This window comes from Carassius carassius, chromosome 39 (genome assembly GCF_963082965.1).
Source record: "Carassius carassius chromosome 39, fCarCar2.1, whole genome shotgun sequence".
Lineage (NCBI taxonomy): Eukaryota > Metazoa > Chordata > Actinopteri > Cypriniformes > Cyprinidae > Carassius > Carassius carassius.
In genome coordinates this window covers 14779460-14851548 of record NC_081793.1, presented here as the reverse complement: position 1 = coordinate 14851548, position 72089 = coordinate 14779460, and positions in this window count along the sequence as shown.

Below are 72089 nucleotides of genomic sequence, written 5' to 3'. Positions count from 1 at the left end.
ATGATATGTAGTTTTCTAAAAGTCTGAGTAGGTTCTTCTTTTTGAATAAGTACTTAGAGACCATTAAAAACTATTTTCTACATAATATGAATGTGTGTAGTATCATTGTAATCTGTATGTACTACTTTCATCATGTTGTCATCGCCATGTGACCTACCAACTTTAGTTGGGTCTCTTTACTGTCATTCACAAATCCTCTCCTGTGGCCTCATGAAATAGTAAATTGTTAACTGAATATGCATGTAACGATAAAACCTTCATATTCATCCGGAAGAAGGAGGCGGGAACCGGCGGACAATCAAAAACATTTTAATAACAAAATAAACACAAAACAGCGCACCAGCCCCTCACGGACGACTGGTGCGCATAAAATAAAAACCAAAACACAACTAAAAGCCCAGGCCTGGTCCTCTCTCGTCCTTCACTGTCGTCGCTCCAGTTTTATATCCTTCCATCTCCTCCATGGGCCTCGAGACCGGTGGGACGAACAGGTGTAGTTCATCTCCAATCACTCCCCCGGCCTCGCTCCCATGTCCCTCGGCCCCGCCCCACTCGTCACATACCCCCATCGCCCCTCGCAGGCCGGGGGGTACTCCCGAGACTGCGCTCTACTCCCCCCCCCCCCCCCCTCCCTCCGGGGGGGGCCGCTCCCGGGGACCTGCGGGAACCTGGGGGTAGGACAGGCGAGGCGAGAGAAAAGGAGATGGAAGGAGGAGCGACAGAGACGAGAGAGGGGAGAGAGGAAAAAAAAAAAAAAAAAAAATTCCGGTTCCCAGACGCACCGCTGCTCGGCCCTCCACCAGCTGGGTGATCTCCTCCGCGGTGCCTGGCGGTGGCACTGGACGGCCCTCGGCGGACGGCACGACACTCCTCCGCCGCCCGGTGGACGGCGACGGCTCCTCCGGTTTTGGGCAGCCGGCAGGAGTCCCCCGTTCCCTGCTCCTCCCCGTTCCGGCGGAGGCAGCAGGCTCCGGCCACCTGGCGAACGGCGCCGACTCCTCCGCTCCCTCACGGACGGCAGCCGTCTCTCCACATCGTGGGCGGCCGGTAGCGAGCTCGCCCGTCCCCGGCAACTCGCTCCAGTCCACCGCCTCGAGCGTCCATGGCGGCACACTCCTCGCCAGCTCGATGGCACCGCGGATTCACCACAGCGGCGAGGGATCTTCAGCAGCGCGTCCCTCCTTCTCCCGGGCTTCGGCACCACTGTAACGATATCAACCTTCATATTCATCCGGAAGAAGGAGGCGGGAACCGGCGGACAATCAAAAACATTTTAATAACAAAATAAACACAAAACAGCGCACCAGCCCCTCACGGACGACTGGTGCGCATAAAATAAAAACCAAAACACAACTAAAAGCCCAGGCCTGGTCCTCTCTCGTCCTTCACTGTCGTCGCTCCAGTTTTATATCCTTCCATCTCCTCCATGGGCCTCGAGACCGGTGGGACGAACAGGTGTAGTTCATCTCCAATCACTCCCCCGGCCTCGCTCCCATGTCCCTCGGCCCCGCCCCACTCGTCACAGGCATCAGCCAATTCTCCTCTTTACAGCTATAGTTCCTATGAAGGGATACTTGGCTGGGATTATTTACTTTCAATAACATTTTAACAATATATGTATATTATTTATTTTACTTTATTAAAATCTTTTAAAGTTTTTGAAAGAAATCTTATGGGAAAAACAGTAAAAACTTTAATGTTGTTAAATATTATTAAAATTTAAAAATAACAAAAAAAAAAAAAACTTTTTACTTCAATATTCAGTGTCCTTTAAAAATTGTTCTAATATACTCATTTGGTGCTTTTTTTAAATGAATTAATACTTTTATTCAGCAAGGAGGCATTAAACTGATAAAATAAGTAAACTGATTGATTTATATTTCAAATAAATGCTGCTCTTTTGAATTGTCTATTTATCAAAGATAAATCCTGAAAAAAGAATCATGGTTTTCACAAAAATATCAAGCAATGAAAGTGATTTCAACATTGATAGTAATAACAATCTTTATTAATAAATGTGCACTAATAATTATTGATAATAATGAGCACAAAATCTATGTGTTGATTTATGAACGATCATGTGACACTTAATGCTGAAAATTCTGGTTTCCCATTACAGAAATAAATTTCATTTTTAAAATAGATTGGGATTTAAATTGTTATTTTATATGTTTTTTTTTTTTTTTGATATATATATATATAATAAATCCAGTGTTGGTGAGCATAAGAGACTCTTGAAAACTTTAAAACAAATCTCAATTATTTCAAACTTTTGTGTTGATATTAGTCACATGTATTTGCTGAGAAATAATAAAATTAGACAGTTTTAAAATAGTATGGCATATGAGTAAACAATGCAATGGATGTAAGAAAAACCTGCACTAGAATTTAATATACAGTTTATTTCCATATCATTGAACATAACCATATTTCATTGTACATAAGCATATCACGTTGCTAGCTACAGTAATCAATTGTATAATTGAATTTGTCAATACGTCTCAGGCTGTATACATAGAATGTATTATTATTTATACTTTATTCCTGAATTCCTGATTTTTTACAAAATGTCAATTTCAAAGCCACTCAAGTGCAGCAAAGCATAGGCCTACATCTACAGGAAATTGGAGAACATATAAGTAGCTTGGTTACATTTTCTGCAATATATTTTCCAAGTGAAAAGATATAAGCCAGTGAAGATATACAGTAATGTGTGTTGACTAATCACTACAAGTTGTAATAGTAACAAGAAGGTTTATTTGCTTAACATTAGATAATATCACAAAGTAAAAAGCAATATACTTATAGAATTTATTAAACTTGGTTTATATTGATTTCTACAAATGTAATCAGTAATTAACCATGCATAACTAAATACATATTTATAAATTAACATAAAACTGCATTAATAAATTCTGCAAAAATGTTTTAAAGCATTGACTGATGTCAATAAATTAAACTTCATTCTCAAGTGTTTCGGTCTATTGCCAGGTGACAACATTCCAGGCTTCACACAGGAAGTGGCCTGGAAAATAACCTGCGTAGTCTATGACAACATTTAGTCAGGGATCAAGAGATGGGATTTGGTAGAATGCTGCCAGTATTAAAGTGTGTAGCAGAGATTTCAAATGACTTTCTCCAACTTATTTGAAATACTGAAAACCTCACATGCCATTGAGCAGATACTGCAACCAATACCCATTTTTCATCCTTTCAAAATATGTCGGCATCGTATTAAATAGGATAGAAATAAATATGGACATTTAGAAGGTAGCAAGGGAAAGAGGCTTCCTTCAGGCATCCATCTACTCTGTCAAGTTCAAACTGTGAATATCGATACAAAGCTTATGCAGTTTTGGAGCTAGAAGTGGTGACAGCAATCCATAATTGGACATAGTAGCTATATGCCACTACACACCCCACACGCTTCTGAATCTTTATCATAATTAATAATTTCTTCAAAAAATCTTACTGACCCCAAACATTTGAATGTTAGTGTACGTCTAGTACGTCTAGTTTTTTTTAATTTTTAGATATATTTATACACTCACCTAAAGGATTATTAGAAACACCATACTAATACTGTGTTTGACCCCCTTTCGCCTTCAGAACTGCCTTAATTCTACGTGGCATTGATTCAACAAGGTGCTGAAAGCATTCTTTAGAAATGTTGGCCCATATTGATAGGATAGCATCTGCAGTTGATGGAGATTTGTGGGATGCACATCCAGGGCACGAAGCTCCCCTTTCACCACATCCCAAAGATGCTCTATTGGGTTGAGATCTGGTCACTTTGGGGACCATTTTAGTACAGTGAACTCATTGTCATGTTCAAGAAACCAATTTGAAATGATTCAAGCTTTGTGACATGGTGCATTATTCTGCTGGAAATAGCCATCAGAGGATGGGTACATGGTGTTCATAAAGGGATGGACATGGTCAGAAACAATGCTCAGGTAGGCCGTTGTATTTAAACGATGCCCAATTGGCACTAAGGGGCCTAAAGTGTGCCAAGAAAACATCCCCCACACCATTACACCACCACCACCAGCCTGCACAGTGGTAACAAGGCATGATGGATCCATGTTCTCATTCTGTTTACGCCAAATTCTGACTCTACCATCTGAATGTCTCAACAGAAATCGAGACTCATCAGACCAGGCAACATTTTTCCAGTCTTCAACTGTCCAATTTATGTGAGCTCGTGGAAACTGTACCCTCTTTTTCCTATTTGTAGTGGAGATAAGTGGTGCATAGAAGCAACTGCCATGTGATTGGTTGATTAGATAATTGCATTAATTTGAAATTGAACAGGTGTTCCTAATAATACGTTAGGTTAGTGTGCACTGTATATATATATATATATATATATATATATTTAAAGATTTGAGGACAAGATTAGATGTTTCCCCTGATTCATGAGTATTCATCCTGACTCATCTGTTCAGTCATTTAGGAATGCTCATGCTGGCATAAGAGGATAAGCCTGAGCCATTTTGGATAGGCTCGTACATTGTCTGTGTTCCCACAGCTTACATGCCTCAGAGGAAAAAAGAGAGAGAGGGGAAAAAAAACCTCTCTGAGCTTCTTCACTTATTTCACTAAGTGTATTCATCCTCACTTAGCGAAAGCCTCTGTTTTGACTGTGGTGCCTCTTTTCCTCCAAACAAGCCTAATACATCTGCTTTGCAAGTTGTGACCAAAAACATGCTGACTTTTGCCATCAAGCTAAACAAATTGACAAAGCTTTGTAAACACACTTTGCATGCATTCATTTCAAAGTATGCAGTTCTACGTTTCGACATCTCAATAATACTTCGGACCATAGGCTACGTAAGCATTATGCAGGTTTGCTTCGTACCCAAAGCAATTTTACACTTCATGGTTCAATTTCAAAGCCACTCAAGTGCAGCAAAAGCATAGGCCTACATCTACAGGAAATTGGAGAACATATAAGTAGCTTGGTTACATTTTCTGCAACATATTTTCCAAGTGAAAAGATATAAACCAGTGAAGATATACAGTAATGTGTGTTGACTAATCACTACAAGTTATAATAGTAACAAGAAGGTTAATTTGCTTAACATTAGATAATATCGCAAAGTAAAAGGCAATATACTTATAGCATTTATTATACTTGGTTTATATTGATTTCTACAAACGTGTTGACATTTTTAACATTTCAAATTATAAATTCATAATTGACATTATAAATCAGTAATTAACCATGCATAATTGAATACATATTTATAAATTAACATAAAACGGCATTAATAAATTCTGCAAAAATGTTTTAAAGCATTAATTGATGTCAATAAATTAAACCTCATTTTCAAGTGTTGCTGCGGTCTATTGTCAGGTGACAACATTCCAGGCTTAACACAGGAAGTGGCCTGGAAAATAACCTGCGTAGTCTATGACAACACAACATTTAGTCAGGGATCCAGAGATGGGATTTGGTAGAATCCTGCCAGTATTAAAGTGTGTAGCAGAGATTTCAAATGACTTTCTCCAACTCATTTGAAATGCTGAAAACCTCACATGCCATTGAGTAGATACTGCAGCCAATACCCATTTTTCTTCCTTTCAAAATATGTCGGCATCGTATTAAATATGATAGAAATAAATATGGACATTTAGAAGGTAGCAAGGGAAAGAGGCTTCCTTCAGCCATCCATCTACTCTGTCAAGTTCAAACTGTGAATATTGCTACAGAGCTTATGCAGTTTTGGAGCTGGAAGTGGTGACAGCAATCCATGATTGGACTGAGTAGCTATATGCCACTCCACAACACACACACTTCTGAATCTGCAGCTCACAAAGTGGTTTGTGACATGACCAATTTGCGAAGTTAGTCAACCGGAATTATTTTAGTCATAATCTCTTGTAAGGGTCATATAAGCCTTCACCAGGGAACAAGTCTAAGACGAGAGCGAAAAAATAAATAATATAGCCCACTATATATATATGAAATATGTAAATCCCAGACAGCAAAATAATTACATGCCTTATAAATCACACCCGTTAACCACATCAACTCTGGGGACCCACCGGTGGGTCCAATATTGCATATGCCTAATTCTCAAAAAATCTAAATAACAGCTGAAGTGGTTAATTGTCTTGTTAGCAATGGAAGTAAAACCCTGTGAAGCAAAAAAAAAAAAAAACAGTTAATCAAGAGCAGCTAGTGATTATCTCTTGTCGTTAGCATGATTAACAAATAACTAGCATGTTGTTTACATGTTTCTAGCATGTTGTTAGCATGGTTATTAAGTTACTAGCATGTTGCTAGCATTATTAGCAAGTAACTAGCATGTTGTTAGTATAATTAGCAAGTGACTAGCATGTTGCTAGCATGACTAGCAAGTGTCTAGCATTTTGCTAGTTACTAGCATGACACTATCATGTTTCTAGCCTGATTAGTAGGTTACTATCATGTTGTTAGCATGTTTCTATGCTAATCTATCTTAAATCAACAAAAAACAGTTGATTCAGTAAAAAAAAGAAAAGAAAAAAAAAAGAAAACAGCTAAGACCTGCTAAAAAAAAAGTGGCCAAAACAAATATAAAACTAGCTTGGGAGACCAAGCAGTCAATTATCTTAGGCTGGTTTTAGCTGTTTTTCAGTAGGGAGTTGCTAAGCTTTGCAATTAGACAGCTTAAATACATCATAAGTCTTATTGTATAAAAGTTTTCACCCCCTCAATGAAAGTCTATGGGATTTTAGGTGGTTTTGATAGTTTGGTTTTCGAAATCCATAAGCACGATCAGTTAGAAAAGATATAGCAATCCATACATACATTTTAAAATTTGGTCGAAGAAGGCTTTCTCAAAACAACTTAAGACTTTATTTATTCATTTATTTTTTAAAAGAAGGCTACTTCTTAATTAATTATTATTATTTTTAATTTAGATTAATTTATTTTTGTGATTAAAGCTGAATTTCAGCATAATTACTCTTCATAATTAGTCTTCAGTATCACGTTTCTTCAGAAATGCTTAATTATTATCAGTTGTTATTTGTGATCAATTATTACTAATGGTCCTTACTATTATTATTAATACTGGAAACTTAATTATATATAATTACGTTTTCAGTATTAATAATAATAGTAAGGACCATTAGTAATAATTTATCATACTAAATATATATATATATATATATATATATATATATATATATATATATATATATATATATACAGTACAGACCAAAAGTTTGGACACACCTTCTCATTCAAAGAGTTTTCTTTATTTTCATGACTATGAAAATTGTAGATTCACACTGAAGGCATCAAAACTATGAATTAACACATGTGGAATTATATATGGAATTATATACATAACAAAAAAGTGTGAAACAACTGAAAATATGTCATATTCTAGGTTCTTCAAAGTAGCCACCTTTTGCTTTGATTACTGCTTTGCACACTCTTGGCATTCTCTTGATGAGCTTCAAGAGGCAGTGACCTGAAATGGTCTTCCAACAGTCTTGAAGGAGTTCCCCGAGAGATGCTTAGCACTTGTTGACCCTTTTGCCTTCTGTCTGCGGTCCAGCTCACCCCTAAACCATCTCGATTGGGTTCAGGTCCGGTGAGTGTGGAGGCCAGGTCATCTGGCGCAGCACCCCATCACTCTCCTTCTTGGTCAAATAGCCCTTGATGCCTTCAGTGTGACTCTACAATTTTCATAGTCATGAAAATAAAGAAAACTCTTTGAATGAAAAGGTGTGTCCAAACCTTTGGTCTGTACTGTATATATATGTTTTTGCTTAATATTTTTGTGGAAACTGTGATAGGCCCTACTTTTTTATTATTATTTTTTTCACGATTATTTGATAAAAACAAAGAATTCAGCATTTATTTGAAATATAAATAATTTGTGATAAGTATAAATATCTTTACTGTTGTAACATGGAGTAAGAGATGTTCGGATCCATATGCAGTAGTTTATTAAAGAGAATGGTCAGACAGGCAGTAATCAGCGCACAGTATGTCAGGGATATCCAGAATCAGTAACAGTAACAAGCAGAGGTCGGGGCAGGCAGCAGAGAATCCCAGTCGGTATAAACAATCCAAGATCAGACATGGCAGGAACAAACACAGGGAAAACGCTTGAAAAATGCCAGACAGACCTAAACAAGAGTTTGCAATCATTGAGAGTCTAAACACAGTATATATAGGGGAGTGGTAATGGGGAACACCTGGTGGTGATTAGCCCTAAGCACGGGATTCTAGGAAATGGAGTTGGAAATGGGAATGGACACAAAATGCCAGAGTCCTGGGTAGAGTGCCCTCCACTGGAGTTCTGGGCTCTCCAGCTGATGATCATGACATAGGCCCTACTTTTTTATTATTATTTTTTTCACGATTATTTGATAAAAACAAAGAATTCAGCATTTATTTGAAATATAAATAATTTGTGATAAGTATAAATATCTTTACTGTTGTAACATGGAGTCAGAGACGTTCGGATCCATATGCAGTAGTTTATTAAAGAGAATGGTCAGACAGGCAGTAATCAGCGCACAGTATGTCAGGGATATCCAGAATCAGTAACAGTAACAAGCAGAGGTCGGGGCAGGCAGCAGAGAATCCCAGTCGGTATAAACAATCCAAGATCAGACATGGAAGGAACAAACACAGGGAAAACGCTTGAAAAATGCCAGACAGACCTAAACAAGAGTTTGCAATCATTGAGAGTCTAAACACAGTATATATAGGGGAGTGGTAATGGGGAACACCTGGTGGTGATTAGCCCTAAGCACGGGATTCTAGGTAATGGAGTTGGAAATGGGAATGGACACAAAATGCCAGAGTCCTGGGTAGAGTGCCCTCCACTGGAGTTCTGGGCTCTCCAGCTGATGATCATGACATAGCGCCCCAACCCCCCCCCCCCACCCCGCCTAAGGAGTGGCTTCCAGACACTCCTAACTGAAAATAGACCAGAGTTCAGGTGGTAGGTGGAACGGAGGCGGAACAGGGGGAGGGATGGAGTGCCAGCTCCACGTGGAAGTGGATTGACTGTGGACCGAGGCAGTGCCGGAAGAGCAGGAAGCCAGGGTGGAGCAGGCGGCAGAGCAGAGGAGCAAAGGACCACCACAGCTGAGCAGATGAGACAGAAGCCCACCAGGGCAGAGCAGAGGACCACCACAGCCAAGCAGACAGCAGACGACACAGAAGCCCACCAGGGCAGAGCAGAGGACCACCACAGCCGTGCAGACGAGACAGAAGCTCACCAGGGCGGAGCAGAGGGCAACAACAGTCGAGCAAATGGGACAAGAGAGCAAGTCTGGTCAGGTAGGACTGAAAAAGAGAACATAAACAGGTTAATGGTGGCCTCCATGGCTGTGATGAGGTGGTTATAGAGTCCCATAATGGCCTCCATAGCCATGACAGGACCAGCAGAGAGTTCATCGACGGCCTCCATGGCTGTGACAGGGCAGGCCGTGAGTTCAAAGATGGTCTCCATGGCTGTGACAGGGCAGGAAATGAGTTCATAGACGGCCTCCTTAGCCATGACAAGGCAGGACGAGAGTTCATAGACGGCCTCCATGGCCGTGACAGGACAGGTGGTGAGTTCATGGATGGCCTCTGTGGCCATGACAGGACAGGCGGTGAGTTGGTGGACGGCCTCCGTGGCCATGACAGGACAGACCGTGAGTTCATCGATGGCCTCCGTAGCTGTGACATGACAAGCAGTGAGTTCCTGAGCAGCCTCCGTGGCCATAACAGGACAGGCAATGAGTTCATAGATGGCCTCCATAGCCGTGACAGGACAGGACGAGAGTTCATGGATGGATACTACTGACATCTCCAAAGGTTCTGCAGCAGTTGGCACCACCTCTGGAGGTTCCACAGCAGTAACAGTCTCCTTGACAGCAACACAACAGGCTAAGAGAACAATTTCTGGGTGCAACAGACAGGATGAGACGAGGCTCTGGATGTTCAGCTGAGACGTGACATGACTCTGGAAGTTCAATAGTGACTTTACTTGATTTGTGAAGATCAACAGGGACTTGATTCTGGAAGAACAATGGGGACTTGACTTGACTCTGGAATTTCAACGGGGACTTGACTCTGGAAGTTCAGCGGGGACTTGACTTAACAAGACAGATATTTTGAAGTGCTATAGTTCTGTGTTTATGCACGGGCATAGCCATCATTTCAGAAGTGAGGAAGATAGAATTGTCAAATGTAATAATACCTTCTTCTTCTTTTTTTGACAGGTTTTATTTTTTTCTCATCTCTTACTTTTAATTGGTTAAGAAATCAAACACATTGTTGGACAATAACCAGTAATTTGTATTATTAATTAATTCAATTCAAATTCAAGTTTATTTGCATAGTGCTTTTTACGATACAAAACATTGCAAAGCAACTTTACAGAAAATCAAGTTTCTACAATATTTAGTAGCAGCTTATCAATGGTGTAAATTTTTCAGAAAAATCTATACAAGACGTAGTCAACCAGACAATGAACACTATTAACAGCAATTATTATATGATGTAATCAGACTTGTAGCAATATTTGGTAGTTCTGTATGTTGTATGTTTTTCTCTAACCTATTTCAATTTGATGGGGACAACAGCTTCTAATATATTAGAGAAAATAGTGCCCATGTTGCCAGTCATTTCGTCTAGTTCACGTGTATTTTTGGGTACACATAGCAGTTAGGCAGGTTATTTGCGAATCTGTCTTTGGTGGCTGGAACAATAGTTCTGCCCAGACGGTAACCCTGAGCCATATCCAAACCCAGTTTAAAAAAAATGGTTTACTGTACAAATTGTTAATAAAAACAGAATGCAATGATGTGGAAGTTTCAAATGTCAATATTTTATTCAGAATACAACATATGACATATTAAATGTTTAAACTAAGAAAATGTATCATTTTAAAGGAAAAATAAGTTGATTGGCATTAACACATCTCAAAAATGTTGGAACAAGGCCATGTTTACCACTGTGTGGCATCCCCTCTTCTTTTTATAACAGTCTGCAAACGTCTGGGGACTGAGGAGGCAAGTTGCTCAAGATTAGGAATAGGAATATTGTCCCATTCTTGTCTAATACAGGCTTCTAGTTGCTGAACTGTCTTAGGTCTTCTATGTCGCATCTTCCTCTTTATGATGCGCCAAATGTTTTCTATGGGTGAAAGATCTGGCCTGCAGGCTGGCCAATTCAGAACCCGGATCCTTCTTCTACGCAGCCATGATGTTGTCCATTTTAAATGAGCCTTGGCCCAGAGAAAACACCTGCGCTTCTGGATCATGTTTAGATATGGCTTCTTTTTTGACCTATAGAGTTTTAGCCGGCAAAGGCGAATGGCACGGTGGACTGTGTTCACCGACAATGTTTTTGGAAGTATTCCTGAGCCCATGTTGTGATTTCCATTACAGAGGCATTCCTGTATGTGATGCAGTGCCGTCTAAGGGCCCGAAGATCACGGGCATCCAGTATGGTTTTCCGACCTTGACCCTTACACACAGAGATTGTTCCAGATTCTCTGATTCTTTGGATGATTCTTATGCACTGTAGATGATGAAAACTTCAAACTCTTTGCAATTTTTCTCTGAGAAACTCCTTTTCCTTTCTGGCATTGCTCCACTATTTTTTGCCACAGCATTGGGGGATTTGGCGATCCTTTGCCCATCTTGACTTCTGAGAGACACTGCCACTCTGAGAGGCTCTTTTTATACCCAACCATGTTGCCAATTGACCTAATAAGTTGCGAATTGGTCCTCCAGCTATTCCTTATATGTACATTTTCATTTTTGGGTGAACTATCCCTTTAAACAGGAAGGTATTAGGATCTGTGATGCTCCAGTCAGTTCAATGTTGGTTCAGTTCAATTCAATAACTGTGTAAAGAAAAATTAATTCACGAGTTTGCTCTGCAGAAAATAAAGCAGGATAAATGGTATGCATATTTGGCATGCTGTCCGGGGAGAGGGCTCTGAGCTCTGTATTTTGCACAGACCCAGAGCACTCCCCGCCCTGGGCTGGTGGTGAGGAGTCGGGGTGGAGGAGGGATGGTGAAAGACTTAGAGAAAGAAGGTAAGGTTGCATAGGCTATTTATAAAGTTTCTCTCTTGAGCTCATAGGATAGATGATGTGATTGCTGATAATGAATTGGCTGAGTTAATTATCTGTACGAGCTACTCGCGAAATTTGTTAATAAAACATTATTTCACGAGTTTGTGCTGCACATAATAAAGTGGTATAAATGGTATGTAATTTGGCGTGCTGTGTGGGAGAGGGCTCAGAGCTCAGTAATTTCTCTCAAACCTGGAGTATTCCCCCCTGTCTAGGGAGATATTTTGCCCGGACTCAGAGCCCTACCCAAAAGATGCGATTAGAATGGGACAGCAGCCAGAGTGGGGTATTGATAACCCCCCAAATCTTGCAGAGCTTAAGGCTAGTTGGCTGCTGGACATTGCTTGGAGTAGAGTCACTGCAGTGGTATCTGAAAAAGAGAACATGGAAATAAAGATATATGTATAGATATAGATATATGATTGGGCACTGCTGCGGCAGTTGGAAATAAAGATACAGAGAATGTGGCTTCTACGACAGCAGTCACTCCTGTGGCATTTGAAAAGAAAACTTTGCTAGTTAGTTAGTGTGTTTACTAGTGATGCAAAGTCCGATTCATTTCTGCAAACTGGTTCTTTTCGGACAGCTTGGCTGATTGAACCGGTTCAAAAAGCCTATTCATCAGTTCCTGGCATCATCAAGCAATGATGACACTATGCATTTCTTTTCTAGAAACGAACAAGTAAATAATAATGAATGCTATAACACTTCTGTCACACCACGTGCAGAAAGACTTTCTGTCTTTTTCTGTGTGGCTTAGGCTAGTTATAGAGGTTTTATAGAGCTCTCTTTATAGAGCTCTCTTGAGTTGATAGGATAGATGATGTGATTGCTGAAAATAAATTGGCCGGGTTAATTATCTGTACGAGCTCCTTCCGAACTTTGTTAATAAAACATAATTTATGAAACAATGTCAGTTTGGCAATAAGCAGCTCTTTAGAAGACAGTGGAGTCAGTTCAATGTTGATTCATTTAATTTCAGTAACATTGTTGATTTTGCCAAATGAATGAATTATGAACAAATTAAATTCAGCTGTAAAGCAGAAAACAATAGTGTAATTATTCAACTTGACTGAGATAAAAAAATTGTTCTTATCCTATGGTGTCAATGCCATCAAATCGATGATATTACTGAATATTAATTATTAAGCATACCAAAGTTGACAGCGGCAAGGAACCCATACTCCATCAGGTGAAAGAATTGTACAGAGAATAAATAAATAAAACCTTTGAAGATATCAGGCTTGCCTAAATTAACGAACATGGTATGGGATTGGGATATGTCACAATGGCATTAGATGGGAAGGAAAAGTTGTATTATATTCTGCAGGTTGAAACATGAAGGTGGAGCTGCCATTTAGCAAGCAACTAGATTAGCAGTGGGCTTTACAGTGCCAGTGGCACTATAAACATTCTTCTTTACAGAACTATGCTTGGGTCCCAGCTGGTCCCGGCATGACACATTCATAAAAAAGCCATATAGGAATCCATGCCAATGACTTGTCTATTCTTTGGTGTCTTCAGGTTTGAATTAAGCATTGAGGTTACATGCTTAATGCTGACGAGTGTGTTATATAATACTGTACAGCATGATCTGTATATCTATTTGTTTGTTATCTTCCAAACTGATTTTTGAATGTCAGAGAGACATTTTGGTAATTATTAAACCATCTTAATAATTATACTCCAAAAAGAAATAAAAAAGCCCATCCTGCCTGAGTGATAAAGCACTAGTTATGATATATAAACATTTTGTTAAAAAAAGAAAGCATTTGTTTGGATATGTTGCTGTTATTTGGTAGAAAGTAATGAGCTCAACTAACTATTGCATAACACTCGTATGAATAGAGTCTTCATGTTTTGAGTTCATAATGCATGCACACATTCATAACACCATCACAATCCATAGCCAGAGGTTCCTGCAACTCTCTCATCTCCTATTTTAAACTTGCACTGTTAGGCTGATAATCAAATTACTTTTTTAAACCAGAGGATGATGCCTCCTTGACACTCCGTTTCTGCTCAGTGTCAGAACATCTTTGGGCATCCGTCTTAATGAATCTGTAGAGCTGATATTCTCTGCTTGTGCCAGGGAGAAATGTCAAGGTTAAATATTTCCTTATGAAATAAGCATTTATTATAGGGGAGCATGACATTGGGGCTTAGTTTTTGGGTCAGCTTCTCTATATGTAAGCATATGAACAGTATCACCGCTCCCTTCACGACTCACAGCCCATGAAAAATGTCAGCGACTCCCCTCAGACTAGACTCATTGGCATTAATGACACTTTCAATGCTCTTTAAATCCTACTGTGCTGCTAAAACGTCAGGAAAGAATGCCACATATATTCCAATACACCTCATAAACAGCACCATACTGCTTTTTATTATTGTTCAGCCTCCAGAGACAATGACAGGTGCTTTTGGGGGAATTTTCTGAACCTGTGTTTTTAACATGACTCTCAAGCAATCTTTGAGCAGCAAAAACAGTTTGATGCTGTTATACAAAGAGACTGATTATGTGAAGTTGTGTAGATGACTAAAAACCTCTCTGCTTATTCCTCCAACACCTTCATTAAAATTCCACACCTGCTCTGTGATGCTCACGGCAAAAACTGAGGGAGAGCAGCGGACCCCTAGAGGAGTTATTTTTATTCTGGACTATGAGTGCCTTAGCCAAGATGTCATCTAATCGAGAAGAAACAGAGACAACAACTGGCGGAGAATCCGAACACTTCTGTGGACCAAGCATTCCAGTTGTGTTCAGCACAACCCATCCCCCAACTCCCTTCTCATTAATGCCAAGCATGTTTAAGACTCCATTCTATTAGGAAATGTTTACATTAAAATTCTGTCCTTCCTATATTAGAGTTCCCCAAGTCTTTAATCTACCCTAATGTGATATCTCGATATGCTACGTCAGCAATCCCATCTTCACAGTCACTTATTTTGATCCGGGTCATATTATGGCGCAGTTTCTGTCTTGTCTCTTTTAACGCTGCTCTTTCGTCTTTTTCATTATTCTTCTTAATCTCCTTCTGCTTTTGAAAGTGTGCCGGACTCTTGACGATATGAGCCCCTCACTGTCTTTGTGGACACAGCTTCTGAGGATTCTTTCAGTGACAGTTATTTAACTTCAGGGATTGACATTTACCTTTGATTGTAGTCATACTTCTCTGTGTGTTTTGCTTAAAGCATTAGTTCACTTTCAAAATAAAAAAAATTCCTGATAATTTACTCACCCCGATGTCATCCAATATGTTCATGTCCTACTTTCCTCAGAAAGAAAAAAATAAGGGTTTTTGAGGAAAACATTACAGGATTTTTCTTCATACATGCAGTTTAAATGCAGCTTAAAGGGCTCCACACCATCACATTCGAGGAATAAGGGTCTTGTGTAGCGAAACGATTTATCTTTTTCATTAAGAAAATTGCATGGCTTTATGGGACAGCTGGAACATACACAAGCGCAACTTCATACAATACTTCAGCTATGATGAACATTGACATTGGCAGAGATTTTGTGTTAAGAAACTGATCCTGAGATATCCCACTTTAATAATCAAACTGGCTTCTCTTTGTTTCAGACAGTTCTGAATGCCTTCACCTGCCAGTATTTGATTGTTTATGTAAATAGCTGAATGCGTTTTAATTTGCCTTGCTGACTTCATTAAAACCTGACCTGAATGAATTTCTGTCTCTTCCACAGTGGAGAGACTGGCATTGTCCTACTATTTTTGAGCCTCTGGCAATGCCCCTGGTACTGCCATTGTGAGTGTTTAAACAGTTCAAGTGCTGACAAATATTGGCGATGAAGTGTTTATGCATTGAGTTTGTGGTCTAATCAAACACACACAAATGTTTGTTTTTCTATCATTGTTAGAATTTTCCATTGGTTCTAAAAACCTAACCCTCACCAATATTTTTATGACATTATTTATTTGGCTGCTTCCCACATGTCTGGGCTGTGCACTATTCAGAGTTGAATTGAGAATGCCCTCTGAATTTCAGTTTAATTCCTCTATTTGAACCGAATTGGAATTTAGGTAGCAAACAGGCTGCAGAATTGAAATTTGACTGTGCGGAAGTATAATAAAAATTAAAAAACCTTCACATACGTAGCTGTAATATTTAACTAAAAAACATTATAATTTTAATTCAGTTTTATAAAAATGTAACAATTATTATTATTATTATTTTTTATAAATAATAATAAAAAAAATTTTTTTTAAGATCTTTTAAGTGATAGAGGACAAAGCCAAGAGCTGAGATCAAATACCCTCTAATGAAGACTCCCTCGACTCCATTGAGTCAGACTGCAAGAATAACTGTAAAGCAATTATGGTAAGTGTGCTTTACTGTTAGACATTATGCAATATCCTGCGATACAGAGCATTTAGCGGAGGTGCCATCAAAACCAAGTGAAATGTTTTGGAATTTTATCAAAAAAGACAGAAGAAAATAGAGCCAATCAAATTATTGAGCTTAACATTAACCAAAAACTCCATCTAAGGTATTCAGTTAGGCTATTGAGCTCATTTAGCAAAGGCCAACCCATCTGGACTTTTATTTAAAGCATTTTATTTGTAATTCTCTGGTCAGGGTGTACAGGTGAAGTTTAACAATCTGTATCTGGCCCCTTATCTGACCCAGAAAGAGTTAAATGATTTGTTTCTTGCATGGTTGCATCATGAAGATAAGGAGATACTGCCTCAGAGTCTTTGCTCCAAAAGGTATGAGCCATGTGCTAGCTTTCTGAACTCAGCAGGGCAATATGTCTTTTCCTCCCTGAGCACAGCTGGAAGTCATCCTTCTCCTCATTACTTAAACTGTCAAGATCGGCCTCCCAAAAAACTTTACACTGCATCTATGAGCAAAGAACAAAATTCAAACACACCACAATGGCACTGGCCTCATTTCTTTCAGGAAAGTGCATCATGCAGTACTACACACGATGAAACTACAGTTTTACTGCAAAGTCAGTTTTTACTGACCTGATTCCTAATGCCTTGATACAGCTCTTTCTTCCATAGAAAATGTAAATTGCCTGATTTAAGTGTTTTATTGTATATGTTTCCAAGCTTCCCTTTATACAGTGCCAATATTGAATACTGATATTAGAAAGCTGGTTGTTGCAATGGTAGAGTGCCCATGTCAGCACCAGGTAAAGGTTTTTTCTTGATTTGCTCACTCACATCAGTAGCATTACTTGATCATTCATGTTGCAGTCACCCAAGAATAGCTTGTGCCTGTGTTTTCACTTCAAAGAGCATATGACTGTGTAATGATAAAACCTTCCTAATCATCGGGAAGAAGGAGGCGGGAACTGGCGGACAATCAACTGAAACTTTAATAATGACAAAAGAAATACAAAACCCCTCACGGACGACTGACGCGCACAAATAAAAAGCAAAACACAAACCAAAATTCAGGCCTGGTCCTCTCTCGTCCGTCACTGTCGTCGCTCCGGTTTTATATCCCTCCATCTCCTCCGTGAGACTCGAGACCGGCGAGTGTCGCAGGTGTCGCTCATCTCCAATCACTCCACCGGCCTCGCTCCTGTTCCCACGTCCCTCGGCCCCATCCCACTCGTCACATACCCCAATCGCCCCTCGCAGGCCGGGGGGTACTCCCGAGACTGCGCTCTACCCCCCCCTCCACATCACGGGTGGCCGGCAGCGAGCTTGCCCATCCCCGGCAACTCACTCCAGCCCACCGCCTCGAGCGTCCATGGCGGCACACCTCCTCCCCTGCTCGATGGCACCGCGGATTCACCCTCCTTCTCCCAGGCTTCGGCACCACTGTAATGATAAAACCTTCCTAATCATCGGGAAGAAGGAGGCGGGAACCTGCGGACAATCAACTGAAACTTTAATAATGACAAAAGAAATACAAAACAGCGCGTCAGCCCCTCACGGACGACTGACGCGCATGACATGACATGATGACATGACAGTGACGGACGAGAGAGGACCAGGCCTGGATTTTAGTTTGTGTTTTGCTTTTTATTTGTGCGCGTCAGTCGTCCGTGAGGGGCTGACGCGCACAAATAAAAAGCAAAACACAAACTAAAATCCAGGCCTGGTCCTCTCTCGTCCGTCACTGTCATCGCTCCGGTTTTATATCCCTCCATTTCCTCCGTGGGACTCGAGACCGGCGAGTGTCGCAGGTGTCGCTCATCTCCAATCACTGTGTCTAAAAATAGTTACTTAATATTAATGTAATGTTGTATAAAGTGAATACAAATTGTTGTAAAGCAACTTAACAGTTTCTACAATACATTTACTAGTAGTTTATCAGTGGTGACTGTCAGTTAATGTACATATGGCAGAAATGTATGGAAAAATCAATTAAAGATGTACTCAAACAGACAATGAACACTATTAACAGCAATTATTATATGTTGCAATCGAACTTATAGCAAAATTTGGTAGTTCTGTATGTTGTTTCAGGGTTGGAGGGGTTGGAATCTATTCTTCTCAGGTGTTCTGGATCCAGAATGCAGTTTGTTTAAATCCACATCCTGTGGCAAAAACGGAGAAACACATAGACATAATTAACATAGCTGCTGTTCCAACCAAGCAATATTGGTTTGTTTAATCCAAGCTAAAGAATAAAAATGTGCATTTAATGAGCTATAACTGCAGTACAAGATTATGAGAGTATGAAATGAGAGGCGTTCATAAGTAATAATATTTTGTAACTGATATGGAACTTAATAATTAGCCAGTGCATAGACTGTAAAATTGGGGTAATATGATTATATTTTCTTGACCAGGTAAGGACTCTAGCCGATGCATTTTGGACTACTGTAGCTTGTTTATTGAGGAACCAGGACATCCACCTAGCACTGCATTACAATAGGTCTTGTTGATATGGTTGAGTATCATCAGCATAACAGTGGACAAAAAAAACCTGTATTTTCTAGTAATATTACCAAGGGGAAACATGTATACTGAATATAGCAGAGGACCTAGGAGATCCTTGCGGTACTCCATACTTTACTGGTGATAATTGAGCACACTCACAGTTAGGCCTGCTTCTCCATTAGTTTGCGGATCTGCTTTTCCACGGCCTCCAGTGTAGAACGTGTCCTCATTTGCACTCAAAGGTAGACACACATCCACCATTAAAGCAAGTAACAGTGAGTAAAACAATGGTAATATGTGTGAATAGAGTATTAGCGATGTAAGCGAGATAAGCGGCAACCATGCTAGCAATGTTAGCGGGATTTAATTGTTGGTTAATTTCACAGCAGTGACAAACAATGTTGAAGCTTTGGGCAAACATTTTTGATAAAACTAGTGAAGAAAGGTCTGGGAGACATGGATGCTGCATAGAATATAGTAGCATGCCAATCAGCTAAACATCTCAAAATACCTGCAAAGGTTTCCTGAGCCTTCATAATCGTCTCTCAGTTTGGTTCACTAAGCTACACATTCATGGGGAAGACTGCTGATCTGACAGCTGTCCAGAAGTCAATCATTGACACCCTTCAAGAGGAGGGTAAGCCACAAACATGCATTGTCAAAGAAGCGGGCTGTTCACAGAGTGCTGTATCCAAGCATGTTAACAGAAAGTTGAGTGGAAGGAAAAAGTGTGGAAGAAAAAGATGCACAACCAACCGAGAGAACCACAGCCTTATGAGGATTGTCAAGTAAAATCGATTCAAGAATTTGAGTGAACTTCACAAGGAATGGACTGAGGCTGGGGTCAAGGCATACAGACATGTCAAGGAATTTGGCTTTAGTTGTCGTGTTGTTCAGCCACTCCTGAACCACAGACAACGTCAGAGGCGTCTTACCTGGGCTAAGGAGAAGAAGAACTGGACTGTTGCCCAGTGGTCAAAAGACCTCTTTTCAGATGAGATCAAGTTTTGTATTTCATTTGGAAACCAAGGTCTTAAGAGTCTGGAGGAATGGTGGAGAAGCTCATAGCCCAAGTTGCTTGAAGTTCAGTGTTAAGTCTGTGATGCTGTGGGGTGCAATGTCATCTCTGATGGTGTTGGCCCATTGTGTTTTTTGAAAACCAAAGTCACTGTACCCATTTACCAAGAAATTCTGGAGCACTTCATGCTTCCTTCTGCTGACCAGCCTTTGACCAGATGCTGATTTCATTTTCCAGCAGGATTTGGTACCTGCCCATACTGCCAAAGGCAACAAAAGTTGGTAAAGTAAAAATAAAGCCAGTAAATAAAGCCACTAAAGCCAATCTCTCCCGTGAACTGCCAGAATACAGACAGCATGTTACATGTCCCACAAGAGACAGTAATATATTGGATCACTGTTACACCACAATAAAGGATGCATATCACTCGGTTCCACGAGCAGCTTTGGGACATTCTGATCACCTTCTGGTTCATCTTATACCGACCTACAGGCAGAAACTAAAATCAGCTAAACCTGTATTAAGGACTGTAAAAAGATGGACTAATGAAGCAGAGCAGGATTTACAATCTTGTTTTGACCTCACTGACTGGAGTATTTTTGTAGCTGCTGCCACAGATCTGGATGAACTCACAGAGACCGTAACATCATATATCAGTTTCTGTGAGGATATATGCATTCCTACCAGGACTCATCTAAATTACAACAATGATAAACCGTGGTTCACTGCAAAACTCAGACAGCTCTGTCAGGCCAAAGAAGATGCTTAAATGAAGGGGGATAATGTCTTGTATAAACAGGCTAAGTACACACTGGAAAAGGAGATCAAAGTGGCAAAGAGGAATTATTCTGGAAAAATAAGGACTCAGTTTACTTCGAACGACTCCGCATCAGTGTGGAAAAGTCTAAAGAAGATCACCAATTACAAGACACCACCCCCCGCACTGTGGAGAATCAACGACTGGCAGACGATCTGAACGAGTTTTACTGCAGGTTTGAAAGAACACCCATCACCTGCCCTGAACGCCTCCCACACACAACCATTCACACCATTCACAATTCCTGCAACCCATCCTGTACACCTCTCCAAACAACCGTTCACACCATTAACAACTCCTGCAACCCGCCCTGAACACATCTCCAATCAAGCGCTCTCTCCGTTCACACCTCCTGCATCCTCCCTCTCCCCCACACCTGCAATTCAGATCAGCGAGGATTCGGTGCGCCAGGTCTTCCGGAAGCAGAAAAGGAAAAAAGCACCAGGCCCAGATTGTGTTACACCAGCCTGTCTGAAATCCTGTGCTGACCAGCTGGCCCCCATCTTCACAAAGATCTTCAACAGATCGCTGGAGCTGTGCGAAGTCCCTTCATGCTTCAAACGCTCCACCATCATCCCCATCCCAAAGAAATCCAAAATTACAGGACTAAATGACTACAGGCCTGTGGCTCTAACGTCTGTGGTCATGAAGTCATTTGAAAAACTGGTGCTGGCCCACTTGAAGGACATCACTGGACCCTTGCTGGATCCTCTTCAGTTTGCCTACAGAGCAAACAGGTCTGTGGATGATGCAGTAAACATTGGACTGCATTATGTTCTGCAACACCTAGACAGACCGGGGACTTATGTGAGGATCCTGTTTGTGGACTTCAGCTCGGCCTTTAACACGATCATCCCAAACCATCTCCTGGCCAAACTAACTCAGCTCTCCATGCCCATCTCCATCTGTCAGTGGATCAACAGCTTCCTGACAGACAGGCAGCAGCTAGTGAGGTTGGGAAAATACACATCCAGCACCCGTACAATCAGCACCGGAGCTCCCCAGGGCTGTGTTCTCTCCCCACTGCTCTTCTCCCTGTACACCAACGATTGAACATCTAAGGACCCCTCTGTCAAGCTAATGAAGTTTGCAGACGACACCACACTCATCGGCCTCATTCAGGGAGGTGACGAGTCTGCTTACAGAAAGGAGGTTAAAGAGCTGGCTGTCTGGTGCACTCTCAACAACCTGGAGCTTAACACACTCAAAACAGTGGAGATGATCGTGGACTTCAGGAGAAACCCCCCTGCACTCCCCTCACTCACCATCATGAACAGCACTGTGACTGCAGTGGAGTCATTCAGGTTCCTGGGCACCACTATCTCTCAGGACCTGAAGTGGGACATTCACATTGACTCCATTGTGAAAAAGGCCCAGCAGAGGTTGTACTTCCTTCACCAGCTGAGGAAGTTTAACCTGCCACAGGAGCTGCTGAAACAGTTCTAGTCCACCATCATCGAATCCATCCTCTACACTTCAGTAACTGTCTGGTTCAGCTCAGCTTCTAAATCTGACCTCAGAAGACTACAGAGGGTAGTCCGGACTGCTGAGCGAATCATCGGTTCAACCCTCCTGTCTATTCAAGAACTGTACTTATCCAGAGTGAGCAAAAGGGCTGGCAAAATCACTCTGGACCCCTCACATCCAGCACACTCCCTCTTTGAACTGTTGCCATCTGGTCGACGCTACAGAGCACTGAGCACCAGAACGACCAGACACATGAAAAGTTTCTTCCCTCAGGCAATCCATCTAACGAACAATTGATAAAAACTGTGGAACACACAACACTATTTATATTTATATATACATACACTTATTTATCTAACACACATACTTAGCGTAAATGTTTTGCACATAATATACCTGTACATACATAATGCTCATTGTAATATACCTGCCATACATTGTCAATTTGTATATTTTCATTCCTTATCTACCTATTTGTATTTTTTTTTTTTTTTTATTCCATTTTGTGTTTTTTGTTCTCTCACTGTCATTATGTTGCACTGCAGAGCTTCTGTCACGAAAACAAATTCCTCGTATGTGTGAACATACCTGGCAATAAAGCTCATTCTGATTCTGATTCTGATTAAATGACGATGGTGTTGGTGTGCTTGACTGGCCAGCAAACTCACCAGACCTGATCCTCATAGATATTCTATGGGGTATTTTCAAGAGGAAAATGAGAAACAAGACCAAAAAATGAAGATGAGCTGAAGGCCACTGTCAAAGAAACCTCAGCTTTCATACCACCTCAGCAGTGGCACAAACTGATCACCTCCATGCCATGCCAAATGAGCGGTTATTAAAGCAGAAGGAGCCCCTAACAAGTATTGAGTACATGTACAGTAAATTAACATACTTTCCACAAGGGCAACAAATTCACTAAAAAATGTTTTTCCTTTTTTTGATCTTATGAAGTATTGTAATTTGTTGAGATTGGTGGGCTTTTGTGAGCCAAAATCGCAGGAATAGCATTGCATACGCGGCAGCAGTTTTTGCTCGCGCTTGATTTCTGTGATAATCTAGTGAGTGGGCAGAGTGTGTTTAGCTCCCGTGGGAGCTGAATACATGCTGTGCTTTGTGTCGCAATGAGAACATGTAAAGGATCTGACATGAAATTTCTCCCTATCAGTAATTTCCTTTTGTTTATGCTGCACTTTCGCTTAAAAAATGTTTAAAATAAAACATAAAAAACCTTGTAAAGCAGGCACTACCAAAATGTTTAGAGGATGTGTACATCCATGTCATCGTTGTTTGATACCCGATGACACACACAATCTCGACTTTGGTTGTTTTGGCTAAGAGCATGCAGCAATGTCCTTGAGGGGGCAATTTGCGTGCATTTGTGAGCATTTAAAAAAATAAAGGTGGCCAGATCATAGGTTTCTGCGGGATCCTTCTTGATCATCAGGCCTGGCACGGCACTGCAATGAATTTCTTGGATGTCCGGCCAGGTCACCCTGAGGGGCTTCCTGGTCGCTTGGATATCCTTTCTTGCTGACACATCGAGCGGGAAGTGGAGGTGGCAGTTACGGAAGTCTTCTTGTATATGCTGTCTCAGGTGATGCTCCCCTCACTAGAAGTTTGTAAATTAGAGCTTGCCTCTCCCATGTGGTTCGGCACCTCTTTGATGCTTAGGAAGCTTTAAGTACACATGCTAAGCTCTGAGTACTTTCTGAAAACCATATGGTGGTGAGTGTGCACGATGAAACACTTTCTAAAATCCATGTGTAACAATGTACAAACTTTACAATCATCGGGAAGAAGAAGGTGGGAACCGGCGGACAATCAAATGAAAACTTTAATAACCAAATAAACACAAAACAGCGCGACAGCACCTCGCAGAAGACTGTGGCGCACAAACAAAACAAAAAACAAAATAAAGCCCAGGCCTGGTCCTCTCTCGTCCTTCACTGTCATCGCTCCTCTTTTATATCCTTCCGATCTCCTCCGTGGGACTCGAGACCGGTGAGTGTAGCAGGTGTCGCTCATTTCCAATCACTCCACTGGCCTTGCTCCATTCCCATGGCTCTCGGCCCCGCCCCACTTGTCACATACCCCCAAACTTCACAAGAAAAAGGAGGCGGGAACCGGCGGACAATCAAATGAAAACTTTAATAACCAAATGAACACAAAAAAGCGTGACAGCCCATCGCGGACGACTGTCGCACAGAAACAAAACTAAACACAAAATAAAGCCCAGGCCTGGTCCTCTCTCGTCCTTCACTGTCGTCTCTCCTCTTTTATATCCTTCCGATCTCCTTCATGGGACTCGAGACTGTAGCAGGTGTTGCTCATTTCCACTGGCCTCGCTCCGTTCCCACGGCTCTTGGCCCCACCCCACTTGTCACACCATGTAAGTGGTAAGTGTGCATGCAAGACTCTGCACACTTCCTGAAATCCGGTACGGTAAGGGTTACGCGCTCAGCTTCGTTCCCTTTTTTTTTGAGATGATTAGACCTCGTTTCCTTGGGCTCCACTCAACCAGTGTGTTTTTATTAATACACTTCAAGCATCGCTTCCCTCAACATGAAGGGCTATTGTAAGCCTGAGTTCGCTCCCCTTGTGAGAAGTTGAATTCCTCGCTCCAGGGGCTGTTCTCGTGGTAGTTTAGCAGCACTCCCCTTTACCAGAAAGGGTTCCCTATGAGCACACTTCTCTCTTTCTGAATTCGGAGTTCTCCTCTAAGATGAGAGTTGAGTTCTCTGTTTTTCCCAGAGCACCTGGCATCCAGCAGCATCAGGTAAAGAAGGCCCTTCCTTCTCCTCTCTGATGCGCTGAGTTTTTGGCAAGCTTGCAGTACTCTTACCCTTCTGATTCTCATGATCAGGCTGTAGGTCGGGCCCCCTTTCTTGTTGAGAGTTGGGGTTGTGCTCCCTCAGCTAGGTATCCTACTGCTGGTCGTTTCGGCATGGAATATGCTGCAGGTTGAGCCCCTCTCTGTCGTGAGAGTTGGGTTGTGCTCCCTCAGCTAAGTAAATTTATTACATGCTGTTCCAGCTTGGAACATGCGGTAGGTCGAGCTCCCCCTCGTTTGAGAGCTTGGTGTTTGTCCCTCCCCTTATCTAGATATTTACTGCTAGCTGTTCCAGCATTATTAACATAGATTGAGTTAATGACTCTCAAACAATATTTTGGGATGCACTATTCCATCTATGAGCTGCTTTATCAAAGTGCCACGAGAGCCCCCCCCCCCCCCTTTAGAACAGTATTTAAAATCTATGTTATGGTAAGTGTGCACGTAAAGTCTTTGCACGCTTTCTGAAATCCACACTGTGGTAAGGTGTTGCTACTAGGATCTGTTGAGACAGATCATTCTGCAAGCTTATGCAAGAGCAAGCGGTAGCCCATGTGTGAAAGGCAAGACTTAGAATAAAATGCTAGGCTCTTTGCCGTATCCCTTTAAAGGAATCTTTCTTGATTCCAAGCCTTGAGCTCCACCCCGGGTCGAGGCCCTAACAGGTAAGTTGGGTATGTAGCCTAAGCCTTTAGCTGTAAGGGATGATGTCACAGACAGCCATATAACGTCCCAGGGGCAACTACCATGGAAATGGTGGAGTTGGTATTTAGTGCTCGCCATGATTCTGGCCTGCATTCCCCTCAGGATAGCAGCGTGGGTATACTGTTCCACATAGTGCCCCCTAGAGGACACAGTTTGAAGTTCCCTTGAAAGGGAATGTCTCAGGTTATGAATGTAACCATGGTTCCCTGAGTAGGGAACGAGACACTGCATCCTCTACTTAGCTTCCTGCCATGCTTTGGACACAAGCTTCAGATGAAGAAGTAGATGACGTGTTCTCCTGGTGCTTATTTATAGTCGCACAGGTAGTGATGTCAGGGGCTGTCACCGGCCAACTTCTTGGTGTTTTTTCAATGTATGCTTCAGACACGGGTCAAGACGAGGTGTTCCCCATAGCACCCCCTAGAGGATGCAGTGTTTCATTCCCTACTCAGGGAACCATGGTTACATTCACAACCTGAGATGTTTTCCATGACATACTAATTTATTGCGATGCACCTGTACATTTATGCATGCAGTGTTGCTACCAAATGGCTTTACCAACATCTTGACGATTTGTAAGTAGTCCTACTCAAGGGCTGCATCCATAAAGTACAAAGTAGGCAAAAAAAGCATTTGAAGAGAGTAGTATGTCCAAATTCACAGTATTCATAAAACAGCAGTCAAAATTTCTCCAGACTACTGTACCTATTTCTGGAAAGATTAAGAAGTGCATTGTGACGAGTGGGGCGGGGCCGAGGGACATGGGAGCGAGGCCGGGGGAGTGATTGGAGATGAACTACACCTGTTCGTCCCACCGGTCTCGAGGCCCATGGAGGAGATGGAAGGATATAAAACTGGAGCGACGACAGTGAAGGACGAGAGAGGACCAGGCCTGGGCTTTTAGTTGTGTTTTGGTTTTTATTTTATGCGCACCAGTCGTCCGTGAGGGGCTGGTGCGCTGTTTTGTGTTTATTTTGTTATTAAAATGTTTTTGATTGTCCGCCGGTTCCCGCCTCCTTCTTCCGGATGAATATGAAGGTTGATATCGTTACAATGCCATATCCACAGGATTAGCTGACATGCACAACTGATCCTCTTTTCTGGTGTAGTGCTGAAGGTAACTCATATCCTTGAATATGTCTGATGCTGCGAGGTTTAACCGCAGAGGACAGAGTGCAGAAACCTTGTCATCTGAAACAAACCACCGTGTCTTTTACCACTTCTGTCAGGCACACATGAACAACAGACCACATGAATAACTCAAGCATCAAAGACAGGGATATGCATCCTTTCACAACCCTTTCCTTGGAAATGATCTCTTTCAAGACCACTTTAAGAAGTTTTTATCAATCCGCTCTTCCATCAAAGTTTTCTCCTCCCCCTTAAGCCTTATTACACTGCAGGCTCAGACAAAAAGCTTTACAAGAGCGTGCTGTGTTATAAATATAGAGTCGCTTCTCCAGGCCTGATCAACAGCATGAAGCGAGTAATTAATAAGGTAATGAAGCTTTTAAGAGAGACTGGCTGTTGCATTGATTCTGTGAAGGGAGACAGACATGGCATATTCAATTCAATTTTACTACTGCATATGAATATCTTTTCTCCATATACCCACACCACATTAAAGATTTCTGATAAAATAATGTCTCAAAGGCTTTCAGAGTACTACAGAGCCAAGTCCCTTTTCTCCTGCCAAACACACCACAGCCAGGTAAGAGATTTCCTAGATCCACAGAAAATCAGAATGTTTGACACTACAGTATGAAATGTCCGATAAATAATTTAATAAAGAGCTTTCAATAGTGGTTTTCAGATAGGGATAAGGAACTGAAATCTAAATGACTCTTTCTGTCTACCAACTGCATTTCAGGCAATAGCAAAATCATTTACTTTCAAACCTCTTCTCTTGGATCGATGTCTTGTTTACAGAATAACAAAAATAAATAAATAAAATAGTGTGAATGGTTAAAATTAAGCACATTTGCAGCTGTGATGCAGCATGAGCAATCAATATTCAGAGCTGGCAATGAGTATTCTCTTCACTAAGAAGCTTTTATTTCTTCTATAGCCAATGCAACAAAAACTGTGCACCGGAAAAAGCACATGTGATATTTTTTACAGTGACTTTCCACTCCGAGATAAGCTCAAAATCATGTAAAATAACTGAAGAGTACTATGACTATACCATTTTTTTTAATGGTTTAAATTTTTAAAAAAGCACCAGGACAGCCACTAGCCTACTCTCATCCTGCACGCTGTTACGGATCACTTGGGAAGCTGAGGAGTAACAGAATGAAGATGTTTATTGTACACATGTTTGAGTGCGTGTGTGTGGCTTTTATGGTGCTGCGGTGATAGGCTGGTGATGAGGATCAGGTGGATGTGATTTAGAACTCCGGTGAGGGTGTGCGTTGTGTGGAGGTGGAACCTGGCGTGTTTGTAACACACGCCAGCATTTATTTTATTTTTTATTTGACTTTTCTGTCTCTTATTTATGAATTTACCTCTGTTTTACAAGTAAATAGTACATATGTCACTTTATTGTACTGTACTGCCACTGTACATTAAAGAATTCACTACCTACAGTACTATTTATTGTATCTATTTGACCTAGAATTTGACTGGTCAAGCACAGCATTACACTATTTGTTTGTTTCCCATTACAGACAGACTGAGGAACCAGGGGAATAATCTGTCACTCCTTCTGAAGATTACATTGATACAGCAATAGATGGCAAGTGACTTTATGTCTTAAAGTGTGAGCCATTGAACCAATTACTCAACCATTTTGTTCAAAACACTTTTACAATTTTTAGGAATTAAACTAATGAAATACCTTTAGAATGTTTTACATATTCGATCACTTCAAAAATGAATTCATTCTAATTTGAACTATTGTGTTGCTCATAGACAGTTTATTCTGCAGAGTAAACATAGACAAAGTAACAGTAAATATTCGATCTAAATGTTCTACTTGATTATAAATTCTAATTCTAATTATGTACTTTATTTATTTACTTTTCTGTTTATACTTTGATTAAAGAATTGTGTGTATTGTCAACTGTCTGCCAAGCAAACACTAAACTTTGTACACACACACACACACACACACACACACACACAAAAGCCATACCTATCCAGTGGAGTTTAATCATAGTCAAGGGACATCAAGGTTGGCTAGACATCAGCGTGATGGAGAAGCCAAATTTACTTTTTTAAAGATACTGGAATTACTGCACTTACAATTTAATATGACTAAACACTGATTGGAGGGTGAATGTTATTACAGCACATGAAAGGGAAATTTTTTTTTCTGTCTCAGTGTAACGGAATACTTTGCTGTATTGATGTTCCTAGGCACAACTGAATAAATAAGTAATTATATTATTATTGTTGTTGTTGTTAGTATTATTATTATTATTACATTTCCTTTATTTGGCTACATTTTATATTTTTCTTTTATTTATTTTAAATTATTTACTAGTAAATTATTTAGGAGTCTCTAAAATATTTAACAAATTTACTTAAAAAAAAATAGGTTATCAGTGTAATACTACACATGGCACAATTACATTGCTTATATTCAAAGTGATTCATAATCACAATACTCACAAACACAAAGAAGATTGGGCTAATTTACTTCTGCTTTGAGTCAGTTCAAAGAATTGTCTTCTTTTCACTTCTTATTAAGTTTTCTGAGTAGTTTAATTTAGCCTAATCAAAGAAGAAAAAAAAAAAAAAAGCTTTCCTATTACAGTTCATTCCAGTAGGAAAGTTTAAGAACAGTCTGTTCGTAGAGTACTGTGGCTCAAAAGAGATCAGTGGCTTCAGAACATTGTGGGTAGGTGGGTGTAATTTTTGCACAACATACATCAAAAAAAGAATATGTTTTTGACTGATTTGACTTATTATGGTGGGGTTTTACCTCCTAATTAAGGCTTGAACTCCTCCAAAGGATGGCAAAAAATAATAAATAGGTCTTAAAAAATGCTTATAAAAAAACATTTCAACAGCTTTTATTTATGTTTAGTTATTTATTTATTGTAAACTAACATTTCAGTTACCACAAAATTCCAAGTTATTTGCTAAGAATGTGTTAAACAGCCGAACTGAAGTTTGACACAGAAGTTTACCATGGTAACAACTGGTTGATCAACAGCTGCTTTCTGGTTAAGACGATGAGTACTGGAGAGTACATTTACAAAAACATAATTATTGACAGCATTTCTAATTTTAAACATATATACAGATTATATAACAAATACACTACTTTTTTTTTTTTTTTTTTTTTTTTTTAAGAAAATAATACTTTTATTCAAAAAGGATGCATTAAAAATGTATCAGTAAAGAGTAAAGACTTTCTAATCATCAAGAATAATGAAATAATGTTTCACGGTTTCCAAAAGTATTGCTCAACCCTTGTAACATTAAAAACCGCAATAATGGCTGCTAAAAATTTACCTTTGCAATCACACAAATAAATCATATTTTAAAACATGTTTTTTTTTATGTTTTAAATTGTAATCATATTTTTAAGTATTACTGTTTTATGTCATTTTTTATATATATATAATAAATTTAGCCTTAGTGAGCATAAGATACTTTTTTCAAAAACAAAAAATGGCATATATATACAGTACAGACCAAAAGTTTGGACACACTTTCTCATTCAAAGAGTTTTCTTTATTTTCATGACTATGAAAATTGTAGAGTCACACTGAAGGCATCAAGGGCTATTTGACCAAGTCAGCCCCGCTCGTCTCCGACAGTGGGAGAGAAGGTGAGGCCCCCTCCCAATCTACTAATCTTTTCTATGATGTGTACCAACAGGTCGCTGGGGGGGGCTCTTTCGCCAAGGAACAGCGGGAGGACGACCGACTCAAACACTGTTGGAGTCAGGTGCGAGTAGTGGATGGAGAGGACGTCCTCCCCCGGCCCCACCCTCTCCCACATTTTGTCGTAGAGAATGGCCTGCTGTATTGTGTCGCCCAGCGGAGGGGGGAGGAGAAAAAGTTGCTAGTCGTGCCTCGAGCCAAGACCGAGACCATCCTGGAACTGGCACATTCCCACCCCATGGCAGGACACCTCGCAGCAGCCAACACCACCCAACGCATCAGCGACCGCTTCCACTGGCCGGGCCTGGAGGCCGAAGTAAAGCGGTTCTGCCAAGCCTGCCCGACCTGTCAGGCCACGTCGCCCAGGACTCCACCCCCTAGCCCACTCATCCCGCTGCATATCATGGAGGTGCCCTTCGAACGGATTGGAATGGACATAGTAGGGCCGTTGGCTATTGGCAGATACCGCTCTCCGAGGCCGCCAAGCCGAAGACTGCCTTCTCCACCCCCAGTGGCCATTGTCAGTACCGGACCCTTCCCTTCGGCCTACACGGGGCCCCCGTGATGTTCCAGCGGATGATGGACATCCTCCTGCGGCCCCACCAGGCGTACACGGCCGCCTACCTGGATGACGTCGTTATCCACTCCGAGGCATGGGAAGAACATCTGGATCGTCTGGGGAGGGTGCTCTCGGAGCTCCGGCGGGCTGGACTTACCGCCAACCCCCGAAAATGCCACCTAGCCCTCTCTGAGGCCAAGTACCTGGGCTTCCAAGTCGGCCGAGGTCTCATCCGGCCGCAGGACAAGAAAGTCGAAAGTCTTCCTGCTGCAGTCGGATGCCTCCGACACGGGACTGGGAGTGGTCCTCTCCCAAATTCAGGAAGGTGAGGAGCATCCGGTCATTTACATCAGCAGGAAGCTGTCCCCAGCTGAGAGGAAGTATGCCGCCATGGAAAGGGAAGCCCTGGCCATCAGGTGGGCAGTCCTGGAGCTCCGATACTACCTCCTGGGCCGCAAGTTCACCCTGGTAACCGAACACGCGCCCCTACAGTGGATGGCCCACGCCAAGGACACCAACGCCAGGGTGACTCGCTGGTTTGTAGCGCTCCAGGACTTTAACTTTGAAGTTCGCCATCGAGCCGGGGCCGCCAACGCGAACGCCGATGGCCTCTCCCGAATCTGGACAGTTTACGCAGGTCTGTCAGGGGTCATTCCCCACCCTCCCCTAACTTCACCCCTACTCTCTACATATGTTCACAGGACCAGAACGACGCTTAGGGGGGGGGGGAGCAATCAGCGTCGCCCTGGCAACCAACAGAAAGCATCTGCACGTCCTCATCACCGGCTAATCGGTCACAGCTGCTCCCCATCAGCCTGCACACTCTTAAGCAGCACATGCTGCACTCAGACGAGGTTCTCGAACCGAATGCAACGCTGGTCTAATCCCTCTCTCATTTCTTCGCAGAAAGCAGCGAGTGACCGACAGCCCACTCACTTTGGAGCACATCAGGACACCCACTTTCACCTTGATTGGTACCGAAGAGCACGGAGAGCACACGGGAAGCACCAGCCACCAGAAAGCGGATCAGCTCACTTCACCAGGCACCCTACACTTATAAATAAATCCACCCTCCGGGGCCCTTAATTCACGCACCCCTTGTCGAGTGATTCTTCACCCTGTGACAATATATATATATATATATATATATATACACGCACACACACACACACACACACATTTAGTGTTTTGTTTTTAAGATTCTGTTCAGTCTTACAGATACAGAAATTAAAGCCTTAAAATTTATTTATTTATTTATTTAATAAATTATTTATTTATTTATTTATCAGCTACAGCCTCAAAGACTTACATTTTATTCCCAGTTATGTTTTTGGCTTAATGCTAATTACAAATAAGAACAGAATTTGATATTTAGCTAAATGCAGTTTGTCGTTCACACAGCAGATTAAAACAATTAGGACTTTCAAACTGACTATGAGAAGTCAATATGGCAGTGTTTGTTCAAATGCATTTAACTAAATGTTCCTAAAATTATTCCCACAGTAAACAATAAAAGTGGTGTGAACATTTGTATTGGCTGCGATCAGACAGAGAATGATGCATTAGGAACGAGCAGGCAAGCCAACTCGCACAGCTAAAGAGTATAGAGTGTCAAAGGCTGTCACCCCGTTATGTTCTGAGCCAGGGTACTGTCATAGCTCATCTAGCTTTCCACTAACCTTTTGCTTCAGATCACATTTATATGATCAGAGAGTAAAGACAGGGAGGAATGGCATTGTTTCAACAGGATAACGTGGACTCTTAGGCTCAGAACATCTTGCAAAAGTCTGCCAAATGCAATGTAAGACAGCCCCTTCAGGCTAGCACTTTATCTGCCTAGACTGGAAAAGCGCTGAAACAATTTTTACGATAATTAATGTTTTACTCTCTGTTTAATTACAAGATCATTAGTGTGAGGATATAATGCTACCTTGGCAGTCTCATACACAATAACAGTGGCATCTGCAGCAGATTCTGCTGTATTTTTGGTTTTATATCAATATAGTGAATGAAACTCTTTGGATTAATTATGTAATGTATTTGATAACTGCTAGTCATTTAAATGGCTTTTTTTGATGGATGGGATGGGACGCACGGACGGACGGATGGAAATACAGTAAAAATATTCACAAACATGCTGATTTGTTATTTACAATTACACAGCATATTATTAAGATTTATTCATTTATTTACTTACTTACTTATTAACTTATTTATTGTAAATATATTCCAAGCACATACAGATAGATAGACAGGCAGAAAGATTGATAAACGCTAATCATTTAAACTGCTCCCCCTCCCCCTTACAGCTTGTTCATTTAGGCATCTCAGCATTATAATGTAATTGCTAAAAATAACATTTAAACATGTTTTATATATATATATATGATATAAGTTATAAGATTTTATAACATTTTTAAATGAGCATTTAAAAAAATACTTTATATTATGCAGTTCTTATGCAATTATATTATGAATTGAGGGATGAATAAATGATTTGCTATTTACAAATTACACAGCATATTGTTGATTTATTTGTTTGTTTATTTGTTTTTATTTAAAATATATCCCAAGCACAGACAGACAGATAGGCAGAAAGGCAGAAAGATCGATAGATGAGTCATGTAATGTTAATTGTTGAAACACTATTTTCCCTTACAACTATTTAATCTAGGCATTACAGCATTATAATATATTTCATAAATGACATATGTCATAAAAATTACATTTAACTGTGTTTTTAAATGAGCATATTTTAAAGATGAACTTTAAATTTCACAGTTATTATGCAATTATATTATGGATGGATAGATGAATGGAAATAGAGAAAAAAAAATCAATATCTACATTTCCAGTTGCAGGTCGTTCCCAGCGTGCTTGATCTCCTATTATACTCTTATCAGAGCTGTTTATAGGAACAATCTGAACAAATGTTTACTACACTAATTGAGTTGTCGAGCCCCCCGTTAGAATTATTCACAGCCTTTATCAGTAATGTGACAAGCAATACAGATTTTCTTTCTTTTTTTTTTTTTTTTTTTTGCAGCTCTCAAACAACTCTTGTTTTATTATTCTTGGAAAGATATCATTATACCAGATACCCCAGGTATCATGTCTAGCACTGTTTTTCTGGTGAAATAAGGCTTTTTTCCCCCATAACAGACTGCATATAAGTTACTCTTATGACCACAGAGACTCTCACAGCACAGCTTATGTTGCTGTACTCTGTCTATGAACACTTATATTCTCTTTTATGCAGTGCCACTGGTGTCTCATTGTCATGATTTAGACAGTGTTTCCCTGCAGTCTAACCAATTGCTTTATAATAATGGGTGCACAATGAAGACTTTATCACTGCGGCTGAGCGTAAATGACATTTACATTTTTGCCTACTGATGAGGTTGCTATAAACAGCCATTAAATTGTTCTTCTCGGTTTCACCATGACATCGCTTTTGGGATTTAAAACAAACACTTGTCAGAAAAGAATTAGTTGAAAACATTTTAATTGAACCTAAAATGAACACTATGCCAATACTAAATATCTGACTGATACAGATAAGATGATAATTTATTTAATGCTGTGGCTAATAACCAATAAATGGCTGATATTAAAAATCTATAATATTTTATCAAAATAAATGTGATTTTAAATTGCAAATGCATAAGTGAATTTAGGCATTGATAGTGAATGACAAATAGCAATGCAAGAATAAAAGCTTTCATCTGCATTTTTATAAAATTTTATAAAAAACTGAAAAATATTTGTTTATAAAAAACTAAAAACAAAAATTTAAAATTTAAAACTTAAAATGTTACAACTGAATTTAGACATCACAATATTATAATGAATCTCTAAAAATTACATTTAACAATGTTATTCAATTATTAGTTTTTTAAGTATTAATGATGGATGGATGGATGGATGGATTGAAAAGAGAATGCTGTTCATAAATAATCTAATTTGTTATACATTTACAGAACATAAATTATTTTGATTGTTTAAATCATATAATAATGTTTGTTTGTCATTTAAAAATCCAAAACTTTGGCAATATGGATGGATGAATGGATTGATGTTCCATAAGTTCTGAGCCAATGCTAGATTTCTAACTATTTAAACCTACTGGGTATAATAATAGTAAAAGAAAAGCACACAGTCGATAAATCGGAGGTAACTGATTCTTAGACTTCAGTGTCAATGAGACAGTCTTTAAAATGCTCAATTAAAGAGCTGAAGAAATGTGGTAGTTGAGGGATGCATACACAACCTATTACTGTTAAACCCATAATGTATGTGTACATTTCCTAAACCTTCACATATCAGCTCTAGCTAAGCCTTTAATACAATTTTCAGACATGGTAATAATTCATTCATATTTTCTGCAGCAACTAAATCAACACCGATGCAAATCATTTCTCAAGGGAAGTATTTGCAACAGTAGCACTGCTTTCTTCATAGCGCTCCTCTCTAGATATGGAAAAGTGTTGACTAACTGATGTGTATGATGACATAATTGATAGTGAATGACAAACTGCAATGCAAGATTGCAGAGTGCTCTCATCTGCAGGAGTGGATATTTTAATAGTTGAGTAGGGAAAGCAGACTGTGGGTACATTCAGGGATATAATACAGTTTCCCCTTTGATTCTGCTGATGCATGATGGCAAATCAAAGATTATGCTATTGCAGCTTAAATTTATTTTTTTAATTAGTTCAACACAGGTACTTTGAGATGAGATGAGGCAGATGAGATGCCTTGAGATCTGACCTGAGTCATGAAGTGTGTACTAAATTAATTTGTGACCTCTGTGTCTGCACTTGCACCAATGATGGAACCACATAAAGAGAGAGAGAGAAAAAAAAAACAATTATTCTGGCAGAAGTATCTGATAACTCTTATGGACTATAACTCTTCTATCACAGCCGAACAAAATTGCTCTAATTTTTCACTTCAGCAGATAGCTTCAGCTGAATGGCAGCAATGCTATTATTCTGCAAACTTGTAGGCTGATAGTCATTTTACGTTTGATTGCACAGTGTCAAAAATCAGAAAACGGTAGCACTCTGACTTCACGTGTTATGCTGGAGTCAGTCAGTCAAGTCATTCAATGATCTTTTAAGCTGTTTAAATAAAATAAAAAAGTAAAATAAATAAATAAATAAATAACAATATTGATAATAATAATAATAAAAACATAGAATAATTATGAATGGCTAGATAAATACAAATTTGACAGATTGAAAACTAAAACTTACACTTGGCTCTAAACAAACACGATGCCATCCTAACATGCTAACTACTTCCTCTAGCCCCCCAGGTGCAGAGGTTAACACTGTATCTATTTATTTCCATAATTGTTGGGGTAGAGCTAATTTTCTCAAGGACAGCAGTCCTTGGCTGCAGTCTTACACATCCAATCATTAATGAGAAAATGTAGTCATATCATTGGGATATCATTTCCACTTTTACTCATGCTGCTCTGCTCTCTTTTTTTATTTGTTTGTGTTCTGTATTTTATTGAAAGAAAGAAAGAAAGAAAGAAAGAAAGAAAGAAAGAAAGAAAGAAAGAAATTTACACAAACATTACAATTACTGATATATTTTTGCATTAATCATATATATTTTGAAAATAATGTATGCATTGACAAAAATGTGCAATGACCAATTGATAAAATACAAACAAAACCTATAATAATGTAAGTAAATTCAATTAAAATAAACAAAAGGCAATATATAATACCAAATTATTTTCCCTAGACCTGCAAATGAAACTGTGTGGAGCTCCGAATGTTTTGAGAAAAACAGGACCATTGTTACCAAATTAAGAAGCAGCATGAAAACATATTGAGAGTTAATTGGACTACATTACATCATGTTAATTACAGGCTGGAATGGAGGATTACACAGAAAGAAAAGCTGTATTTTTCTTTGTGGATACAAACAAGTACTTATTTGATGCATTCCTACAAAATGCTCAATCCACAGCATATTGCTACTTTCAACAAAACCATTACCAAGCACTAAAGATAAGTTCTAAATAGAAGTTCTACATTCATTTGACATACTTCAGGCATTTATAATGTTGGTTTAGCCTGACTGTTTGACAGTCAAACCTATCTTGAGTGCTGGATCCAAGCAGTTCTTCATGTAAAGGTGATGATACTTCTGTGGTAATAGCATCACCATACTAAAAAATTACTGTCTTTAGTCAGATTAAATGAATAAATTAATGAATGAATGAATCAAAAACTTGTACAGTACAGTCATGGCCAAAAGTTTTGGCAGTGACATACGTTTTGTGTTTTGCAAAGTTTGTCACTTAAGCTGTTGTGGTGTTTATTCACATTGTTTCTAGATTATTGTGTAGAGTAATCAGATGCATTTTAAATCATTGCTATTTGCTTCATTGGCCAAAAATTTGCTTTTCACAAAAAATTAATTAATTAATTAAAAAATTACAAAATTTAAATAAAAATGTCACTGATTATTTTTAACCTGACACAAAATTACCAGCTAACATTGATGTGTGAAACATAACATGTGAAACTGTGAATGAGCACTAGTTAGGTAAAATCACTATCATACTAAATAGATTGTAAGAGCAGACTAGTTGCTATAATAGGAGGGAGCGCTTCCAATCATTGTGTTCTTGTTAGCAATGGTTACCTCCAAAGAAACACATGCATCCATCATCGCTTTGCATCAAAATGGGGTCACATGCAAGGAAATTGCTACAAAGAATATTGCACCTGAAAGAACCGTTTACCGGATCATCAAGATCTTCAAGGAGAGAGGTTCAACTGCAGCGAAGAAGTCTTCAGGACGTCCAGAGTGTCCAGCAACCACCAGGACTGTCTCCTCCTGAGGAGTCACCAGTAGTGCACAGCTTGCTCAGGAATGGCAGCAGGTTGGTGTGAAAGCATTTGCATGCATAGTGACATCAAGATTTTTGGACAACAGCCTGGTGTCAAGAAGGGCAGCAAAGAAGACACTTCTCTCCAAGAAAAATGTAAAGGAAAGACTGAAATTCTGCAGGAAGTAAGGATTGGACAGCAGAAGACTAGTGCAAGGTTATTTTCTCTGATGAAGCTTCAGACTGTTTGGGACATCTGGAACAAAAGGTGAACACTACCATGAGTCCTGTGTTGAGCCAACAGCAAAGCATCCTGAGACCATACATGTGTGGGGTTCCTTTTCAACCAAGGGAGTGGGCTCTCTCATAATTCTGCCCAAAAACACTCATAAATAAAGAATAGTATCAAAACATCTTGCAAGTACGACTTCTTCCGACAATTCATGAGCAATTGGATGATGATCCATGCATTTTCCAGGATGATGGAGCACCATATCACAAAGCAAGAGTGATAAAGAAGTGGCTCAAAGATCATTGTACTGAAATTTTGGTTCCCTATCCATATGTAGTACTGCCCCCTGGGCCAGTCCATTTTCAGTATCTCCACATGTCATCTCCCTACGGGTAGGATGTGGTCTCCGTAGTGACCTTTTTCTAAGGCTCGCTTCCCCATCATCTTGCCAAGCTGTAAGAACAAATAGGGAAGATTTGAAGCAATTTTTCTCTGAAGGTTGAAATCCCTTCCATTAACTTTATGTGGGCGGAACAGCAGCGTGGCCTTCTCCAGCAGCGATGTACTCACCCTTTGGCCCCTTCGGTACAAAGGTCAGTGAATTTGTGCTGGGGCTTTGGGAAGGTTACGACCTTAAGCGTAGCTTTTGTGGCACGCCACGGTTTGCCGACAATTGCAGCACCACAGGGTTGTGACGATGTTCACAGAGATGATTGAACCTGTGGTCAGTCCTCTAAATGTGAGTGGACAAGCAGAAGCCTACAAATTGTGATCAACTCCAAGAACTAATAAGGCAAGAATGGATCACCATCAGTCAGGATTTGGCCCAGAAGCTAATATCCAGCATGCCAGAGTGAATTGCAGAGGTTATGAAGGGTCAAAACATAAATAAATGTAAATATTGACTTGTTATATTTTTTGCCAATAAATGCATTTGAAACTTATGATATGCTTACCATTGCTTTTCAGTTTACCATAGACACATGGGGAAAAATAATCTACAAATACTAAAGCAGCAAACTTGCAAATCACAAAATTTATGTCACTGCCAAAACATTTGGCCATGACTATAAAGACATTTACTGCCAGTTTTAGTTTCTTTTTTAGAGTACCATTTAATTAAAAAAATAATTTACTCACCCATATGTCATTTCACGAGTTCATGCTTACAAATAATTAGCTGAGGTATGGTATACGTATTTTGTGTGCTGTCCTGGGAAGGGCTCCGAGCTCGGGAATGGCCCAAACCTAGAGTACCCCCCCCCTTCCCCATCTAGTTGTAAAGTGAACTCGAAGTGAGGAGATAGGGTGGAGGAGGGATGCTGATAAACCCTCAATGGATACAGGTAAGTCAGCGGTATTTATAATATGATATTGATTACTTGATTGTTGTCCACCGGTGTTGCTTAGGCTAAGTTTCTGAAGTGCTCCTCCCAAACCTTGTTACTAAAACATAATTTCAAGAGTTCACGCTTACATATAATTAGCTGAGGTATAGTATGCATATTTGGCGTGCTTTCCTGGGAAGGGCTCCAAGCTCGGGAATGGCCCAAACCTAGAGTACCCCCATAAAAGCAAATGAACAAAGGACAGCCGCTAGATTAAGTACGCCCCCCAAAAATAGCACTGAGTACTGGTGGGGGCTGATTTTTTATTTTATTTTTTTTGAGAAGTCATCTCGTTGGCAGGCCGGAAGAGCCTACGTACTTCAGTGGGAGGGAATTAAGCATTGGAAGGGTAGGCCCTACCAGCTGCAGTTACTGGACTACGTGGTTAGGGGAGCCCGGTTGGTAGCTCACAGCGTTGGAACGGTGAGCCCTACCAGCCAATGAGGAGGAGCAGCGTGGTTGTATAGCCCGACCAAGAGGGCCCGAGTTGCCTCGACTGGAATAGGACATGGTGTCGGCGTATGGGCCTACTGGCTAATAAGCCCCTTCTATTCAGAGGACGAAGGGCAAATGGCTGACCGATTACACCCATGAAGCCTCCGGCTGGAGATTAAGACTCAGGACGACGGACGTCTCAGTTTGGTTGAGACTACCAGACGGGGAGAAGAATGTAAGATGGATCTCCGGATGTAAGATGGAAAGGTAAATTTGTGTGGCCAGGAGGCTCTCACCAGCGTCTAACAGGAACCTCATGCTCCCTTTATTGGCTGGGTCAGCGTCGCAGGCGGTAGGATGGAAGAGGTAAATTTGGGTGGCTGTGAGGCTCTGGGCTTTCTTTATGTGGAACTGATTGGTTCTGATGTAGCTTTGGTATGCTTTTGAAGACCATCTTCCAAGAGTTTGGATTTGCTGCTTGGAGAGGCCTTTTTGGCCTGCTGAAGTTGCTGCTCCGATACGTTAAGAAAGTGGGGAGAAATTCTTTCCCGAGATACCCGACAATTGCAGGATGCATCTTAGGTTTTTGAAACCAGAATCGGGTGACTGTTTTTTTTATTCGACTATGAATAGTGGTTCATGTGGAAATTTTACTTGAGAATTCCTAAGGCGGAGGTATTCTAAGACGGACTGGTAAGGTTGGATTGGAGACGGGAAATTGAAAATGTAGATAAAATGACCCTTCTTGGCTTGGTCTGTCTTACTTTGTTTAATAAGGAAGGAAATTGTTTTGTTGTCGAGTATGGTAAGGTCTGATGCGGTCGGGTTGGTTTTTGGATTGAATTTAGCAGAAATTGTGAGCTTCGAACATCTGAGAAAAGCAAAAAACGCTAGGATGAACATGGTGTCTGTAGAGTGTGTGGGCTATACTGAGGGAATGGTGAGCCGAGCATCAGTTTATGGAAACACTGAACTCCGCTCAGATATGCTTTGATGTACCTGACTTGGAGACCCATGGAGAAAGGAAATAAAGGAAGTAACTGGAAGTAGGGAAAAATCCGGAAACGGAGTGTTGTATGTGAGGTGGAATGCCTTGAAGCATCTCCAAGCAGTTACGTATGACTGGAGGGTTCTGGGAGAAACTGCCTGGAGCTTGCTAAAAACCTCCAAAACCGATTGAGGGAGCTGCCTCTGTAAATAGTTGTATGTCGATGGGGGACGAAACGAAATTGTTGAAGACAAGGGAAAGCCCATTCTATTGTTTAAGGAACATTATCCATCATTTAAGTTCATCACGGCATGCAAGGGATAAGGAAACGAGGTCCTCGAGCGCGTGAACCAAAGATGCGACTGCTAGAAGATGTGAGTTAAAGGGGCGTCCTTGGGGAATGATGCGCATTGCAAAATTGAAATGCCAGAGCAGAGTAAGGAGTACGCATTTAGAACAGCTTGAGCTGCCGAGCAGGGTAGATGAGACGAGGACTATTCTATCTATCTTCTCCTTGAGCAAGGAGAGCTGAAATTTAGCCAAGTCTAGGTTGATACCGAGGAACTTGATAGATGTAGCAGGACCCATGTTTTTTTCCTGAGCGATGGGGATCCCAAGCTCGGAAAAAACTTTCTGGACCGTGACGAGATGAGCAACTGGGATTGTGTTCGGAGGTTAAATGACCAGAAAGTCATCTAGGAGGTGGATAATGTGGGGAATTGCATAATTACTAGACAAAATCCAACAAACGGCATCTGATAGCGTGTCGAAAATTTTGGGGCTGCTTTTGCATCCAAAGGTTAAACTGACAGCAAAATAGTATTTCCTAAGCCATCAGATCCCAAACAGGTGCCAAGAGTCCGGGTGAATAGGCATCACTTTGAAAGCAGAAGTGATGTCTATTTTTCAAGCCAGGCTCCTCGAACCCACAATTTTAATCAGTTCGACTGCATGGTCTGTGTCTTGGTACTTGAGGGAAAATTCATCAAGAGGGATCAAGCTAGTAATGCTTGGGACTCTGGAATTATGTGGTGATGAGAGATCGACTATTAAGCATTTCTTACCTGAAAATTTTCTAGTAGCCACTCCGATTGGGCCTGGCTTGACTTCTTTTTTGATAAGGTTATCTACTACGTCGGGCTCAGCGTGAGCGGATAGGAGATTATGGCAGACCATGTTTTGAGAAATTGCACATTCGAGGCCGGGGTTAAAACCATGTCTGAGGCCAGATAAGAGGTAATTGGTAAATTATTTGTCTGGATGGTGAGCGATAAATATTGACTCGAGTTGATATATATATATATATATATATATATTTTCACGGCTTTATACACTGGGCAAACAATGTGGGCATGAGCTCCACCACAGAATTTGCAGATGTGCAGGAAGCGGCAGCACTGTCTGGGGCATCTCTCGTTGTTGAAGGAGAGGCACGGCTGCCTGTTATCTGCTTCTGGTGGGGCTGGACACGAGTTTACTGTAGTCGCAGATCTCGGGACATAACTGGTGGATTTCATCAAGGAAGTATCGGTGCATTGGGGTATGCAGTGTTGGGGAGTAACTAGTTACATGTAACGGCGTTACGTAATTTAATTACAAAATTATTGTAACTGTAATTAGTTACAGTTACTACGAAAAAATGATTTTTTTCATTTTTCTACGTAAAGATGCTTTTTTGTCTTTGTTTTTTAATTTATTAAATCAAGCAGCAGCACGTTGCTCATCAGTCATCACTCAAAATACTATATAAAGGACATCATTATTATCTGTTTTAATGTTACAGTAGTAATTTAGCTGAAAAAAAATAAGATTTTTTTAAAATAGTTTTAGGGGGAGCTACGACAGACAACAACACAACCCTTACGAAAATTAACATTTTAATATTTAACTATAAATCCAGAGAAAATGGTTACTATTGTTTAACTGTGGTAACCAAAAATGTAAAATTATTTTACAAATGTATTTATTTAAAAGTAAATACAAATCCATTTGCAAAAAACAACAACAAAAAAACAAGGTTATTTTACTTTTATATAGGCTAAAAAAGCATGGTTAATTTTTGTAAGGGAAAAACATGACTCGTGTACAGTATTAGGATTTTTCTATAAAGATATTGTAGTATTGTAGAGTATTGCATTGTAAAGTATAGTTTTGTTCAATCTTGAGTATTAAAGTCATGAAAGAGATGGATAACAGGGCAAAATAAAGAGACTGAAGAGAAAAATGGAAGTGAAGGTGCAGTTCAGGAGAGAACTTTTAATTATTTTGCATGTCCCCAAATTAAAGATTTAAACCTTTTTTTAATGTCAGCTCCAAACAAAAAATAGTTTTGTCCATGAACTGGTTTGTATGAGTTTGAATTTTCCAGTCTGAATTTTTTTCCCAGTCCGCCCCTCCTGTAAATTAATGGCAAAGACATGGTTTCATTTACTACACATAGGCCTACTGAAGCTCGCAGTGTTTTCAACCTCTGCCATCTCAATATAGGAGTACACGAGCACATAAACATAATTTCTAGAACTGCTCTGTGTCACTTCATGTGCATTTTACTTATTTTGAGAAAACTATCATCATATACAGAGACAGCAGTTTAAAAAACACACCAATGTTTCAGGAGTTTATTACACAGAATATGTCACATGCTTATTAGATAACTGTATTTAAGTTAATGTATATGTTTTTATTTATTATTCTTTAATTTTCACAAATTTAGAAAAGTAATCAAAAAGTACTCAAAAGTAATTAGTTACATTACTTTAATAAAGTAATTAAAAAAAAAGTTACACTACTATTACATTTTAAACATGGTAACTTGTAATCTGTAACCTATTACATTTCCAAAGTAACCTTCCCAACACTGGGGGTATGCTAGGATTAATTTGTGGGCAGGTAGTGGTGGAGTGGGTGACTGAATTGCAAACTGCGCAGGAAATGTTCCTGCATCCTAAAAATATCCTGCTGTGGAGATCTGGGTCGAGTGCGCCCCAGTAAGGGAACTGGAAAAAAAAGTTTGTGGTATGTGTAAAAATTGACCCCTCCATAGGACAACTTGAGCTTGGCTATAATTGACAAATAGTCGTTAAATTCGAGTTGCCTGTGGGGGAAGGCTGAACAGATAATCTCGGTGAAATTACTAAATGCGATTGTGAACTCGGAAAAAGAAAGTAATCGAGATGAAAGGGGGTTTGGGTTTTTTTTTTACGTGACCGAAAAATCCCCACAATCTATTTGGCGGTTTGAATGGAGAGTGGGCAGGAGGGAAAGAAGAGACGAGAGATTGACTTCCGCAACTGATAGTATCTGGGTTAGGATGTTATGAGCCACTTGGGGAGGCTCAGCAGCGACGGCGTTTGGTGGGGTGGCCATGGGTTTGGCAGAGAAAGGGAGTATTGAAATTTAGCCTAGAGAAAGTAGTTGCTGGGGACTAGTGGCGGAGCTGGGTATGTTGCCAGTACTGCCAAGCGCTTGCTTGGGCTGCGGCATCGGAAACGGAAGGGGCGGTCGGTGGGGCTGTGTTCGGCGGCCATTGCGGCTGAACGCTTCCTTGAGCTGTGGACCCCGAAATGATGGTGGATGGCGGTGGGGTTGTGTGGTACAGCCAGTGCTTGCCAAGCATTTGCTTTGGGCTGCGGCATCAGAACCGGAAAGGGCTGTCGGCGGGGCTGTGTTCGGCGGCCATTGCGGCCAAGCGCTTCCTTGTGTCGTGGGTTCCGTGCTGGAGGAGGCCAGTGGTGGGGCTGTGTTCGGAAGCCCTAGCAGCCGGGCACTTGCGTGGGCTGCAGCCTCAGAGCTGGAAGGAGCTGCCAGCGGGGCTGAGTTTGATAGCCAGTACTGCCAAGCGCTAGCTGAGTTCCACTGAGTTGGCAGTAGCGTTCGGCAGGGCTGTGATTGGCAGCAGAGGCGGCCAATTGTAAGCTTGGGCTGCTCTGAAGAGGTAGAGGCCTCGGTGCAAGGCTGAACTGTGGGTGATATGGAGGTGATATTCTAAGGTCCAATTCTCACCATTAACAAACCATTTACTACAAATTCAGTTTATCCCTGTTTATGATATTTGTGTGTATGACCCTGAACTGTTTGCCCTATTATGATTTCTTTGCTGCCTGCTTTGATCACTGTGCTCAGTCTTCCTGGATTATGTTTAAACTGTCTGCTGCTTGCCCTGATCTACTGCCATTACTCTGTTAGCAAAGCTGGACCTGGAAGCTGGATCCTAACTCAGTTGATTCAGTGTTACAGAAAACATTGCCAGAAACCGATCCAGCATCTTTATATCGACTTTCGTCTGAAGTCTCAGCACAAGCTAACATCCTTGCAGCCCATCAGTAACAACTGAACCATTTGATCTCACTTACAGAGGAGTTGGTCAAAGCATTGCAGGGTTTTTACTCCCTGCTCCAGAAGCAAACCAAACACCTGCAACTCCTTTAACGAACACTTCTACGATGATGACTACGATAAGCCCTCGACTGGCCTATCCTGAGAAATTTAATGGATCTCCAGTCAATTGAAAGGACTTTTTACTTCAATGCTCACTATTTGTAGTACAACAACCCACATTATATCCCACTGATGAAAGCCATATTTCCTTTGTTTGCTCACTGTTACCTAGGGATGGGTACCGAAACTTGCTATTAAAATGGCCCCGGGGCTAAATTCTGAAAGACCGTAGTATCAGTAAGATCTGACGGTATCGGTTCTGCTTTCGGTACTGGAGGGGATAAAATTAATGTACTATGTATTTTTGCTTAATAATGTTATCGTGCACATTTTATCTCACCAAACATTTCTAATGTGCGATCATATTAAGAAGTTTGTCTGTGAGATCTGCGAGATCTCTCATGTGTGCCGCGGAGGCTGTCTGTCAGTCACACACACACACACCACAACGAGTGCGGCGCACGCACAGACATAACAGTATGAAAACTCCCGCTTAATAATAAAGAGTGACGATGGCAAAGAGATTTGCTTAATAATGTTATCGTGCACATTTTATCTTACCAAACATTTCTAATTTACGATATTATTAAGACGTTTGTCTGTGAAATCTGCGAGATCTCTCATGTGCACCGCGGAGGCTGTCTGTCAGTCACACACACACACAACAAGAACGAGCGCGGCGCACACACAAGCATAAGGGGCAGTTCACATATCGCGTCTTTTGCGTGCTCAAGTTCGTTAATTCAAATGTAGGCGCGGTGCGACGAGCTCGTTTTTTCCAGGCGTGTCCGCACCGCATCAAGTTAAAAACATCTCAACTTTTCAGAATGCTGCAAGCACACCGCAGGTCATGTAACTTCCTCACCTTTTCCGTTGCAACGTTGAAAGCTCAGCCAAGATGAAGGAACAGCTGATAGCTGTATGTGGATTTTTAAATTAATTTAGTAGCAGAGATACTGCTAGCAGTTTTTAGTGCTGCAAATCCATGTATCCATTGCTGAAATTTCCGCGTCTTCATGGAGGGAGCAGGTCATGGTTGCTTAGCAACGGCAGACTCCTCAGGAGCGCAAGTGCCCGAAGGCTTTGGGGAAAAAAAACAGGAAGCGACGAGCCTATAGTTTTTCACGCGTTTTTAGACGCGATATGTGAACGGCCCCTTAAAGTACGAAAACTCCTGCTTAATACAAAGAGGGATGATGGCGGAGACAGCAAAACGTTCCAAAGTGTGGTTATACTTCACTAGAGTTGATGCAGACAACGCTGGTTGTCATAAGTGCAAATTTTTGCATGTAAGGGCGGAAACACAAGCAATCTGTCAAAGCATCTTTCAGAAGTGCATTATGTGCAGACAGAGAAATGCTAAGTTTTTAACTGCCTAACACAACACAAAGTAACACAACACAAAATACCGATAAGAATACCGTTAATGTACCGGACCGTTAAGCAGTATCGGTAAGAGTAGTAATACCGTTAAAACCTTAACGATACCCATCCCTACTGTTAACAGAGAAAGCATAAGAATGGGCGACACCTGTCTGGAGCGATAGTCGATCGACCTTCTGAACATTTGACAACTTCTTCTAAAGATTTGGTGAGATTTTTGAGAATCCCGAGGGAGGTAAAGCAGCTGGTGAGCAGTTGTCAGTTCTCTGTCATGGGAAAAAGCATGGCTGCGGATTATGCACTAACTTTCCACACACTTGCGGTTGAGTGGATGACACTCTAAAATTGTTGTTTTGAAAATTATTAAATCTGGAACTTCAATCAGAGCTTGATTGTCATGACGAGGGGAGGAATTTGGATCTGGTCATCCGTATTGATAATTTAATTAAAGGTCCCATGACATGGATTATTTCCTTTTCTTTAAATGCTTTTTAATGTTTCCTTAGGTGTACTTATATTGTTAGTATGATTTTTACATTTAAATTTTAGAAATAAAAAGCATTTTTATATCCTGATAATAGCCCTCTGGCTTGAATGCTCTGTTTGAAGGGGCGTGTCTGCTGTGAGACAACTGTTGTGATTGGCTGACATCTTTGCATTTGAAATGCGTATTACATGTGGAACCCTTTCAAATACTACAGCTGTCGAGATTAACGATTCATGGATTTGTTGATTATATAATTATTTTTTCGATCTTTTCCCATCACATGAAAGGCTGCAGTGATGGGCCGAGTAGACAGAGTCTGTTTATCGCGTGAATGCAGTGATCTCGTCATTATTGCAACACATTTTCTCTCACAAAATGCTTTCACCACAACTAACAGCAAACAAATGAATACACCACATGAATACAGTAAGAGCTCCGTTGTGCAGCATAACAGCGTCATTCATTGTAACGGCAGTTTGGGCAAGAGTGCAGATAAAATATACTCGCGATGTGTGACAGCTCCGAAAAAAGGGAGCGTTCTTTGATCGCTCTCTGTAGTTAAATAACAATTTAAATAACAGATTTGTTTCATGCTACTAAGAGAAACAACGTGAAGTTGATCGTTTAGTCACTGGCTTGAATCACTGATGCATAAACAGTATTAAACGATTTAGAAAGAAAGTCTGTGTGAACTTGAATAATTAGCTGCACATCAGAAATCACTGATCACAGATCAGGCATTAATGAACACTGTTACTCACTGTTTGCGCCGGTGCTGTCGAATCCATATCATAAAATTCTGTTTATAACGCCTGTGCTGACATTGTGACTGAATTATATGTAAATATTTGGGTGGGCAAAGCAGAGAAAGGGGAGGTAACATTTCTCTTTACAACGTCACAAAGAGGAGATTCCAGATCAGACCGTTTGAGCTTCCATTTTCTCAAAGGCAGAGAAAGATAGCAAAATCTTGATTTTTTACGAGCATAGTGCCCAACTCGTCCTGCCCAAAGCAACCCCTCTGTAGTGAGTTCACACTTCCATACTTTACTCATTGTAAATGGTATAGTATCTCAGTTAATACACCTATGAAAGATTCGGGGGCAGCCACAAATCTTATTGATGCTAATTTTGCAAGATCTCAAAACATTCCTCTAATAATGTGTGACTCTGTGTTGGCTGTGGCAGCACAAGATGGGCGCCCCCTGTGAATGGGCCATGTTCACCACACCACAGGAGAGCTTTTTCTTCAGATTTGAGCTTTGCATAAGGAAACCATCCATTTGTTCCTAATAAACTCACCACAGAACACAGTAATAATTGGTTTCCCCTAGCTCCAGAAACAACCAAATCAGCTGGTAAGAAAAAAACAATTTATCCACTGATCTTATTTTTGTCTGCTCAACTGCATGCACGCCCTTTCCCTTAACCAAGACACCACCATTTCTATCGAGGAAGGTCCACCTATCTTCTCTGAGCTCCCTCCAATATATCATGATTTGACAGAGGCGTTCAGTAAAGTCAAAGTGTCTGATACATGATATTTTCATTATGTTTATCATAATTATCTACTCACCGTGATAATGACTGTGCCATAGAACTGCTACAAGGAACCATGCCCCCAGAGGCCAAATATTTTTGCTGTCCCAACTTAAATCTAACACCATGAAAGCTTATATCGAAGAGGAATTGGCCGAAGGATTCATCTGGCTGACCACTTCTCCAGCATCAGAAGGCTTCTTCTTTGTGAGTAAGAAAGATGGTGGTTTACATCCATGTATTAATTATCGTGGCCTCAATGATATTACTGTCAAGTTCCACTACCCACTGCCTCTAGTACCTGCAGCTTTTGAACAACTCTGCTCTGCTAAATACTTCACTAAATTTGACCTACACAGTGCCTACATCCTACTGGCCTCTACAAATACTTGGTTATGCCATTCGGGCTGGTCATTAGTCCTTCTGTGTTTTCAGAAACATGATGAATCAGTGTGTCATAGTTTATATTGTTGACATTCTCATATACTCTAATTCTCTTGAAGATTATGTAATGCTTAGGAAGGGGGGAAATAAACTGCCATGGTCCACAGCAGCAATCAACTCCTTTCAACTGGTTAAAGAACATTTCACCACATCTCCCATATAGCACCACTCTAACCCTGAAGAGAACTTTACTGTGGAAATCGAGAAATAGGCTAGGTGGGCATTATTCTTCACACATATCAAATTCACAGTTACCTATCAACCCAGCTCCAAGATTCCACAGCAGACACTTTGTCCAGGCAGTTTGAATCTTCTGCAGTTTGCCCTTCTAATGAACCCATCATTTCACCTACATTTGTTATGTCCCCAGTACAATGGGATATCATGTCTGTGATCGCTGAGGCCCAGGTTTCTGATCCATCACCACCACACTGTCCACAAAATTTTACCTACATTTCAGCCACTTTACGCCGCAGGGTAATTCAGTGGGCACACAACACACTAAGTTCTGGACATCCAGACATCAATGCTACTGTTCAACTCCTCAATATCAAGTTTTAGTGGCCATCACTGCAGTCAGATGCCATAGCTTTCATTCATAGTTATATGGCCTACCAAAGGTACAAGTCCTCTTGTCAGGTTCCTACCGGTCTGCTCCAGCCATTACCCATACCACAGCGACTATGGTCACGCATAGCCATCGATTTCATCACCGACCTCCCCAATTCTCAGGGTCATACAACCATTCTCGCTGTTATTGATCGTTTTCCAAAAGACTGTCATCTCATCCCCTTACCCAAGTTGCCTTCTGCCCTGGAAACTGCAGAACAATTATGCAACTGTGTGTTTCTATGGACTTTCAAAGACTGTGTCAGATCAGGGACCTCAGATCAGGGACCTCAGTTCATCTCCCATTTATGGTCAACCTTTTTCCAGAAACTCAATGTCAACATCAGCTTAATTTACATCAACATCGGTCTCAACCAACTACTTACCTGTATCCTCAGATCATATTGTCACCATAACCAGATATATTGGAGTCAATATTTGTTCTGGGCTGAATATGCACAAAACTCCATCTTTAAGACTTCCACTAGATTAGCTCCTTTCCAGTGTATGCTTGGCTATCAACCACTCCTCTTCCCCTGGCCCAGAGAACCCAGGGAACTTCCTGCAACAGAGTGAGAATGTGTGGAATGAGGTGCATGTGCATTTGCAAAGAGCAGTAAGATGTCAAAAGGAACAAGCTGATCCCTCACGCCGTCCTCACCCTAACAACTGCCCTGGATAATGGGTCTTGCTATCCACTCGTGATCTTCATCTCAAGATAATATACGGGAAACTCAGCCCCAGGTATGTGGGTCCTTTCAAAATAATAAGACAAATAACTCTTAATGGGTGGTTGATTGCAATTTCACTTTTTTAATGTTAGTTAGTGTGTAATGTTGCTGTTTGAGCATAAACCTGGCTGGCTTGCTCTGTGCTTGTTTTGGGGAAGTCGTGGCCTAGTGGTTAGAGAGTTTGACTCCTAACCCTAGGGTTGTGGGTTCGAATCCCATAAATGGCTGCCCACTGCTCTGGGTGTGTGTTCACAGTGTGTGTGTGTGTGTGTGTGTTCACTGCTCTGTGTGTGTGCACTTTGGATGGGTTAAATGCAGAGCACGAATTCTGAGTATGGGTCACCATACTTGGCTGAATGTCACGTCACTTCACTCACTTAAACAATATCTGTAAAGTTGCAGCGCTGAAAGTTCAATGCAAACAGAGATTTTTTTGTTGTGATTTTTAAAATTCTGGCAGTTTAATGTCTACAAAAACGGCTGGTAAGGAACTACAACGAACTTCTTCCCAGGCAAATTATGTCATGAACCCAGATAAACACCACCCCCAGGAACACGCAACAAAGTGGGCGAGGCCATGTTGTGCTGCTTTTGAGAAGAGGAAGAGAAAATTAGTGGTGCACGTAAACATCTGTGTATGTATGAATCACGATTCTGTCTTCTAACGATTCTAAAGCATTCACAAGTTTCAAAACCAATGTTCTAAATCAGCGGTTCTTATTACTGTTCCTCGGGTTGACCTGCTCTGCATCTCTCTCTCTCTCTCTCTCTCTCTCTCTCTCTCTCTCTTTCTCTCATTCAGATCGTCAGATCAGCTCCAACAAACTGTTCCATTTATACACTTAATTTCATATAGCAATGAAAAGCGTTATACATGGACGTGCATACGGTTAGTGTGCTGTATTAAACCTTTAATCCAAATAAAACCGTCTATTAAAAGCTAACAGAAGCAGTAGCATTTACAAACAACAGCTATCTAAAAGTATGAGACAACAACAAACAAACATACAATTAAGAGCCATGCTTGCACAGGTTCATTAATATTCTCTGTGTCTCAGTCCAGCTCAAATTGATAAACAATATAGAGGATGTCATTGTTTACAATAAAATGGAGCACATTCTGAACTTAAGGGGTGAAATGTTCAGACACGCTGTAGAGGCAGTTTAGCAAATCACAACACACCGAGCCAGCTGACCAATCTCAGCCCAAGCAATAGCCCATCGTGTATTTCTGAGGGAGGATCTTCATAATAACAGGAAATGATCGAGGCGTTTGTCAAAGAAGAGACAGATTGGTGTGGAATAAAGGTAAATTATGCTAAAATTATGTGCTTTTTAAAAAGCGAAGCATGAACACGTTAAACTGCACCCCATAAACACAATCAAGCCTAGAAAAAAAGCTGTCAACCACCCCTTTAACTACATAATATAAGTTTTTTTTTTATCTCTTCTACTCAATTACCGTATCTCATCCACGTTTTGTGTCTCCCTGCTTAAGCCCACTGATGGTACGAGAGGAGAGGAGAACCTAGATGGGGCTGGCAACCAGGGAGGCTTACCAAGTGCATGAAATGCTAGATTCCAGATGCCGGGGCAGAACTCTGCAATACCTTGTGGACTGGGAGGTGTTCGGTCCAGAAGAGAGGTCGTTCGTCAACTTATATTATATACTGGACCCTTCACTTACTGTTGACTTTCATCGGACCCATCCAGACAAATCGGGCCCTCAACCTCGTGGAAAACCCCGGCGTCGATTGCCTCCTCACACAAGGAGCCACAGCAGGGTGGGGGCTCTTTCACAAATCAAGCCTCTGTGGCTCCATCCGATCACAACCTGAGTGCGCCATCACCTGAGTACTGATCCCTCTCAAGGACTTAATTTCCCATCACCCCATACCTGGCGCTGAATACACTCTCACCTGCATCCCATGGAGAATTTAGCCAGCACTTTCACTCACACTTCCTATGAAGTTTTGTTTTGACATGGCTAACAACTTTTTTATCCCTGTTACCATTTATCCCTGTTTATGATACTTCTGTGTATCAGCCTGGACTGTTTGCCTTATTACGATTTCTTTGCTGCCAGCCTTGATCACTGTTTAAATTAAATCGATTAGAAATTTTAATCAACTGATAGCCCTACATATACATTAGATTTTCACAAGATGATTATTGTATCCAAAATAACTCACAATAACTACTAATGCAATATGTAGGCGGACTGACTCATTATGCAAAAGTAGGCAACAGCCTTGGGCCCCCAAATGCCAAGGGCCCCCTACAATGCTTTTCATCTAAGAGATGCGCATTAAGCGCGGACACACTGTTTACAGTGTTTATCACTACTACAACGGTCTTTGTGTCTGAGTTGAACACACTTCTTGAGTATTCTGCTTGTAGCAAATTAAAATATAATGTATCTGATGTTGTAATTAAATACTGAGCAACAGTGCGTATTATATGTTTATTGTTTTAACCCAAGTAGAGGACAGATACACAGTTACTTGCTTGGTTGATAAAATCTTTAGGTGTGTAAATGTATAATTTCCTTTTCAAATTTATAGATAAAATAACTAAAATAAGTGTATTTTAAAAGTTTAGAATAAGACAGCCTTGTGTGTGTTTTGCTCCTCATGTGCCTTCATGTGTTTCCTTCCTTATTTGGTTCCCGTATAGTTTTATTATGATTCCTGTCACCTGTGTTTATTAATTATTCATTTTATATAAGTTTGTGCTTTTGCATTATATCTCTGTCAGGTCTAGTTGTCGTTATGTTGATGTGTTCCTTGCTGTTTCCAGTGTTGATGTTCCCTGTTTTCCATTGGATTAAAGACTGTTTACTCTTAACCTCCTCGCGCCTTCATTCCTGTTATCCCTGTGTGTGCGTGTCATGACAATCACAGTCATCAGTGGACTTTCCTCTTCAACATAGGCTATATTTTTTCACACTTTTCTCATTCTCACTAATTCAAGTTTTTACATGAATGGATCTCTGAAGAGAACTAACTGTCTTCAGAAAACTTTCCATGGGATTTTCGTTTTATCTGATGAAGGAATGTTTATGAACACTGCATTGCTTTGTTTATGGTTGTTACTGGGGAAACTGCAGAGATTCTGATGTTCCAAAAGCGTTTCCTGCTGGAAGAGAATCAATGTACATTTCCAATGATTCCATCTGCAGTTTTTGTTCAGACCAATGTGAAAATCCACCTTCTTAATCCTGTTTTAAATTAATATCAGAATTTATACTTCTGACTCTCTTGAATGGTTAAAAGGCTCAATTGTGAAGTTTATCATTTTATGATTTATTTAGTTTTTGTGAAAAATGTAAATCAATTGCTGTTTCATGGTCTACAACATGAAAGAAAGCCATTATAACATGTACATGATAAATGTAGAAACAAGACACACAACTGTGATGCACACATTATGCAGCAGCAAGCATCACAACAACAAAAAAAGGAACCTCAAGTCTAAATTTGTAAATGTGTGCAAACACATAGGGCCCTATTAACATATTTTGCCTGGGGCTGCAAATCACTAAATTTTGAAAATAAATAAATAACGCAATCCATCAAATTAATCTTTAACTTTGTTTATTTTGTGTTTTCTCTGTTTTGGATAAAGAATCCCACTCAAAAGAGTGTATGGATGTAGAGAAAGACTTCGTAACCATAACTGTACAAAAGCATGGGGGAAAACATACTGTTGATTTGCACTTCCTGCAGACTAATTCGTCAATATTGGTATTTTGACACCATTTCTTCAAACTAATTTCCAAATCAATCAATCAATCAAAATTTATTTATAAAGCACAATTAAAACAACAGTAGTTGACCGCTGTGCGGTACAAACCTTGCTAAAAAGACATAAAATAAACAGTTTTGACCGCAAATACATTAAAGAGGAGAAAAATCACTGATAGGTGACAGATCCTTATACTCTAAGGACAATTATAAGCCCTTGAAGTTTTTAACTTAGTGTAACAGACACGCCAGGTTCCAACACCATCCAATCACAGCACACTCCCTCACCTGAATACTGAACACACCCACCTGCACCTCATCAGCACCTTAATTGACTGGCATATAAAAGACACTCACACACACAGCCACTGTCCGGTCTCATTCACAACTAGGGCTTACCTCCATGCTTACTTGAAGGACTACCTGTCTTCAGTGTTGGGAAGGTTACTTTGGAAATGTAATAGGTTACAGATTACAAGTTACCCTGTTTAAAATGTAATAGTAGTGTAACTGTTTCAATTATTTTATTAAATTAATGTAACTAATTACTTTTGAGTACTTTTTGATTACTTTTCTAAATTTGTGAAAATTAAAGAATAATAAATAAAAGCATATACATCAACTTAAATACAGTTATCTAATAAGCATGTGACGTATTCTGTGTACTAAACTCCTGAAACATTGGTGTTTTTTTGAAACTGCTGTCTCTGTATATGATGATAGTTTTCTCAAAATAAGTAAAATGCACATGAAGTGACACAGAGCAGTTCTAGAAATTATGTTTATGTGCTCATGTACCCCTATATTGAGGCAGCAGAGGTTGAAAACACTGCGAGCTTCAGTAGGCCTATGTGTAGTAAATGAAACCATGTCTTTGCCATTAATTTACAGGAGGGGCGGACTGGGAAAAAAATTCAGACTGGAAAATTCAAACTCATACAAACAAATTCATGGACAAAACTATTTTTTGTATGGACCTGACATAAAAAACGTTTAAATTTTTAATTTGGGGACATGCAAAATATTTAAAAGTTCTCTCCTGAACTGCACCTTCACTTCCATTTTCTCTTCAGTCTCTTTATTATGCCCTGTTATCCATCTCTCTCTTGACTTTAATACTCAAGATTTAACAAAACTATACTTTACAATACAATACTCTACAATACTACAATATCTTTATAGAAAAATCCTAATACTGTACACGAGTCATGTTTTTCCCTTACAAAAAATTACCATGCTTTTATATAAAAGTAAAATAACCTTTTTTTTTTTTTTTGCAAATGGATTTGTATTTATTTTTAAATAAATACATTTGTAAAATAATTTTAAATTTTTGGTTATCACAGTTAAACAATAGTAACCATTTTCTCTGGATTTATAGTTAAATATTAAAATGTTAATTTTCGTAAGGGTTGTGTTGTTGTCTGTCGTAGCTCCCCCTAAACCTATAAAAAAAAAATCGGAATTTTTTTTCAGCTAAATTACTACTGTATCATTACAACAGATAATAATGATGTCCTTTATATAGTATTTTGAGTGATGACTGATGAGCAACATGCTGCTGCTTGATTAAATAAATAAAAAACAAAGACAAAAAAGCATCTTTACAGATGAAACTGACCTGAAACCCTGAACAGTAGTTCTGCTTCTCTGCTCCAGCAGTCCACTCTATTCTATTTCATTCTATTCTATTCTATTCTATTCTATTCTCTCTCTCTCTCTCTCTCGCATTGATTACTCTGATCCAAACCGTTTGGCGGAGGCGCGGAGAGCGCGCGAGTCATGACTAACAATTCATGATTTATTAGAGATTTAATTATCAAATGGCGGATTCGCAAATGATCGCTTTAGTACATTCGGCAGGCAATTATACAATAATGATATTAAATAGTGGGGCAAAAATCGGCTGCCAGGCCACCGGGAATTGTCCCGGTTCTCCCTGTGTCCAGTCCGCGCCTGATCTCCACAGACACGCAGAATGTGCAAGTCATATTTTGCATTTTTGGGGCTTTATATTTACAGACACTAGTCGATGTCATATTTTGATTCAAGTGTACTGACCTACTTTTGATTTAGTCATCCAAAATGTGGCATATTCCGTCCGCGTTAGGCATTTCGTTTGTATGACTGGATTCTACGAACCAGACTGTATTTCCGCATCCCGGAAATTATTAGGGCGGTATGTCTCAGAATAGTCAGTGCAATTTGGGAAAGAAATCAGTTAAATCTGTATGTGGATATGTGTAAATATTCAAATGTAATCCCCTTTGTAATCGTAAAAAATTTAATAAGTAACTGTAATTTAATTACTTATTTTTTCTTAGTAACTGTAACTAATTACAGTTACAATAATTTTGTAATTAAATTACGTAACACCGTTACATGTAACTAGTTACTCCCCAACACTGCCTGTCTTATACTCACCTGTCTCCAGCGATCTCAGGTTCCCTCCTGTGTTCATCTCCGACCTGTCTGTATAAATGCGGATTCTGAAGGAACTAATCGGAGGGAGACTGGTAGGCTATTCCACAGTTTTGAAAACTGAAAATACATGGTCACCCCTCAGCTTCAGTCTAGATTTAGGAACCATCAACTAGGGTTGTGCCGATAGACGATAGTATTGTGTATCGACGATCGTCAGAGATATCGCCATAAGCAGAATTCTCTGTCGATAATCAAGACGATATTAGGCTCATTTTCCTATTAATGTATTATATTATAATAATAATAACTATTATTTTTATTTTTATTAGGCTGCTTATTATAATTCGGCTTTTAAACTGCCCAGCTATTTCACTTAATTTAACTGCCCACATTTCACACACACACACCTCGCACGCGCAGGAGGATTACAGAATGTAGTCGGTGAAGTTGTAATGCTTTGACTCGGAAAATTCGTTAAATCCATGAAATGAAAGAGATAGAAAACGACGAGTTGGTGTCCCACACATTTAATGGCTGGTATACGGCAACGCGCTCTTCTCATACATGAGAGATTAACTCTTTCTTGGTGTCACAAATAAAGTAAAGACAAAATAATTAACAAGGCGGCAGAGCGAATTTATCCATAGTGCATGGTTCTCACGTAGTCCTTTTCTTAAAGACTGATCACTTAACTTATAAAACACACTATGTGGTGATGACGTAGAAGGACTACGTGAGAACCACTTTGGATAATAAGTTCAATCTGCCGCCTTGTTATTATTTTCATGCACACCGCACTATAATGTGATGCATGCAAAATACATAGTTTTGGCCGTTACAAAGTCTCCATCCACAAACAGACATACATCGTCTGCAGATATAAGGTATTTCATTGCACTTTAACAAGTAATCTAAACGGCCTATATACTGTATGTGCAATATATTAAACGAGCCCTCACTAACTGAGTTTAATGCCACAGTTATGTTAGAATGCATCTCATTCTTGTTTCTGTTGCGGTGCATCGAGCTCGTCATGAGGCGCGCGGTCCGGAGCACTGTATGACTGATGCATCAGTTCAATTCAACTTTACTACAAATATATCAACTTACCTGTTTTAAATACTTTATATTTAAATGTTCGTTTATGCCCAATATAAGTGTTTAACTGTTGGACTTTAAATGAAATCTAATATTGATTTTCACCGTTGACTGATTTTGCAGAACATTTAGACTGATAACTTCCCTGCTCAGATGCGGACGTGCGATATGCCAGTCGCGTCTGACTATGTATGAACTAGCTGTTTTAAATACAGTATTTTTATATTTAACGTCAGTATGTTTGAAAGTAGTTTTTTGATTATTGGTGAGTCAACAGGCTCTCTTGCGCACCTGTGCAGTTTAAAACACCAAATAGTTATGCTATGACAAGAACAAAGAGTCTCTCTCTTGCTCCACCCATGCTCGATAATATTGTGTATCGTCGATCTCACGGGCTGACGATATGACGATTTGAAAAATGACCATATCGCCCAACACTACCATCAACACTCTTTTCTCATAAGACCTCAACGGTCTAGCAGATATATTTGTGTCACAGTGTCTGGGTTGTGTTCCCTGGGTTTCCACTAGGTGTCCTCCTTTCTCACGGTGTCTGTCTCCTTATCACTTCCTGTTCCCTTATTTGGTCACCTTCCTCCTGTTTAGTAATTGATTGTTCCCCACCTGTCTCCTGTTCCCTCATTATCCTTCTTTGTATTTATACCCGGTCTGTCTGAGTCTGTTTTACGGAGTCCTTGTTTAATGTTCCTTGTTGAATGTTAATTCATGTCCGTCAGTTCTTGCCCTTGCCTTGTCTTCTTGTTTGGTTTATGTTATGTTTGGATATTCTGGTTTTGACCCTGCCTGGACTGTTTACCCCTTTGGATTACCCTTTAAATAAAGGACTTACCTGCAATTGGTTCCCTCTCCTGTGTTATCTGTAACACAGCCCAAGATGGCCGTCAATCCAGCGCCACAGCACAAGATGGCCATCAGTCCAGCGCCACAGCACAAGATGGCCACTAACCCAGCGCCAATGCCCAAATTGGCCACCGATCCAGCGCCACAGTACAAGATGGCCGCCAGCCCAGCGCCAATGCCCACATTGGCCACCGGTTCAGCGCCACAACCCCAGATGGCCGCCAGCCCAGCACCACAGTACAAGATGGCCACCTGTCCAGAGTCATGGCCCAAGATGGCTGCTTGCCCAGCGCCGCTGCACAGGATGAGAGTCTCAGCTGACCCTCCAGAGTCGAGTCAGGTGCCAGCGGACCCTCCAGAGTCGAGTCAGGTGCCAGCGGACCCTCCAGAGTCGAGTCAGGTGCCAGTGGACCCTCCAGAGTCGAGTCAGGTGCCAGTGATCTCTCCAGAGTCGAGTCAGGTGCCAGTGAACTCTCCAGAGTCAGGGCTAGTCACCGCTGATCCTCCAGAGTCAGGGCTAGTCACCGCTGATCCTCCAGAGTCAGGGCTAGTCACCGCTGATCCTCCAGAGTCAGGGCTAGTCACCGCTGATCCTCCAGAGTCAGGGCTAGTCACCGCTGATCCTCCAGAGTCAGGGCTAGTCACCGCTGATCCTCCAGAGTCAGGGCTAGCCACCGCTGATCCTCCAGAGTCAGGGCTAGCCACCGCTGATCCTCCAGAGTCAGGGCTAGCCACCGCTGATCCTCCAGAGTCAGGGCTAGCCACCGCTGATCCTCCAGAGTCAGGGCTAGTCACCGCTGATCCTCCAGAGTCCGGGCTAGTCACCGCTGATCCTCCAGAGTCAGGGCTAGTCACCGCTGATCCTCCAGAGTCAGGGCTAGTCACCGCTGACCTTTCAGAGTCAGGGCTAGTCACCGCTGACCTTTCAGAGTCAGGGCTAGTCACCGGTGATCTTCAAGGACTGAGTCAAGTCACCGGTGATCTTCAAGGACTGAGTCAAGTCACCGGTGATCTTCAAGGACTGAGTCAAGTCACCGGTGATCTTCATGAGCAAAGGCAAGTCACCATTGATCTTCATGAGCAAATACAAGTCACCAATGATCTTCATGAGCAGTGTCAGGCCAGCACCAATCTTCTGGAGTCCAGTAAGGACACCAGGGAATTACCAGAGTTTCGTCGTCCCGTTGGTCCAGCCGCACGGAGGTCTGCTCCACCTTGGGGGGCTCTGGTCCTGACCACATGGCTGTGGTGGTCTTCTGCTCCGCCCTGGGGGCCTTCCGCCCTGACCACACGGCTGTGGGGGTCTTCCGCTCCGCCCTGGAGGACTCTGGCTTCGTCCACAAGGACGTGGTGGCCTTCTGCTCCACCCTGGGGGGCTTCCGTCCTGACCACACGGTTGTGGTGGTCTTCTGCTCCACCCTGGGGGGCTCTCGCCCTGACTACACGCTTGTGGTGGTCTTCTGCCCCGCCCTGGAGGACTCTGGCCTCGACCGCAAGGATGTGGTTGTCTTCTGCTCCGCCGTGGGGGGCTTCATGTTGTTTTTTGCCTTTTGTTTTTGTGTTCACCCCTGTCCCTGTTCCTCTCTGTTAGTCTGGCCCTCCGTCCCTCCCCCTGAACCTCCTCCTGTCCTCCTCCCTCCTGGTCTTTCTGTGTTGTGTTTACATTCTAGTGCCTGTTCCCCATGTTTTTCTTTTCTGGCCCTCCGTCCCTCCCCCTGAGCCTCCACCTGTCCGCCTCCCTCCTGGTCTCTGTTTTGTGTCTGTCGTGGAGCGTCTGGGAGCCGCTCCGTAGAGGGGGGGTACTGTCACAGTGTCTGGGTTGTGTTCCCTGGGTTTCCACTAGGTGTCCTCCTTTCTCACGGTGTCTGTCTCCTTATCACTTCCTGTTCCCTTATTTGGTCACCTTCCTCCTGTTTAGTAATTGATTGTTCCCCACCTGTCTCCTGTTCCCTCATTATCCTTCTTTGTATTTATACCCGGTCTGTCTGAGTCTGTGTTACGGAGTCCTTGTTTAATGTTCCTTGTTGAATGTTAATTCATGTCCGTCAGTTCTTGCCCTTGCCTTGTCTTCTTGTTTGGTTTATGTTATGTTTGGATATTCTGGTTTTGACCCTGCCTGGACTGTTTACCCCTTTGGATTACCCTTTAAATAAAGGACTTACCTGCAATTGGTTCCCTCTCCTGTGTTATCTGTAACACCGAACGTGACAATTTGGGCTTAAAAGATCACTCAGGTATTCAGGAGCCGTTTCTACTTAAAGCTAAAAATAAACATAAGATTTTAAACTTGATCCTGCAACAGACTGGCAACGAGTGCAAATAGCATAATATTTGGGAGATATGATCAAATCTGTGTGTGCTAGTCAAAAATCTTGCAGCCACATTTTGAACCATCTGGAGTCGATTTATGTTTGATTGATTTATTCCCATATAAAGGGAATTAAAATAATCGAGCCATGAAGACACAAAACCATGGATCACTCTCTCTAACTCTTGAAATGACAAAAAACTCTTGGCTTTTGATAGCAATCTTAATTAGAAGAAACTGGATTTGACTACTGAATTTATCTGTTTATCGAACTTGAGTGCGGAGTCAAAGGAAACACCCAGATTTCTGCAGGAGTCCAGATCTCCCAATTCACAATCGGGGCCCCTGAAGACCCAAACACAATGGCCTCCATTTTGCTCCTATTTAGATGTTAAACATTTCAGGAGAACCAGGACTTAATACCAGACAACCACTTATTCAGAGATTCCAAGCCTCTTTTATCATTTTCCCTCAAGGGCAGATAGATTTGGGTGTCATCAGCATAAAAATGAAATGACACCCCATGCTTGGTAAGAATGGAACCCAGAGGAAGCATATACAATGAGAACAGAACAGGAGCCAAAAATGGAACCCCGAGGAACTCCAAAATGCAAGATGGAGCTAGATGAAGAAAAACCATTAAGATAAACAGAAAACATTCTTTCTTCAAGATCGAATGTAAACCAGTCAAGAGCGCAACCTGTAATGCCCACCCATTTTTCAAGGTGTGGTATAAGGATTCTAAACACTACCTTAGTCAGCTAATGGCCAGCCAGAAAGACAGTCCCACCTCATATTCATGGCACCCATTAACTGCAGAGGATCCATTGGTGAGGAAGTAATGTAATGCTAAATTTCTCTCAATCTGTTTCAATGGAGAAACAAACTCATCTTTATCTTGGGTGGCTTGAGTGTGAGTAAATTTTCTGAAAATTATAATTTTTGAGTGAACTATTCCTTTAAACAATAGTAAGCAGCAAAGTCAAAATTTTACATTTATCAAGTAAATAAACCTACTAATGACATAAACCAAGATATAAAAAATATTTTGACATCAAAAACTACTCACATTAACATTTACATTTAATCATTTAGCAGACGCTTTTATCCAAAGCGACTTACAAATGAGAACAATAGAAGCAGTCAGGTCAACAAGAGAACAACAACAGTATACAAGTGCCATGAGTATAGAACGCATAGCCAGGTATTTGTTTTTTTTTAATAAATGGAAAGACAAGAAAAGGAAAAGTGCTAGTATTAGTTGGTTAAGTGCTGTCGAAAAAGATGAGTCTTTAGATGTTTCTTGAAAATGAGTAAAGAATCAGCTGTACGAATTTAAGCTTAATTTATATTTATTACATTTAAGCTTAATTTATATTTATTCAATGAGTGAATAAATGCTGGACACTTTTATTCAGAGCAGCCTAAAAATAAAAAATGCTGCAATACAATATTCAAAAATTCCTGGTCCAATGTTCTGTAACTAGCACATCTTGATTGTAAACACTGATTCTATATCGCATGCAGTGACAGTACCAGACACTACCAGCACATGCGACTTTGTGCCCCCTGTAGTTTCCTGCAGAGTGCCACTGACAGTCCTGCATTTGTGCAAATGTACATTGGTCGTCATGACGACCACTAAGGAAACTAGCTATTAACTTTTGTGTTTTGATAATCCAGGCTCAGGGCTCAGGGCTGAGCTGTATTATTGAATGGGAGAGTATATTGAAAATTCCCATTAGATATCTTGAAAGCAGTGAGTCACTGTCTAAACCACACAGCTCTGTTACTGGTATCCACTTGTAACAAAGAGATGTGAGATGGATCATACATGATGGGCTATACTGGAACTGCCTCTTGACTCATTCAATTAAACAGAAAATTTAAATTAAAGATTCAAATTGAAATTGACACACTGATCCCTCTCCAAATTTAAAGCTGGATTTTAAACACATTCTACAATACTGGTTCAATATGTACAGACAGCTAAACTGCAGAGATTTGGCTTATTATGGAGTTTTTCAGCAATCCACGGTGCCCTTAAGGTGACCTGTTCGGTTAGTTTTGTCATGGCCACAACATAATAACTTGCAGCAACGTGATAATATGTTGTGACCAGGAGATATTAATTTGAGGGAACGTCATATTAACTTGTAGGAATGTGATATTTTGTCATGGCCATGAGATAATATTGTCGAGATAATGACATCCTTATGTCGTGGCCTTCGAGTGTAATGTGTAAAACCAAAGCTGCGTGACCATAGGGATTATCAAAAATAGATAAAACATTTTTATAAACATTCATGTTTGTAAATGATTATTATTATAATTACGTTAAGTTATTAGGGCTATATTTTTATATTTATTGTTATCTATTGTTATACAGTAAGTTTATTTCCCCTTTCAATTTGTGTATCACTTTACCTAGTTAACATTTTGTATAATTATGCTAGCATTTTAATATATTTATTAAATAAATGCCTGACTAATATGCAAATAAAGTTTTGACTTTATGATTTATGCCCATGTGTGAGGTTAAATATGCGTGTTGTCTTTTTATTTACAAATGAAACTACTACATGAATAATTATAGTATTTATAATTATGGTCAATTAATTAGCCAAAATAAAATAAAATATATGTTAAATTTAAACTGCATTCCAGCAAAAAATTCCAGTCAGCATAATCAAAGCATTATCGACATCTCGAGCATTTACAGTAGGCTATTTATAAAAGTATTCAGAACGATAAGTAACGAGATCAAAATGAAGGGAAAAAATTTATATAAACGAATATAATGATAATAATAATAATAATAATATACAAATATTATGGGGAAAAGACTATCAGTTAATGGACGTACAAGACCATTGTAGGCCTATTTTACATTATGCATTTTATGTAACATTTATTCATGATAAACTTCACTTGAATGCTGACTATCACACGTAATAACATATTTACCGTACCTCTACATGCTGGCGAAGGGTTGATGTTGAGATTTTATAAGCTGCTAGCTTGGTCTCCCTAAGCAAACACCTTACACTGCATAATACAGCATAAATATGACCAGGGGTCTTTTTCTTTTAGTTCAACTTCAGCAGAATAAAACTGGTTTTCAGCTGGGTCTGCACCATAACACCTGTCTTGTCCATCTACATCTTTCTTGTGGTTTTAGTGCTAGTTTGCTTTCCTACTCATTAAAAGTAGAAGTACACAAAAAAAGATACTCAATTTCAGTAACGCGAGTAAGCATAGTTTGATACCTGTTGAGTACTTCGGTTTAAATGTTTGACAATGGTTACACTGCTTACATTTTAAATAGGGTTACTTGTAATCTGTAAACTTTTACTTTTCCAAAGTAACCTTCCCAAGACTGACAACATCACATGAGCAGTGGAATAATTCTAACCCCAGCCTCTGCTAATTAATTGCTACAAGAATTCTTTCATGTAAGATAATTGCTCTAAATAATGAACATGATATTTGTTCTCCAATTGTCATGTATTTGTGTGTGCGTGTGTGTGTGTGTGTGTGTGTGTGTGTGTGATTCAGTCATAACTTGCCTACATCTTGGTTCCCTCAGGATACTTGAGCAGATTGTACAGGAATATGTATGCCCTTTAAAAATTGAGCTGTTATTTTCTTTACATACTGAAAGACGTGGAATGGAAGAGCATAATCTATTTAAGCCTACATGACATACAAACAAGAATCCTCTTCTAATCGCAGGTCTAGAGATCCAGTAGATCCAACCAAACAGCATTGCAATATTGTAAAACTTTAAAATTACTAGAAACTTTACTTAAATTACTAGAAACAAACATCATAGAGACTTGACGACCTCCAGAGATTGAACTGCTTAAATGTAAACAAACCAATGACAGGTGGATGGATGTTCAGAATAAAAAGAAAAAAGAAAAAATATATATTTTTGGCTTCTCCCTCTGCGTGTATTTTAAAGACCCGAAAACCTCTCACATCTTCCTGTCAATGCACAATTAGAGGTAACATGTGATCTTACATGATTATTTCTCCACTACAAATGAGTTCATTGACCAACTACTTGCTGTTTTTTGCTGCTGCTCAAACTCTGTCTACACAACCAAAACCTGCTCCCATAAATACACTTGTGCAGTGCTGACATCCTCTATGATGTCATCAGTCATGGTGCATCTAGAATCTGTATCAGTGGATTCAGCCTCTCAAATCACTCTTCAAAACACAAACACAAAACAATATGATGTATTCTATAAGCTTCAATATTACATCTATCTTTCTAGAGCTTTAAATCAACAAAAGGGGTCTTAAACAAGCTCTTGCATCCCTACAGTGATTTGTTTTCTTTAGCTTTACTGATTAAAGACTGGATGCAATTTATTCTTTTTGGACTGTATAACTGAAATTATATGTATTAGGGTTTGTGTCTCTAAATAACATTAAAAATATATTTTTGTATAGATAAGTTGCCATTTGCAACCAATTTAAATTATCTTAATTAATGTGATGTGTTTTGCGTGAACAGTGGTGTTTAGTGAGAAAAGAAAATGTTGAAGTGAACTTGATTTTATCCAGTGGGACATTGTTTGATTAATTTATGTGGGCAGTACATACCAGGATGGATGAAATAAATACAAAATAGCTTAACTTGGCTATGATAAATTATTGAATAGCCTGTGTGAAGCCTAACTTTTTTTTGTCTAAGCTTGCGCCAATTAATGTTTCACAATAAGAAAAGGAACATGTTTTAAGAATGTAAACATAATTTCCTTTTGATTTCATATTCAGTGCTATATGAATCCTACAGCATCACTTTTACAAAAAAATAAAATAAATAAATAAAATAAAAAGATAAATTGTTGTTATTATCATCTTTTTAACATAAACATAATTTTCTGCAGGAAGCCACATGCCATTTCTTAAGTGATTAAAATGGGAAGTCTCAAATGAGTAACCAAGAGCCAGAGACTTTCTGATAGCTGAATGAAGCATATTTGGTCATTTTCTAAATCCTTTAATTATTAAACATGGCCTCTGGAAAGAAGATCACATCAGCCTTTAAAAAAAACAAGAAAGAAAATCCAATTTCTACATTTTCCATAGGGAAACAAAGAAAGAGATTAAAGGAAAGAAAAGATCTTGGTGCATCTTGATTACCCTGATTTACAGGCACAGGAAATGTATCTTAATAACTCAACAGCTTTAAAACAAATACATTACGCTCCGGCACAAAATTGGACTGCTGTCTTGTGGTTATGACTGAAATCACTTCATAAAAGCTCACATGAAAATTTTGTATGCATTTTAAATGGTAAACTGTCATAACCTCCCACCCAAGCTAACTTATCTTTTCGCGTTTACATTATGTGCCGTCTTAACCTTTGACGGATGTGCCTTTCTGTGAAATACTAGAGAAGTAATCTTATTAGAGGTGCTATGCTCAGTCATACAACAATGCACACACACACACAAAATCACATAAGTTCATAAATACACAAGCTTTATCATGCAGCTATCTTATTCAGGCCACAGAGTTCAAAAGGAATACTCAATTTTGCCCACAAGGTCTGGTAATGGGTTGTGCTTGGTTGTATTGCATTAACTGGTCATTGCAGAACAAGAAATATGAAAGAGAATCTCAGTCTGCATGAACCCCCATAGACCTATCTTGTTTCTATTGTTTGCAGCAGCAGATAACTGATCATCATTTAAAGATGATCTTAAGATAAGTCATGCTACAAGTAATTACAGAAATTTAAACATACTATAGAAACATAATCTGTAACCACCACTCTATTTTTATTCCAGAATATTTCATTTCATCAGGATGATTAGTGATTTAGTGTCTCAGGTTTCCATAAAGGTACAATAGTTATTTCAATAAAACAGTTATTTGAAAAATATTTTACAGAATTGCTGTTTTTACTGTATATTTAATTAAATGTAATTCTTTCAAGTATTAAAAATCATACTCACCTCCAACTTTTGAATGGCAGTGTATATAAACAGAGTGTTAGCACATTTAGCAGAGTGTTAGCACATTAGCACATCCATTTTTGTAACCACACCATGTTTATCAATTTACAATTAGATGGTACAACTCTCAGAACAGACTGTGCATACTAAGTTATTTGCTTTAGATTAATCATAATGGTTTTCTCTGGGTTTTGGCTTTCTGCAACTGTGATGTTATAAACAACATTAAAACTTGGCATGTCCATATACACTGTCTCATGTCCAATTGGTCAAATAATAAAGTCTGGTAAAAGCAGCACTCCAACATAACAAAAGGGTATCAGTGTTAACGGGTTATATACCTTTTCAGGTAACAATTACCAAAAAAACTAAAACAAAAACATTAAGAATAAAATATTCTTCTAAACCACTGTTGGTCATATCATAATTCTCTGATGATTAAGTTTTAATTACTGTTAGTAGTATTTTTTTCTATTACATATTGCAACATGCACTTGATAATAATTACAATTCTAAAATCATTGCTATCATTGCAAAATGATTGCAATAACTGTTTCACTTGTTCTTTGTGTGTGTGTGTGTGTGTGTGTGTGTGTGTGTGTGTGTGTGTGTGTGTGTGTGTGTGTGTGTTTGTGTGTGTGTGTGTGTGTGTGTGTGTGTGTGTGTGTGTGTGTTGTTCACCATTTGTGTTTTTGATGTGAAGTAATTTGTTCCCCTCTAAACATTTAATTTGCTAAACACATAATTTTTCTCCAGAAGACAATGCTGATCTCAAATCAGAAACAACAATCCCATTTTAACTCCAAATCAGACAACTTTGAAGCTCAAATGCTTTATTTACCCTTTCTATATTTTTCTGCAGCAAACTTGACCACAAAAATAATCTTTGTTTATTTCCTTTCTTTCTTTTTACAAAACTTTTTATACTTTCATATGCTACATTGTCATTAACCGAAGTGTGTCATGCCTTATGGTTACAGAGGTCATATGATGTTTGTGTATTTGGTGTAATGCAATGTTTTTGTGTGGTTTAAGGTAAAAAAAAATAAAAATAAAATAAAATTAATAATAATAATAATAATATTTTCCAAATAATGTACATAAATGTTGCTCCCCTATGCACTGTCTTTCAGAAATGCGTCGATTTTTACAAAGCTCACCATTCTGATTGGCCAGCTATCCAGTGCGTTGTGATGGCTGAATGCTTCAAGCCTGTGATGGAAATGTTAAGCCCCTCACCATACTGTGTTGCCATGTCCCGGTCAGAACACCGGCACAACAAGACAAAAACAATAAAACCCATTACAAACAAGGCATTTGTTGCATCCAGTGGGGACATAATTACTGATTATAATGACTTATACTGTATTTTTACTTTTGCAATTTTACAGATCTTCTTTATGCAACAAGAGCTTGTAACATTCCAAAGAGAAAGGACATTTTGAAATCATATCATATGACCCCTTTAATGCGAACATAACACCATAGACATTGTAAATGTAATTAATTCAAATATTCATTCCAATTTCTGTGTTTACATATAAATCCATTAAAAACCTGTACTGACCTGAGCTGAAGCAAGTAACTCATTATTAAAGCCCATTTGCTGAACCTGCAGCTTAAGATTCATTGGCTGATACTGTCCTATTTTGCAGTATGAAATAAGAAAAACGTCTCTAGGTTACGCATGTAGAGACTCTGAATATCGTGTGTAATCAGTCCAATGGAAGAGCGTGACATCACAGGCGGGGTGACTTAAATGGATAGTTCAGTCCCTCCATTGAAACTGAGTGTACGGTATACTGTCCGTGTCCTGAAAGGTAATAAAAACATCATCAAAGTAGTCCATGTGACATCAGAGGGTCAGTTAGAATATTTTGAAGCATTGAAAGTACATTTTGGTCCAAAAATAGCAAAAACTATGACTTTATTCAGCATTGTCTTCTCTTCCGTGTCTGAGGGAGTTCAAATCAAAGCAGTTTGTCATATCCGGTTCGCGAACAAATCATTTGATGTAACCGGATCTTTTTGAACCAGTTCAAAAAGATCACCAAATCTAACTGAATCGTTTTAAATGGTTCGCGTCTCCAATACGCATTGATCCACAGATGACTTGAGCTGTTAACTTTTTTAATTTGGCTGACACTCCCTCTGAGTTAAAACAAACCAATATCCCGGAGTGATTCATGTACTCGAACAGTACACTGACTGAACTAATGTGAAGAGAGAGATGAACACCCAGCCAAGCCAGATAATGACTCGTTCACGAGTCAAGAACCGGTTGCATCGGTTTTCGGATCACCAGTACTTCTTCAGTACAGTTCGATTCAATAAATCGGTTGAAGAAAATGGTTCACCATTGCCCTTGATTCAAGCCTTCGGTTTACCTGGGCTCATAACATTAGCACAGAATCAGTTCAGAATCAATCACCAAAAGAATCAGTTCAGTTCAGATATTCTGTGTGTAGGTCTGCTTCATGCTGAATCACACAGGCGCAGTATCATCAGCTCCTCGGTTCTCGAATCGGACACATCTGACAGAAACGGTTCTTGACTCGTGAACGAGTCATTATCTGGCTCTGTGTTCATCTTCAGTTCTCTCTTCACAGCAGTTCAGTCAGTGTACTGTTTGAGTACATGGTGGAAATGCATACTTGCGTAGGCCCTGCGGCCAGCTGTGTGCCAGTGTGTCTGTGCTGAGAGTTCCCTCAGTCAGGGAGTAGAACAACTGGCAGTGAGAGGTCTCTGGAGAAGCAAACAGGTCTACCTGAGCACCTCTGAACCGTCTCCAAATCAGCTGGACACTCAGGGGATGGAGTCGCCATTCTCCCGGGAGCATTGCTCGAGACAGCTTGTCGGCTGTACGCTTGAGCAGGCCCGGAATGTGAACAGCACGAAGTGACCTCAGAACCTTCCGACTCCAAAGGAGGAGGTGGCGGGCGAGTTGTGACATGCGACGGGAGCGCAGACCACCTTGTAGGTTGGTGTACACAACGGTCGCTGTGTTGTCCGTTCGGACCAGCACATGCTTGCCTCATTAGTGACTTTGAGACGGTTCAAGGCAAGGTGCACTGCTAACAACTCTAGGCAATTGATGTGCCACTGCAGCTGCGGGCCCGTCCAATCAGCCTGAGACTGCATGCCTATTGTACATGGCCCCCCAGCCGGTGGTGGAGGCATCCGTGTAAACCACAACATGCCTGGAGATCTGCACTAGGGGCACCCCTGCCCGGAGAAATGCAAGATCTGACCACGGGGTGAGGGTTTGGCGACAGGCCGGTGTAACTTGGACCCAGTGAGTGAGGGTAGAGAGTGACCGATTGAAAGGGAACTGTAATTTAATTACTATTTTTTTCTTAGTAACTGTAACTGATTACAGTTAAATTTATTTTGTAATTAAATTACGTAATGCTGTTACATGTAACTAGTTATGCCCCAACACTGCTAATCATATCAGTGGGCATTTACTTAAAAGTCTTGAATGCATGTTTCAAAGAGAGTCAAAACAGGACAGAAAACAGCCTTCTTCTAAATTATGATGTTATGATTATTTTTTTTTTATGTAAAAATCTTGCTAACATTAGAAGAGGACCTCAGACAGCATTACAAAATAAAAAAAATGCACTTCATGACCCCTTTTAATAACTACTAGCTGATCAAACAGTTTCACAAAAGCTTTAAACAAGTTTAACCAGTCAGTTGGTTAGAAGTCCAATAAATACAGACCAAAGTTTGGAAATGATCTGAAGTGTGGTGCAGAAACAACCGTACAATTGATCCCAGGGCCCTATGAAGAAACATCAACTAGCCCCTGCTGCACTCATAAAGCCATTGCACAGGCAGTCTACATTAAATACTGAATATCTGAAAAAGTCATTTAAGTAAATGCAAGCATCTCTTGCCAAGCTGTTTCATGACATGTTTCCCAGCTAGCTGAAATAAACCCATGGCATCTTGATGGTAGAAGGCAGAGAATTTATCATGATTTTTACTTCTATATTTTTACATTATAAAATTTTACATTCTATATTATGATTTTTACACTATAGAGACTGTGTCTGTTCCCCGAACTAGAAAATACAAAAAACGTCCAAACCAAGTTAAGATTAACAATTTAATTGAGGTTCAACAAATAAAAAACAGAAGCAATATGGATAAACAAATGATAAAGCTTGGCTTATTGAATATCAGATCCCTTTCTACGAAAACACTTTTTGTAAATAATATGATCACTGATCATAATATAGATGTACTCTGTTTGACAGAAACCTGGCTAAAACCTGATGATTACATTATTTTAAATGAGTCCACCCCCCAAGATTACTGTTATAAACATGAGCCACGTCTAAAAGGCAAAGGTGGAGGTGTTGCTTCAATTTATAACAACGTTTTCAGGATCTCTCAGAGAGCAGGCTACAAGTATAACTCGTTTGAAGTAATGGTACTTCATATAACATTATCCAAAGAAACAAATGTTAATGATAAATCCTCTGCTATGTTTGTACTTTATTAAAGAGTTTGGTGATTTTACATCCGAGTTAGTTCTGGCTGCAGATAAACTTTTAATAGTTGGTGATTTTAATATCCATGTTGATAATGAAAACGATGCATTGGGATCAGCATTTATAGACATTCTGAACTCTATTGGTGTTAGACAACACGTTTCAGGACCTACTCATTGTCGAAATCATACTCTAGATTTAATACTGTCACATGGAATTGATGTTGATGGTGTTGAAATTATTCAGCCAAGTGATGATATCTCAGATCATTATTTAGTTTTGTGCAAACTTCATATAGCCAAAATTGTAAATTCTACTTCTTGTTACAAGTATGGAAGAACCATCACTTCTACCACAAAAGACTGCTTTTTAAGTTATCTTCCTGATGTATCCAAATTCCTTAGCATATCCAAAACCTCAGAACAACTTGATGATGTAACAGAAAC